The sequence below is a fragment of the Rattus rattus genome, chromosome 8 (assembly GCF_011064425.1).
Source record: "Rattus rattus isolate New Zealand chromosome 8, Rrattus_CSIRO_v1, whole genome shotgun sequence".
Taxonomy (NCBI): Eukaryota; Metazoa; Chordata; class Mammalia; order Rodentia; family Muridae; genus Rattus; species Rattus rattus.
The window spans coordinates 34,749,341-34,821,429 of NC_046161.1; the positions used below are offsets into that span (position 1 = coordinate 34,749,341).

Consider the following 72,089-nt stretch of genomic DNA (forward strand, 5'->3'; position numbering starts at 1 on the left):
GGTATCTTCAGTTTCATACAGTGCACAAACAGATGTGCATGCATGAAATTCTGTATTCCCCCACACAGAAAGTAGCAAAAGCAATGACTCAGAATACAATCCAAGTTATTTCACTTCCTCCACGATCAGAAATGCCCTCGGGGATATCGTCCATATGCAATCTGATATGCCATCAAGGAGGGTTCTGTATCCAAACTACATCTCCAATCACGTCGTAGACGGCTCTGTGACTTGATGGTCTGCACCTTTCTCATACTACCTGTCATTGCTATGGAATTAGCTGTATGTTTCCAATCGCTCATCTGTGGCAATGGAAAGATTCAGAAAAATGTCTGTTTTAAACCTTGGCCTGATAAATGATTTCCCTATAGTTATTTATTCCATTAATAAAAGGTTTAAATGAATAGTATTTGCTGCACTGTTAACTCTAACCATAAGGGAATACTTTTCTAATTTTACTGTGTAATGTTTTGAACATATTGAATGGAAGACTAACCATTTATAAACACCTGTGGACACATCATTATTAATTTTTAAGATTATGTCTTTTTATTACTTTACATTTCTTTGCAAGATTTTTTAATTAAAAATTATTTCCCTCTAGACATTTCCTAATTTACTTCATTCCCTTAATAAAAATACTTTTCAGGATGGATGGATGGATGGTGATTTTACATCATGTTCGTTCATTTCTACTTTAATGCTGCTATTATAAATGATTTCCAACAAACTTCCTAGTATTTAGCAAAATGGTATATGTGTAGGGCTCAGTGGCAACAAGAATAAGCTGAGGACAGGACTACTGAAAAACAAGGCAAAGTTTATCCTCTGTGGAAACAAGTGTTTCTGTTCAACTTCCCTATCCCAATGTGGCAAATCCATCATTGGTCCTCATGGCAGCATTGACTGTTAGCGTCAGCAGGTAACATGAACGCTAAACACTTCTGACGCTTCACCCGTGTTAAAACTGGCAGGTTTCATCCAGGTAACGAAGAATCGCATTATTGTTTGTGGAGACACAGGAATGTTCGAGACGTGCACTAAACTATTTGGGGTTATTTTTGACCCCATTAATCTACTGTTTACATCAGTGTTTGTATCAAGCCTAATATATCTTGCACATATATATATATTATATATATATGTGTAATTTTTAAAATTTCTTGAGAAATTTTTTGTGGGGAAAAAGGGAAATACCAGTGTGCTTCTCCTTGTACCCCCACAATGTTACGTCTGTGGCAGCAACCAAATGACTTACACCCCCTCCTCTACCCTCATCACTCAGCAAGTTCTTGCCGGTCTCTCAAATCAATCTCACACTTGAATACTCTATCTAGCCATTTGAAAACAGATGATCCAACAGTAGTGGAAAACAGTGTATACTGTCAGGCATGATTGAAACAAATTTACTTTAACCTCTAAGCACTGTTCACTCTTCGTCGTCATTTTCTACGTTTATCTACTCATAGTGCATTTATGATGCTCCTTGGCGGATCTGCTTTGCCGCTTAGTCCTCTTTATGACTTATACTTTAAGATAACCAATTTGAAACTTGAACAGGGGCTATTTTTGTCTTCAACTCTACTCACTCTGTTTCTTTTGAGGTCATTTTCCAGACTTCGTTTCTTAGGAAGTAATTTCCAGCAGCTATTTCATTATCTGTATTATTTAATATAATTATCGTAATGAGCGACACTGCCTGTGTTCTTTTTATATGCTGGGCATCACACCAAGCTTCTGGTGCTGGAGGCTTTCATCACTGGAAAACCAAATGTTACAAACCTGACGAAGAATAAGGTGACATCAGTAGAGTGTCACTTGCAGTTATAAAACAGAATCGCACAGACTGAGAAAGTATGGATTTGAAGTCTGGCAAGATCACAGGTGAAACAGTAACAGGCAGATAACAAGTGGATGCATAGCAGGCAGCTGAATATGAACACATTACTCCACTATCAGGCTTAGGGTTAGGGCTTAGAAGAAGGAAGATGGATGTGAATTCCTAAAGCAGTTGTCCCATCTATACTGTGAGTATGCTGTTTGTGCAGAACTAAATAGTTTGGAGAGATTTACTATTTGGGCATAGAAACATTGGAAGAGGAAGACAATATTCAAATATTTATTGATAAAAGATTTTTATTAACTTTGTATACCTTATTTCAATAGTTAGGACCCTTTGGGTTTTCTGGTTACTTTGTTCTGAGTAACCCAGTTTTTAACACTTTTGAAGATTGCCAGGGAAAATGAAACAATGCATCACGTTACTGTAAATTCCTCAGTTGTCCTAAACTTTGTCCTCCTTGTTAAAAGAAGAAAAACTGTTCCACTTGTTTTTCCATGACCAAATTGCTGAAATCTAAATATAAAAAGAAAATTTTAACATAAGCAAGGAAACACAATTCAAATGCACGATTTCTTTCCAGAAATCCTGGAGATCAAAACCTAAAGAAAGCCCTTCTTAAATGAGATGACCTAACAGCATCCCAAGGTTAAAAGACTGTTTTCCCTGTAAGGCAGACCTTAATGCCTACAAAGGTCAATCCTTATGGGAAACACCCAGTGCCCTGATGAATTAAAGGCTCCATACAAAGCTAGGGAAGCATGAGTGAATGGACAGTCTAGTGAACAAGCTGGAGACAAGGAAAAGTGTTCTATGGGCAGCTGGAACTGTCCTCATCTCACCCATATCTCCCAACAGCTGCACTCTTCTGATTTTGTCTACTGGTGGGAGACCAGACATTTAATCCTTGTAATATCTTGACTCAGAAAAGGCTAAAGACTTGGGAATACCATATACAGAGGGACATGGAAAGCTTAAAATGAGGCTCATTTTAAAGTCTTTGTTTCCTCATACAGAGTATGAACAGGTAAACTACACACCCACATTCATAACTGACTGACTGATGTAATAGCAGAACTCAAAATTAAAGAGATTTTTCTACAATTGATAGAACCAGATATACTTGCATAAACTGTAATAAGGCACCATTGTCACTCATATGTGGGACTATCGCAAAGTCAACCTCATAGAACTTGCACGTAGTAGTTACCAGAGGCCAGGATTAGGAGGTCAGCGGGGCAGGAAGTAGTTGATCACGGATACTAGCATAGTTTAGATAAGTGCTGGGGTACGTTTTTAGAGTAAATTGACCATGGATAACTTCAATGTACACTTCAAAACCTGAAACACCGCATCAAACCTCTCCACCCAATCAGATCCTGAACATCCTTCTGTGAAGGGTCTAGCCCATGAGTCTGTCTTACTTTCTCTTTCACATACCGTCTCAAGCCCCAAGATCAGTCAAGACCCCATATTCAGTACCCCAGCCCAGGCTGGCCACCCATGCCTGAGTCACAATCAGCCTCTCTTCCTCCACATCCAACCTCGTTCCAGCCAGGTTTATCCCATACTCTGGTTTGAACCAGGATGCACACCTTCACAGCAGCTCTCCTCTCTGTCCACCTGACTGGACTCCAATCATCTAAGTCCAACCAACAAAATATCCTGTCTTCTAGTGCAGACAGTTCTGTCCACATCAAACATAGAACCAACAAAGTCCAAAGGTCCTATCTTATCCTAAAACTACAATTTAAAGATCAAGGCAGTATCTCCTTCAAAACACAGCAGTGTAGAAATGTTCAGAAGTGAAATTACATAGATGAACTACAGAACACATAATTTAAAAGATCAGTCAAGCTTCATTAAAAAAAATCCAAGGAATTTAAAAGCCAGGAAGAAAAAACAAAATTAGAGAAAAAAGAGATAAAAAAAACACTTTAGTGATAGCCAAGAAGTTACACACATAGGATGATGGATATGGTAAAACAGCCCAGGATGGGAACATGGAATTCAATAAAGTGATAAAAGCACTAATGCGAAATCAAGCTGAATGAAGATGGAATTGAAAAGCCTGATGATTCAACTAGAAAACTCCAAAGGAAGCCTGGCAGGTCCCATGCATCAAACAGAAGAGAGAATATCAGGGACTCAAAAACAAAACATGGGATTTAGACCAAATGAGGAATATGGAAAAAATTATAAACATAATTTGATGTGGTGTCTCAGGACTTTCCAACACGATTAAGCAGAAACAAAAAGAAAAGGCAGGAAAATGGGAGGTCCCTCTACCCAAATTTGTGCCCAAGGAGAAACACAAGTATTAAAAGTTAATAGAACAGGAAAAAGAAAAAAGAAGTCATGGAAGAGAATGGTTACAAAAGGCTGCTTTGTTGGTGATGGTTTTACAAGAAAACACCTAAATATGAAAGATTCATTGGCCAATGGGCCTACATTTCAAAAAATCCCATGTCACACACCTTGAGCTGAAAGCTACCTTTTGCCTGCCTATGCTCGGTGTGAAAAAGAATCCCTCACCCCATTATATACAACCCTGGGTGTGATCACCAAAGGAACAGTCATTGAAGTGAATGTGAACGAGCTGGGCCTTGTGACACAAGGAGGCAAGGTGATTCGGGGAAAGTGTGCCCAAGGTACCAACAATCTGGAAAACAATGGGTACATAAATGCAGTCTTGCTGGTTTGACAGTGGTGTCATACAAGTCATTCCACTCACTATGGAAGACTAAACACTGTCAGGAAAACACAATTGTTGTGATCTTTCTGAACTACCAATCAGCCTTACCCCATGGGCAGTCATCAAGAAGTATTTATTAAATTGCAAAGGAAAATAAATCACTGCCCAATTTAAAAAAAATAATAATAACATAATAGAATTAGCAATGAATCTACTATAATCTTAAAAAATGTTAAGATAATGAAAGTATTCTGACCCTCCTTATGCCAAAAACTAGTGTTCTATGTGAGTTAGTATATATGTTAATTAGCTAGATTTAGTAATTTTCCAATATGTTCATTGCACATATGAATTACTTCAAAGTATTATGTTAGACATATTGGTAAATATTTACAATTTATGTCACATTCTTAAAAATTTAAGAAATGTTTGGTATTTGTTTGTTTTGGTGCTTTTTATGTAAAAAAAAAATAGTAGTTGGAACTGGGGAGGGCCTGCAAGAAGGCTCAGCAAATAGAGGCGCTGGTTACTACCAAGCTCGATGACCTGATTTCAACTCCCAGTCCCCATGTGGTGTGAGATGAGAACTGACTCCAGCAAGTCTTCTCAGTGTCCTCAGGAGGGTGTGGCATACAACATGGGGTGGAGGGAGGGGAGGGGAGGAGCAGGGGGAAGTGGGACAAGGAGGAGGGAGGAGGAGAGGGAGAAAGGGGAAAAGGAGAGGAAAGAAAGGAGGAGAAGGAGGAGGAGGAAGAGGAAGAGGAGGAGGAAAAGGAGGAGGAGGAGGAGAGGAGGAAAAGGAGGAGGAGGAAGAGGAAGAGGAGGAAGAGGAGGAAGAGGCAGAGGAGGAGGAGGAAGAGGAGGAGGAGGAAAAGGAAGAGGAGGAAGAAGAAGAGGAGGAGGAAGAGGAGGAGGAGACTAAAAAGAAATAAATGTTTAAATCATCTTTTTTGTAGTCAGACTATAAGAGAAACATAAGGAAGACATCAATGACAGAAAGTCCTTGTTATAGGCTAGAGGATCTTGGTTTAGGGAGCAAATGCTCTTTCATAAAGAGTCTTCTCCTTTGCTTCTTTATCCCATCAAAATAGTAAGATTTCAAGGAGTCATGAAGCAAATGTCACTCTGAGTTGCCTCCAGTGTGGAAGTGTTTCCCCCAAGAAGCAGGAGTGTTGGTATGACTCAAATCATCCAACTCATCAAAGGAGTACACTGAGGTTGGACCTCAAGTTCAATAACAAGAAATATCATTTCTCTGTCCCTGTCCTCCAGAGACTCAAAAGACAGACTGCTGCTGCTGTAGCCAACTGGTCACAAAACTAAGACTTTGGCTTCATGGGTCCCAGTCAGCTCTGTCAGCTTCTGCCTTAAGGACAATATTTGAAAAGGTTGAGAGAAATGGATTGTGCATAAATTACCAATTACACTTTTAGCTTTATAGGTTATCTCCTTCATAAACTAAACTTGTTGAGGAGGTCTTCAGAGAGAAGTTGGCGTTTGCAAATTTCAAGAGTTCAGTAGTAATTTATTGTCAACTTATAAACTGGAAAGGCATCAACTGTCGAGCAGCCTCAAACTCACACAACAAAAAACCAAAAGTTCATCTAATAAAGAAGAAAATGGGGGCAAAAAAAATCCCCCATACAGTTCTCTAAAGCATATGCACGTATTCTTGTATCCATAGATATTAATATAGCATGAATGGCATAAATTTGTAGTTAGCATTTGAGTCCTGTGGCATGCTGGAGGAATGCACTGTTGGACTCACTCATTTTTATGCATGGAAACATACTACAGAACACAAAGCCAGAAGAGACTCTGGCAGGGGGAGCCCACAGCTGTTTCCTACACACTGGTCACACAACCTTTGATAGAAATTAAAGCAGCTGGTGGGAACAGCTGGGGATAATACAGATCAACACAGAACTAAAACAGAGACAATGGCTCTTCCTAAAACAGAGACAATGACTCTTCCTGGGAAACCTGGGAATCAGGGGACCTGTCACAGGTGAGACCAAGTCCTTGTGCAAAAACCAAATACCTTGGAGCCAGTCCTGCTCCACTTCCTGTTGTCAAACTCAGTTCCAACCAGCAGTCCTCAGTTAGCCAATGAAAAGAGCCAAATTAAAAAAGGAAAGCAGAAAATGAAGATTGATTTGATAAGGCTACATTGGGAAGAAGGATAAGGAAATCCAATGAATTTCCCCAACTTTCCCCTCACCTCAGATACCCTTACCCACCCCCAGACCATCTTTGACCCCACTGTGTGGGCATCTGGTCTCAACCTGTGAGGTAATCCGACAAGTTGTTAGAGCTGTGGGAAATCTCTTTCTGAGAGACAAATTCAGTCTCTGAAAAAAAGGTGTTTTTTCTTTTTCCCAGCAAGAGATTCCTGAGGGGGAATTTCCACTTCTTTGGGGCCAATTGTTTCAATAATCTGATAGTCAGATTGAGAGACTAAGTATCTTTTTAGAATATCTTCACTTCTACCAGTCATGTTATGTTATGGCCAAGTCGCAGGTACCCTAAAGACCACCAAGGAGCCAATTCTGAAGTTAAACACATAAGGGTCTTTATTTGGGGCTCTAGAGCAAGGTCTCTCGACCGCAGCAGGTCAGGTGAGAACCCCAAGTCTAGGAGTTTAGAGGTTTTTATTGTGGTTACAGCAAACTTGGGGAATTTCCATACATGTGACCAAGTTAACATTTTTTAAAACTTCATTTCTGGCATACTCAGTGGGGAACTGAACACAAGGACAAAAGCCACCTGACAAACAGGATGGTCAGGTTATCTATTCTCTGCAGGATATCTTGGGTTATCTCTATGTCCCTTGGTCCTGCTATTGTAGCCTGACCATTGCTAAGGTGGGGGGTGGGGGGGTTGCTCAGGTGTGATTTTCTTCCTGGAATTGGAGTTTAGCCCCTGGTCTCACATAAAATGGAGTGTCTTCAAAATCAGGGTAGGTTGGATTTTACAGTTATCCCACAAACTACAACAGACTCCAGCAAGTCAATGTATTTCTGTTTTCTCAGTTGCCTTGATTATAAAATAAAGTGACTGTGTTGTTGGGTAGCAGAGAACAGAAAGATCTGAGCCAGTCGGTGTAGCAGTTGCAGGGAGACTTCATTTGTAAAGTAGATGTACTGCCCAAGTGCTTGAAGTTACACTTACCGAAGCCCAGAAGATCCCGAACAGATAACGAAGCGTCCTTGAAATCCTCCAAGTTGAGAAGGAAACTCTAGGTTCCCCCTTTTCTCTCTCCTTCTCGTCTTTCTTGCTTTCTTCCCACATCAGAGATAATTGTGAACATTGTCTGAGGCAAAATGGAGTCACACAAGTCAGACTTTACAAAAGCATGCTCCTGTGGAGAACTTGAGACCATGAAGGAAGCATGCCTTTGAGCACCCATGCATATAGGAAGTATTATGAACTCTTTCTGGAGGACTTTTATAAGCACACACCATAATAATAACTTTTCATAATAACAACCTCCTCTCTCTCTCTCTCTCTCTCTCTCTCTCTCTCTCTCTCTCTCTCTCTCTCTCTCTCTCTGCATGTATGCTTTCTCTCTTCCCCCTCTCCTCTCTCTCCCTTCCCATGGTGACTTCCTTGACCACCTCCTCTGGGGCCAGTGTACTCACCTAAGATCAGCTTCCCAAAAACTGCCTTTAATATAATCTAATCTTGCTTAGATAGGCTCATTTCACTGGTGGAGAAATAACTTATCACTTTGCAAACCAGAGCTTTCCCATGAGTCACAGGATAGCTATCCAGATGTACAAAAATACTTATCTAGCACACTGTTAATAGTCTGTTAATGGACAGATGATGAACTGCTCTAGGACTTTGTCACCACCGTTCTTTCATTTCAAAACAAACTGAACTCAAATCTCTTACATTTAAATGTTTCCCCTTGTCTCAACCTCCTTAGTTACATCACGGTATACATAGCCTACATTGTAATGGGGTTTTTTTTCCATCTTTATTAAATTGGGTATTTCTTATTTACATTTCAAATGTTATTCCCTTTCCCGGTTTCCATGCCAACATCCCTCTATCCCCGTAATGTTTTTTAATGTCTTTAAATGATCTCTCTCTCTCTCTCTCTCTCTCTCTCTCTCTCTCTCTCTCAAACCCCCTCCCCCCACACGCACGCACGCCGCATGCCGCACTTTCTCTCTCTCCCACATCATTATTTAGATTGACAAAATTAAGTAAATCATACTTCTCAAGCCAATATAAAATGTCAGTATTAAAATCCTCATCTATTTCAATCTCCTTTTATGTCTCTACTCCTTAATGATGCCTTCCCTTGCCTCTTCTGAAAGGCAGAATGCACTTATATGAGGTCTTATATTATGTATATTATTGTTTAGTTCTGACTAAAGACAGCCTTACCATTCTTCTCAAACACAGCAGTGACTCAGAGCAATGACAGTGTTTCAGGAAACATTCTCTGAGGCAGGATAAAAGGTAGATAGGCAAAGTGAAGAGGACATAAGGGAAAGGAACCCTTTACTCTAGAGTCTAGTTAAAGTCTCCAAAAGACGCTAGTAGAACACCTTGAAACAACTAACAAAACTCGTAACTAGCAAATACATAAAAATATTTTTTCATATGGAGATACTTCATATAAGAATGCTAAATTAGCTATGGGGACTGTGAAAATGGTAGGTGAAGTGATTCTCCTGTAAAAGCATGATTCATTAGAGTTCAAATAACAATTTAGAAAGTACAGTAGTTGTAGTGTTGATGTGGACAAAGAAAGAGTGGGTTGGGAAATCACACTGAAGGCTGGCTCCACACAAGGTTATGGGAAAGAAACACCGGTTAGAAAGCCAGGAAAAGATTAAGGGGATACAGGAATGGAGAGAAACCCTTCACCCTAAGGCTGAGAATCAAGATACTTAAGTTGAATCAGCAAGTTCCAAATTTCTAACAGAAATAATCCTTGTATTTCTAAAGCTATTTCAATGAAGATGTTCAGAATGTTTATGACCCTGAGTTCAGCTGTGTCATCCACCATTCCTATCTCATCCCTGAACAATATCTAAACAATACACCGCATAAAACTGCTCTACAATTTCATTTCCACGAGGAAATTGAGATAAAACTGAATCAGTTCATAAATCTTTGCTTAATTTTTTAAAATTAAACTTTGATTAATCTTTAAAGTGTGTAATAAAATTGGATGCTTTAAGCAAAGAAACTTACAAAGCAATAGATGCACAAATATATATATATTATACATATATACATACTTGTATATATACATTAAACATACACATATATACATAAATATATGCATGTATATATAATACATATATGCATGCATCTATATAAGTGTACATGTATGTATCTATACATGTATACATTATACATATATGCACATGTATATATACATGCAGATATACATATGTGCATATACATATGTATACATATGTATACATGTATACATATGTGCATCTGCACATATATTCATATATTATCTGTATTTGTATATATATGTGCACAAACATATATGCATGTATACACATATACATATACATACATATGTAGAAATGGCTATAAAATTAAAACCGTAATCAGCTATGAAAACCATCGAAGGTGCTCTATAGCATGCAGTGTTGAATATTTTGTCAACACTGAATTCTTTGTCTAAATAGAAGCGCATCCACCTTAACATGCACACTTGTTCTCATCATCACTGAGTTGTAAAATTATATGTTTTATATATAAAAGAATTGTTTTAAACTGAGTTTAGCTGTACTTAACTGTACCACACCCAATTTGCTACCTTTTCCATTCAGTTCCAAGTGTTTCCTAATAGTATACTTTATGATTTTATTTTATCCAAGAATTTATTCAAGATGTTTTTAGATTTCTGAGAAGTAAGGTACATCTACTTACAAGCTGTTTCTTTTAGGTATTCCTCCTTAGTTTAATTTTACTTACAGTTCAAGAACCTACTGGCTTCATATTACTTACTTCTTGCTTGTGCTCTGTGTAAATACAGTTGATGAACATGTGTTCTGATTTGAAGGTGAAGTCTTAATTCATGTCCACTAATCAGTACTTCTTAAACATCTTCCACTCACAAGCACTTTTTATCCTGGAAATTTGTGTGTGACCCTGGTATACATGCGTATAAAATAGGTATAAAACTCAAACATCTATAGTTATATATCATAAAGAAACTCAGTGGATATACAGAAACCTTTAGTGTTACCAAATCTCCTGTGACCCTGATATTGGGTAGCAAACATATTTAAGTGAGGGTTGGTGCACCAGACTAAGTACATTGTTAAACCCATTTGGGACCCACAAATTATTGAAAGGGACCTATTAAAGGTCCCCCAAACAAAATTAGCTTGTCAATATCTCTTTGGACTTTTTCAAATTTTGTTTTTATAGTTTGGAGCTTTCAATTCCGTGGGAGACAGTTGATTCCAATGAGCTTACTTCTGGTGAAGTCAACATAACGTTATCATACAGTGTCAATCTTCATCAATAGGAATGTATTTGGCTATAAATTTTGTCTTACTGTCACCAGAGTACACAAAGTCTATGATGCATGTTCTTGGCCTCCTTAATAAAGGACTTTTTTAATGGACTCAGAGAAAGATTAAAAGACAGTTAAGTAGGCTCAGGGAGTGAGGGGGTATCCTGAATATCAGCACAGACAATCTTGCAGTCTCTGCCAACATCTGGACCGAAGCAGTAGAAATAAGGAGGCTAAGGAAAGTTATGCCCTCTACCTCAAGCAAATTGGAGGCTGGCAGAAGAAGAAGTAGAAGTAGAAGCTGCTTCCTCAGCAGTAGAAGTCTGGAAGCTATTGCCTGGCAGGGAAAGAGCTGGCTCATTAAAAGTCTGCAGACGTGTCAGGTTTCTTTGAACATTTTGGGTTGGGTAGATCTGTCATGCTCAAGTTGCAGGTACCCCAAAGACCGCTGAGGAGCCAATTCTAATGTAAACACGTAAGAGTCTTCATTAGGCGCTGTAGAGCAAGGTCTCTCACCATCCCTGTTGTAATGGGTCAGAGTGAGAGTCTAGGGGCACAAGGTATTTATTGTGGTTACAGCAAGCTTGGTGCATTTCCATATGGGTCAGCAGATTAACATTTTAGAACTACATTCCTGGTGTACTCTGCAGGAACTGAACATGGGGACAAAACCACCTGACTAGCAGGATAGCAGTTACCTTCTCCCTGCAGGATGTCTTATCTTATATGTACCTTGACCCTGCTATTCAGCCTAACTGGCTGTTGTTAAGGAGGAGAGGGGGTGAATTACAATAGGATGCTTGCTCAGGAGAAGTCTGACCTTCCTCCTGGAATTGGAGTTTAGCCCCTGGTCTCACAGAAAATGGAGTTTCTTCAAAAATGGAGTTGGTTGGGCTTTACAGGTCTTCAGGTTGTAACTCCATCTCTAATACGGTAGGAACTTTTGCTCAAAAGAGGCCTCATCCTGTCCAGACAAGACATGGAAGTGTCCAATGGTTACATTTAAAAGGGTGTTGCCAACCACCGAACATGCCATTTGTGCCAGATGCCCACATGTTGATATTCACATGTCCCAGGTGGTGCCCGAGAAGCAGATGGCGGCCAAGAGCCTTCTATCATTTGCTGTCTTAGTAAAAATGAGACTGAACCTGCTTTCCTTGGATTTGCATCTCAATCCATGTTTTCACTTTTCTTCCTTATAGTACAGGTATGACTATTGGAAGTGGCAAATAGTGTGGGTGTCTGCTTTTCAAATCCTCTCTGATTGTCCGTCTCTTCACTGAACAATTCCATACATTTCTACTTCTTTAACCTATTGGCAGACGCAGTTTCCTTTCTTTCTTTCTTTTCCTTTTTCTTCTCTTCCTCCTTTTTCTCCTTCTTCTTCTCCTTCCTCTTCCTCTTCCTCTTCCCCTTCTACTTCTACTACCTCTCCTCCTTCTCCTTCTCCTTAACCTCCCCCTCCTCCTCCTTCTCCTTCTTTTCCTTCCTCTTCCCCTTCTACTTCTACTACTTCTCCTTCTCTTTCTCCTTCTTCTTCTCCTTCTCCTTCTTCTTCCTCTTCCTTTTCCCCTTCTAATTCTACTGCTTCTCTTCCTTCTCCTTCTCCTCCTCCTTCTCCTTCTTCTTCTCCTTCTCCTTCTCCTTCTTTTCCTTCCTCTTCCTCTTCCCCTTCTACTTCTACTACTTCTCCTTCTCTTTCTCCTACTTCTTCTTCTCCTCCTCCTCCCCCTTTTACTTCTTCCTTTTCTTCTTTTTCATTTACACCTTTTAGTTTCCCTTTGTTACCCCACCTTTCTTTTACTTTTCCTCCTTTACTGAGTTCTGAATTTTTACTTGGGCATGTTTTTCATTTTTCCCATTTGCTTTGCAAGTTGCTATCTCTGCTCTCTATTTCTTCATAGGGTCTCCTGGTGTTTTGAGAAGCACAGTTTAAAATGTCTCCAATCCCCTTCCCCTCACCTTAACAAGGACACAGAGTCCCAGGAATGTTTTATCTCCAGCTTCTCCTGGAACATTGTTGTCTCCATGGTTCAGTGGTTGTTTAAGCCCTTTGGTTTAAACTTGTTGTTAGTTTTTAGAATCTTCTTTAATGGAACCCTGTGGAAAATATTTTCTTAATTTCTATTCCTTTGAAAATATTTCCATTTTTTTTCAAAGACTTTTCTAGCTGCAAACTTATAGGATGGCAGTGTTTTCTCTCATATTCTGGGCCCCACTGTGCTGTGAGCTTCTGCTCCTTTGTGTGTAACGTGTCCTCTGGCTACCATGTCATAGCATCTACCTGTGATACGTTGGTTTCTCTTTGTTCGTTCCAGTTGGGATTTACCAGAATTTCCAGATCTGTGACTCACCGTCATCTCAAACCTCAGTCTCAGAGTTTTCTTTTTTGTTTATGACTTATACTTTTTTATTTTTCCCATTAATTTATTTATTTATTCATTTTACATCCAGATCTCAGCCCCTTCTCTTCCCAGTCCCCCCTCACATATCAGCTCCCCCATCCCTGACCCCTTCTCCTCTAAGAAGGGGGAGCACCCGACCCTGTTCCAGCCCACCCTGGCACATCAAGTTTCTTTCCTTTGTGTACATCATGCCTAATTCCCTCCTGTCTTCTCTCACTCATCTACTCAGGCTGCATAACATCTCTCATTTAAGTAAACCATTACATTAAATTTGTAAATTTTAACATAGTTACATTTTTTTAAATCTCATAAATATCTTTTTCAAGTTTAATCGACTATTCCTCATTTGTGTTCTTCAGCTCTTTCCTCATTTTAATACCTTTTTATTTTATAATTACTTTTCTGTTTTTGAGATTATAATAGGACCACTTCCCTTTCTTCCCTCGAATGTCTCCCGGGTGCGTCTCCTTGCTCTCTTTCAAATTCAAGGCCTCTCTTTTTGTTCATTAGTTGTTGTTACATTCGAGGAAAGTGGAAAAGATGAATTCACCTATAATTTTGACCAAAACTGCAGAAAGGTTGTCAATCTACCTCTGCCCGGGGCAGTTTACCACAGGGGTGTCAGGATGTAAGAGATGAAATTAACACCGAGATAGATCTGAGGAGATGGCTCAGCATTGATGTGCTTGGTGTGCAAGCATGAGGAGCCCAGTTCAATCCCCCATACCCACACATCCCCAAACTTCCACACATCTATGCATACTTCCAATCATAGCAAGAGGGAGGTAGAGACAGGCAAAGACCTGGGTCTCACTAGCCAGCCAGCCTAGACTTCTTCAGTGGTAGCAGCCCAATGGGAGACTGTGTCTCAAAAAACCAAGTTGGATGTGATTTCTGAGGAACAACATCCAAGGCTGACCTCTGGTGTTCCCATGCAAACTCACCACACAAACACACACACACACACACACACATATGTATGCACACACTTTCCCATGTAAATAGTCTTTTCTTCTAGTCTCAGGGTAACTGTGGGTGGCCCATCATCATTCTTAGTGTGCAATTTCCTAGAGGAACCCTAATTGCTAGAACCTCCCTGGCATATAATCTTATCAGAATCTAATAATCTTAGTATTTTAAGTTTTATTTTTAACATGTGTGCATTTTTGTCTGGATAAGTAGTTACCATTGTACACCACAGTATCCATGAAGGCCAGAAGAGGATTTGATCTCCTGGGACTGAATTGACAGGCAGCTGTGAGCCATTCAATATGGGTGCTAAGAAGCAGGCCCTGGTCCTCTGGGAAAGCAGCAAGAACTCTTAACACCTAAGCTATCTCTCTAGCCCCAGTTTTAATATTTGAATAAGGAAGTGTCTGTAGGTTCGATTCAACTGTTATCTGCTTCTGTTTCCTCTCGCTCATTACACCTTATGTGCAGGAGAGGTTGGTGCTTTCATTTCACAACCAGGCTATAGTTTTCATATGTGTCTAGAAAGTTCTTTCTGTCCCATGTTGACAGTGTCTTCCCCTACTCAGGATTTGCAAACTCCTTTGCCAGTTGCCTGGGTATATGTCTACCTTAAATTGACATTCATCACTTTTAATTTTTCAAAGCAAAAAATTGTAGGAAGTCTATCAATTCCCAAATAGATTGTTCCCCTTCATCTATAGCCGAGATTAGATATGTAATGCGATATTGGCTTTCCTTTGCCAGTTAACAGTTCTCCTGAGAGCATAGCACTGGTCTTGGGAGCCTCTGAAGTTGATCTTACTCATACCACCGTGCCTCACTCAAATGTAAAACTTTTGCCTTCCATCCTTGAGGACCGAAGCCTGGTCCACCCTCTGCAAGTACAACTGGCATCATCAAATGCAACTGACCTGTCACTCTGATGGCTGCCCTATGTTTGTAAGGTTCACTAGCATAGGCAAAAGGTTGACATTTCTGTTTTAAGTTTTTGTGCTTCTTTTCATAATCTGTACTAGGAATAGTTTCCTAGTATCTTAGCTCCAACATTGTCAGGAAGAGTGATCTAAGATTGAAGGTTTTAATTCTTAAAATTAAATTTTCTATGTGACAGAAAACTCCATGAAGTGGTAGAAAGAAAAAAAAAACAGACACGTGAAGATAATGTGTGCACACAACCTGAATCTATGAGAATCTATATGAAGCTATGTGAATATATATGATTATATGTGCAGCATGGAGGATAAACATGGTTCTTGCTCCAAGAAGCAAGCTTATTTTGAATCAAATATGAGTGCCTATAGCAAAGAAACACAGATTCGGACTGCCCTGAAGGACATCTTCCTGTATAAAGGTGAATACATAAGCTTTTAGTCACAGGGGGGAAAACACAGTCATGAAATCAATACATTTGCAAATATTTCAGTGGAGACACCAGGCAGCAAAATGGAAAATATTTTAGATTTCACATGCTATCTAGAAGCATTCCTAGTTTTGAGGTTGACCACTTCGGGGATAAAGTGGTCTCCTAAGGGATCTCAAAAGTTTTACCCAGGGGTCAAAAGGAGGCTGAATCCAAAGCAGACATGGACGACAAAATTGCTGCTCAGGAGACAAAATGTAAACTGTGCAACTTGAGTAAGAAATGTCCCCCATAGTCCTGCATATTTAATCACTTCGTTTGTGGTTGGCGGTGCTGTTTAGGGAAGTTATGGAGTCTTTGGAAGATGCGTGCTTGCTGAACGAAGTGTGTCATTGAAGGCAGACTTTGGAAGTCACCTGACTTCCCTGTCACTCTCTCTGCTTCCTTTATGTTGGTGGTTCTCAACCTCCTGTGGGTCTCAAGTCCTTTAGGACTCAAACAACACTTTCAGGGGGATTGCATATCAGATATCCTGCACATCAGGTGTTTATATTACATAATTTATAACAGAAACAACATCACAGTTATGAAGTAGCAACAAATCCATTCTATGTTTGGAGGTCCCAACAATGTGAGGAACTGTATTAAAGGGCCACAGCCTTAGGAAGGTTGAGAACCATTGCTCTACGTGAATGAAAGAAATGGGATTAGAATACTTCCTGCTCCAGCTGCCATCTGTGTTTTCCTGCCTTCATGGACTCCAGGCTCCTTGATGACCCGCCTAAACAATCTCTCTCTCAATCTCTCTCTCTCTCTCTCTCTCTCTCTCTCTCTCTCTCTCTCTCTCTCTCTCTCTCTCTCTCTCTCTCTCTCTCTCTCTAAGTTGCTTTTGGTCCTGATATTTTATCAAAGCAACAGAAAAAACTAGTACAGAACACATCACAATTTTGGCTCTGGCGCTGCAACATTCTACCTCCCGCAGTCATCCAGTTCCAGTGAGCCTCGCACTATTCAGCATAGGTATGGCTCCTTCCGAAACTTCTGCTTCCTCTAAAACCCAACCAACCTCGTTTTGAAGAAACTCCGTTTTGTGCAAGACCAGGAGCTAAACTCCAATTCCAGGAAGAAAATCACACCTGAGCAAACATCCTATCACCCCCGCCCCCATTAAGGAATAGCCAGGCTACAATAGCAGGACCAAGGTACATTGAGATAACCTAAGATATCCTGCAGAGAGGAGATAACCTGGCCATCTTGTTTGTCAGGTGGTTCTGCACTTTGTTTGGTTCCTGCAGACTGTGCCAGAAATGCAGTTTTTAAAATATTAACATACTGACCCATATGAAAAATTTCCAAATTTTCTGTAACCACAATAAAACCCTAAACCCCTAAACTCAGGGTTTCCATTCTGACCTGATGCAAATCTGAGAGTCTGAGACCTTGCTCTCATGCTTGTAATACCTGCGCTTGGGCATAACACTCACCACAGAATATACAAAGAATTGGTTTTCATGATCAAACAATTTCATAGTATAAAAATTATAGATTAATCTATATATTTTTATTTTTATTTTATGTGATCAGTTGTCTCTGATATTAGCAATGTATGCAAGGCATGCATCTTTCTAAGTGATACTATGAAGCCATTTACATACTGCAACATGATATTTGGGGTGACCAATATCCATATCTGTTCCCAAATTTGACTCAAGAATAAGCTATGCCTTGTGCCCTTTAAATGGGGAGCTGTGTTTTATATCAGTAAGAATCAAAGTCAAAATTTACAAATGATGGAAATTAATCTCCATTATCTAAAGCTGGAGACAGTATTTTAACTTGACAATGAAACAAAAATAAATGCTTTTCAGGGTTATGTGCAGAAGCCAGAGACTCTAACTTATTTTCCAACATGCAATATAAGGACAACCCATTCACCTTACAAAGTTCATGCAAAATCGGCAGGAACACTACCAAAGAGAATTGAATCAGGGAGGTGATGTTAGCAACAACTTTAAAACAGACACTACATATATACATATATATATGTATATATATATATATCAAACATGGTACTTTAACACAGTAAAAATACATGTGGTCTTGGCAGATGAAAGATGAGACAATTGCCTATGAAAGCAAATATTAAGAAACACAAACAAGTCTTGAATAATGAGAGCATTTGGCTGGCTGGACCTCACAGGAGAATAGAACACTAGAGAGAAGTATCAGAGACCTGGAGCCCAAGCCTGTGTTATGACCATGCTTCATGACACTCATGTTTTATGAAGGAAAATGAAACCTGCAGAGACCATCATGTAAGAAATTTGTCAACTCTGTTTGAACACCAGTATAAAGGAACATTCATTACAAAAGAGTCAAACTACTTTTTAGCCATGATACAATATTTAGATGGTCATATTGTTAAGTATGTCTTTCTTCATAGGATCTAGAAGATACAACACTTCCAAAGAGGATGTCATATTCTTTGTCATGAATGACTTATGTGTGTGTGTGTGTGTGTGTGTGTGTGTTGTTTGTTTGTTAATGTGTATGTGTGTGTGTGTATGTTTGTTTGTTTGTTAATGTGTGTATGTATATACAAAATTTTCCTACCCAAATGTGAAAACTCTCTACAGACCTATCTTCCCTCCCAATTCCTCCTCTTTCTTCACTTTTGCTCCATTAAACAAATACCTGTCTAATTTTATGATTCACATAAATGAATATAAAATCAGTAAATCTGTTGGGTTCAAAATGATGATGTGTTTACAGTGGGCAAGAGAGGCAAAGAAGAGTTTAACCTAACTGCTCCTAAAAGCCAACTAGTACCCTCTGTGACAACCTACCAAAAAGTCTTTTCTTCCACCCCAATCTACCTCTTCTTTTCCCGTCAATACCTTTCCTCTGGAATGTCCTAGTAGTTCTCTGCATACACACACACACACACACACACACACACACACACACACACACACACACACACACACACCTGGAGAGAGGGGGGAGAAAAGAAGGGAGGCGGGACAACATCAAAAGCAAAGAGAAGAGATCCTTGGTAAAACCATGTAATTGGTCAATATCTTACTTCTCCCAGTGTCTCTTATTTCTCCTGCAAACATTTCAGGATCTCCTCCTCCTAACTCCCCTTGCACCTTCTCTCCTTACTTAGTTGTCTATGCTGTGCTTTGGAGGCAATACTTGCATTCTATATTTTAAAAGACTTTTCCAAAGCCTGTAATTTTTCAACCTTACCTCCTGAGGAATTCAATAACATCTTATTTCTTAAGACAAAATCTGAAGCTACTTTAAGATTTGGATCTGAAAAAGAATAATAAAGACGAAACAATGCAGCTCCAGGAACATCATTTCCCACAATGTGCAGGAAGAGAAGATGGAAGCCAGTTGGCTAAGACACGCCTGCCGGCAGCTGTAAGATGGTCTTTTCCAGAAGTTTCTAGCATTGAAGCGTCCTCCTGCCAAGTTCCTAGGATGTGATGCCTTTCCTGCCAGAACAGAAATCCACTCAAAACATCCTCTCCTGCTGATTTTACTCATAACTATTTTCCTCAAACCAACTATCCTATCCTTCCTTGAATTTGCTAGATTCCTCTTTTTTTTACTGTTTAGCCATTTCAAATGAGATTTGCTTTTCTTCCACTACCAACTTTTTTCTAAGTGAAAAATTAACTTAAAGTTTTTATAAAATAACTGCAAAATGGAAAATATGTATTTATAAACACTTATCCCCTTTTGCCCAAACACATCTCATTTTAATTTTTTGATGAATAATTCTTTTTGGTTTCAAATGCATTGGAAAATATAGCATTGATAATTCTATGAATGGGGTTAAGAGGTCAATGTCCTAGTTTGCTTTTCTGTTGCTTTGATAAAACACTGACAGAAAGCAACTTCAGAGAGGAAAGGATTTGTTTGGCTTACACTTCGACATTACAGTCCGTCTTTGAGGGGAGCCAGCTCAACAACAACGACTTTGTGCCCTCTGTGCAAAAACATGTACTGAATACACAATGAGAGGAATGAGGGTTGGGAATGCGTGACCTCACATCTTTGTGAGTATGCTTGAAAACCACCAATGGATTCCTGAAGCTATGGTCAGTGCCAAAGCATATGTTCTCCCTCACATAAACAATGTGACAATAAATTAAGCATGGTGTGGTGGTTTGAACATGTGTGGTCCATGGGAAGTGGCACTATTAGGAGGTGTGGCCTTATTAGAAGAGGAGTAGCATTGTTAGAGGAAGTGTATCACTGTGGAGGCAGGGGTTTGAGGTCTCATATATATGCTCAAGTCTAGCCAGTGTGATCTAAACCCTCCTGCTGGCTTCTGTCTGTCTTATGCAGAAGACATTTTCCTTCTGGCTGCCCTTGGATCAAGATCTAGAACTCTTGGCTCTTCCAATACCATGTTTGCCTGGATGCTGCCATGTTTCCCACCATGATGATAATGGCCTAATCTCTGAAACTTTAAGCCAGCCCCAGTGAAATGTTTTCCTTTATAAAAGTTACCTTGGTCATGTTGACCCTTCACAGCCATAAAACCCTAAGAGCCATAAAACCATGTTAAACCACATTAACAAACAAACAAACAGAGCAAAAAGATTAACAATGGCTCACCATAGATCCTAGCAACATCGGCATATGATTGCTTTCTACATTCCTTATTAAATCAAAAATTTTCATGTATTTTTTTAGTTGAAGGAAATGTTATTAAGATTCTCTTCAGTATCTTTAATTTGCAGCATCATGGCCCTTTTTAATTTGGGACTATTATAAAGTAAATTAGAATCCCTTACACATAATCAGTGTGATATCACAATTGTGGATCTGATAAGTAAAATGCAGATAGGTGCCAAACCCAATCTGGATAAAAAGTCTAAAAGGATGCTCAGAGCCTAAGAACACTAGGCAGACTGACATAATGTTTCATTATGACAATCAAAATAAATGCTCAAAGTTTTTGAATTATTTATTGCTATAATTTTCCATTCAATATACTCAGATCACTACTGACCATGGGTAACTAAACCACTCAAACAGTTCAAAACTGGAGTTAAAATCAAGCATTTGCTCTTCAAACAAGAGGAGGACTCCAGAAAAATGGCTCAGATTTTTGTCTAGGTGTCCCATTACCTCAGGAAACCAAAAGCCCTCTTCTTGACACCATAGATGTATTGATATAAATCAAATACCATATTCTCCTCTTTTTCAGAAAGGCATGGTGGTTTCCATGTTATCTGGCAGGCTGGCTAGCTAGGAACTGGTCAACATTCAGTAATAAAATACTACAACCCTGAGGTTGTTATTTCTCAGGTACCTCAAATTGTTGCTGACATCTCCACACACACACACACAATTTATCCCATTTTAAAGAGGAAGTTTTTAGAGAAAGTCCTGGATGATCAAGAAACCAGATTTTTGATCTACTAGTATTCTAGTAGCTTAATCTTATGTCTTTGCATATGCAAAACTGTGTTGAAGAAAGGTTCTACAGGGTCTGGAACATAAACTTTCAAATTACTTGCAAAATTCCCAAGGAGTCTAAATTTTCGGCAGATGAAAATACAACTGGCATTTCAAGGAAAAAAAATGACCAAGGTTACAATTTAATGTTTAATTTCTTCATAGTAGTCAATGGACAACTTTCCTAATGAATTGTTATGTCTACCGAAGTGATCACACATATTAACACAGAAGCTTGATAGAGGTCAGGGGGAAAGCGATTCTGTTTTTGAAACTTAGGAATTCATTTTAAAGTTGCTCTAAATTTCATTTATTGTCGGCACAGAAAGCAGACAGATAACTCCATTATCTACTTGCCAAAGCTTTAATCAAGCACAGGAGCGAGGTGGTTATATAAAATGCTGCCCCAGCGGGACAGGAGAGCTAGGTATGCGGAAGTTACAGAGCACTCGTTGCTAGGAGAAACACTGTTCCATGTGTGTTCAAGCGTTCATATCGTCATAGATCTAGGCTGTTCTGGCAGATTTTACCTTTATTTCATTATTAACATTTTGAAACAACTCTGAATATTCTGAATTCATTCTAGGTACGCTATAAAAATTGACTGTTTTCTTTCTTACCTGGGCGCCTGAAAAGGATGGTGGTACAACATGTTTGTTTTTCTAAAAGCTGCTTCATAGGATTTGGAGGAGTATTCAAAGTGCCCGCACTTTGTTCACTGAACCAAACAGTGATTTCTTCTAAAGACCATTACTGTAATTCTGTTTCTCTGGGACTGCAATCAGGGAGAGTACTTGGCATCAAATACCTGTTTAATCAGTCACGAAGGCTCATACACAGAGGCTTCAGCCTGGAAATGTTTGTAAAGAAAATGAGCAGAGTTGAACCTTTAAGTTAGAGAACTCAGCAAGTTAGAACCACATACATCAAGATAAAAAGGACATTTCCTGTAAGATATGCTTATCAAGTGCCAAAGCTAAGGAGAATGCAAAAATAAACTTTACATATGTAGTGAAATTGATAGTAAGGATATTTCAACCTTGAGGCTTGGAAGAGGAAAGATATTTACCATCTTGGGTCTTGATCCTCTGGTAGACATGCAGGATCCAGGTTAGAGAAACCAGGAATCATTACTTTTTTAAATAAAATAACTATTTGAAGCTCACAGTCCTTTCATGTTTAGCCCCCTCCTCCTTCTCCAGGTTCCCTAGTCACATTTACCAATTCCACTTGCCTATGCTTATTAGCAAAGAGTTAATATCCACATTAATATGACTGCTAAGCTAAGAATGTATTTAGTAACACCCTGGCATTTAGATGCTTGTATTTCAAAGAAATACTCAAGACTCAGAATAATCCAGGACCGTTTTTTATTCTCCGATAATGGACCTTTAAGTACATAATCCTGGTAGAATTAAAATGATTTGGGATACAAGGCCATCTTGATACCCAGGTAACAGTCCCTTCTTTACATTCATGTCAGAGACTTCCTCAGTTTTGTTACACAGCATAGACTAGGAACAACCTAAGCATTGACAATTACCCCTTTTTTTGTTATTCCATTTCAAATGTTATTTGCTTTTTCCTGGTTTCTGATGCCCTTATCCCAACCCCCTAAGGGTGTTCCCTCCTAACCACCCTTCTCTGACATTTCCCTACACAGGGAGTCCAGCATTAGCAGGATCAAGGGCTTCTCCTTCCCTGATGCCTAACAAGGCCATTCTCTGCTACATAGGAAGCTGGAGCCCTGTGTCAGTCCATGTATATTCTTTGGGTAGTGATTTAGTAACTGGGAGCTCTGGTTGGTTGACATTGTTGCTCTTATGGGGTTACAAACCCCTTCAACTCTTTCAATCCTTTCTCTAATTCCTGCAATGGGGAGGCTGTTCTCATTTCAATGGTTTGCTGCTTAGCATTCGCCTCTCTCTGTATTTGACATGTTCTGGCTGTACCTTTCAGGAGACAGCTATATCAGGCTCCTGTCAGCATGCACTTCTTAGCTTCATCAATGTATCTAGTTTTGGTGGCAGTATAAATATATGGGCTGTATACCCATGTGGGGCAGGTTCTAAATGGCAACTCCTTCAGTATCTGCTCTAAATTTTGCCTCCATCTCTTCTACTATAAATATTTTAGTTCCCACGTTTTAAAAGGACTGAAACATCCTAACTTTGGTCATCCTTCTTCTTGAGCTTCATGTGGTCTGTGGATTGCATGTTGGGTAATTCAAGCTTTTGGGCTAATATCCACTTATCAGTGAGTGCATACCATGTGTGTTTTTCTGTGATTGGGTTTATTTCTTTATTTCTTCCTTGACCAAGTTATCATTAAGTAGAGCGTTGTGCAGCTTCCATGACTATGTGGGATATCTGTCGTTTTTGTTGTTATTGAAGATCAGTCTTAGTCTGTGGTGATCTGATAGGACCCATTGGATTATTTCTATCTTCCTGTATCTGTTGAGGCCTATTTTGTGACTGATTATATGGTCAGTTTTGGAGAAGGTACCATGAGGTGCTGAGAAGAAAGTGTATCCTTTTTTTTTAGGATGAAATATTCTATAAATATCTGTTACATCCATTTGCTTCATAACTTCTGTTAGTTTCTCTATGTCTCTGTTTAATTTCTGTTTCCATGATCTGTCCATTGATGAGAGTGGGGTGTTGAAATCTCCTACTATTATTGTGTGAGGTGCAATGTGTGCTTTGAGCTTTAGTAAGGTTTCTTTTATGTATGTAGGTGCCCTTGTATTTGGAGCATAGATATTTAGGATTGAGAGTTCATCTTGTTGGATTTTTCCTTTGACTAATATTAAGTGTCCTTCCTTATATTTTTGGATAACTTTTGGTTGAAAGTAAATTTTATTCAATATTAGAATGGCTATTCAAGCTTGTTTCTTTGGACCATTTGCTTGGAAAGTTGTTTTTCAGCCTTTAACTCTGAGGTAGTGTCCGTCTTTGTCTCTGAGGTGTGTTTCCTGTATGCATCAGAATGTTGGATCCTCTTTACGTATCCTGTCTGTTAGTCTATGTCTTTTTCTTGGGGAATTGATAGCAATGATGTTAAGAGATATTAAGGAATAGCAATTTTTGTTTCCTGTTATCTTTGTTGTTAGAGGTGGAATTATGTTTGTGTGTCTGTTTTCTTTTGGTTTCATTGTAAGGAGATTACTTTCTTGCTTTTTCTAGGATGTAGTTTCCTTCCTTGTGTTGGAGTTTTCCATCTATTTTCCTTTGTAGGGCTGGATTTGTAGAAAGATATTGTGTAAATTTGGTTTTGTCATGGAATATCTTGGCTTCTCCATCTATGTTAATTGAGAGTTTTGCTGGATATAGTAGACTGGGCTGGCATTTGTGTTCTCTTAGAGTATGTATGACATCTGCCCAGGATCTTCTGGCTTTCATAGTCTTTGGTGAGAAGTCTGGTGTAATTCTGATAGGTCTGACTTTATATGTTATTTGACCTTTATACCTTACTGCTTTTAATATTCTTTCTTTGTTTTGTGTGTTTAGTGTTTTGATTATTATATGATGGGAAGAAATTTCTTTTCTGGTCCAATTATTTGGAGTTCTGTAGGCTTCTTGTATGCCTATGGGTATCTCTTTTTTTAGGTTAGGGAAGTTTTCTTCTATGATTTTGTTGAAGATATGTACTGGCCCTTTAAGTTGGGAGACTTCACTCTCTTCTATGCCTATTATCCTTAGGTTTGATCTTCTCATTGTGTCTTGGATTTCCTGGATGTTTTGGGCTAGTAGCTTCTTGCGTATTGCATTATCTTTGACTGTTGTGTCAATGTTTTTCTATGTTATCTTCTGCTCTTGAGATTCTCTCTTCTATCTCTTGTATTCTGTTGATGATGCTTGCATCTATGACTCCTGATCTCTTCCCTAGGTTTTCTATCTCCTGAGTTGTCTCCCTTTGTGCTTTCTTTATTGTTTTTATTTCAAAATTTAACTCCTAGATTTTTTTTTCAATTCCTTCACCTGTTTGGTTGTGTTTTCCTGTAATTCTTTAAAGGATTTTTGTGTTTCCTCTTTAAGGGCTTCTACTTATTTACTTGTGTTGTCCTGTATTTCTTTAAGGGACTTATTTATATCCTTTCTAAATTCCTCTATCATCATCATAAGATGTGATTTTCAATCCAATTCTTGCTTTTCCAATGTGTTTGGATATCCAGTATTTGCTTTGATGGGAGAACGAGGCTCTGATGTTGCCAAGTAGTTTCTGTTGCTTAGGCTCCTGCACTTGCCTCTTGCCATTGGGTTGCCCCTAGTGTTAGCTTGTCTTGCTGTCTCTGACAGTGGCTTGACCCTCCTGTAGGCCTGTGCATCAGCACTCCTTTAGATGTGTTTTCTTTCAGTCAAATCTGGGAACAGAAAGCTACTCCTGGCTTTGTGTGACCTGAAGCCTCCAGGCAGGTTGTTTGGTGCAGAAGAGTTGGTCTTACCTCTGCTCTCAGGTGTGTAGGAGCTCCTGGGGACTGGCTTTCAGCTCTGGGCACAAGCAGAAACTGGAATGATCCTGCCCCTGACTGTTCCTAGGTCCCTTTTCCCAGAGGGCACAGAGGGCACTAGGCGGTTTCATCTTGGGTCAGGAATGTGAGCAGAAAATAGTTGTCTCCTCTGAGTTCTCCAGATTGTCTGCACTTCTGAGGATCCAGCTCTCTCCCCCACAGGATTTGGGTGCAGTGAGCTGTGGGACTGTTTCAGTTCAGTTCCATGAGTAGGCAGAAACCAGTAGGTTTCTGCCACTGACTGCTCCTATATTCCTATATCCAGAGGCCACTAGGAATGTGAGGAAAATGTGACCAGAAGTGGTGGTCTCCCCTGAGCTCTCAGGATTCAACAATTACCCTTCTTAAATACAAACTTTCTCAGAATCTAAAAGCTTTTGAGCATCCACATGCCATGGATGGAAACTTCCACACTTGACTAATGTCAAAACACAGATACGCTGAAAATATTACCCAAAATTACTTTCAGCCTAACTATATAAAGTATGTCTGAAATGTAAATGAACTCGTGTTTAAATTCAGTTCCCATCCTCAATATATCTCATTATGAATATGCAAGTATTCCCAAATTTGAAACAAATCTAAAATTCAAAACTCTCCTGTTGTTAAGTTTTCGTCATTTGTTGGATTATGGTTCTATATACTTACCAATTATACTACAACTGACAATGCCCAAAATGACTGTGCCTGTGCCCAAAACAACTAAACTGCGAGAACTGATGGCTCAGAACAAGGCATGTCAGAGGTCCTTGGTGTGTCCCATTTCATATCATAGCCTTACGATAACTTCTAGATGCACTCACTTGTCATCACAAAATGAATGAAAATCAGTGTACAAGTGTGAGATCACTCTGGAGTTTCCATGCTTTGCAGTTACACTGGGCTATTTATTTTACTATATTGTGCTGCTCATAAGCCTCTGCCAGGTAACAGATGCAGTTGGTGGTTACTTACCAGAGAGAAGCATACTGGGAGGAATATGAAGTTGGCAGTAAACACACTGCACTGGACTGAGTCTTACATTCTCCCCCAAATTCACACATTGACATCCTAACTTTGAAGGTGATGGTAGCAAAAGTCTCCACTTCGTGAGAAGATTGGAGACCCACCCTCATTGTCAGGATTACAGAAGCCTCAGACAACTGACTTGTCTCTTTCCAGGTGAAGATAAAGTAAAATGCCAGTCATCAATGAACTGAGAAGCAGGTTCTCACTAAGTTAACATCTGCAGTCACCTTCTCTTGCACTGTGCAGCTACTAAAACTGCAACATTAGAAGAGAATGTATTGTTGGTGGGATTGTAAGCTGGTACAACCACTCTGGAAATCAGTCTGGAGATGCCTCAGAAAATTGGACATAGTCCTACCTGAGGTCCAAGCTATACCACTCCTGAGCACATACCCAAAAGATGCTCCAACATATAACAAGGACACATGCTCTACTATATTCATAGCAGCCTTATTTATAACAGTCAGAAGCTGGAAAGAACCCAGATGCCCTTCAACAGAGGAATGGATACAGAATATGTGGTACATCTACACAATGGAGTATTACTCAGCTATCACAAACAATGACTTCATGAAATTCATAGGCAAATGGATGGAACTAAAAAATATCATCCTGAGTGAGGTAACCCAATAACAAAAAAACACATATGGTATGCACTCACTGATAAGTGGATATTAGCCCAAAAGCTCAGATTACCCAGGATACAATCCACAGACTACATGAAGCTCAAGAAGAAGGATGACCAACTTGAGGATGCTTCAGTCCTTCTTAGAAGGGGAATCAAAAATATTCACAGGAGGAAATATGGAGACAAAGTTTGGAGCAGAGACTGAAGGAAAAGCCATCCAGAGACTGTCCCACCTGGGGATCCAGCCCATATATATACAGTCACCAAATCCAGACAATAGTGCTGATGCCAAGAAGTGAATGCTGACAGGAGCCTGATACAGCTGTCTCCTGAGAGGCTCTAACAGACCATGACAAATACAGAGACGAATGCTCACAGTCAACCATTGAACTGAGAACAGGGTCCCCATTGGAGGAGTTAGAGAAAGGATTGAAGTAGCTGAAGGGGTTTGCAACCCCATAAGAACAACAATACCAACCAACCAGAGCTTCCAGGGACTAAACCACCTTCCAAAAGGTACACATGGACAGACCCATGGCTCCAGCTGCATATGTAGCAGAGGATGGCCTTGTTAGGCACCAATGGGAGGAGAAGCCCTTGGTCCTGCCAAGGCTGAACCCCCCAGTGTAGGGGAATGTCAGGGTGGGGAGGTGGGAAAGAGTGGTTGGATAGATGGGGGATGGATTAAGGGATTTATGGATGGGAAACTGGGAAAGGGGATAACATTTGACATGTAAATTAAAAATTTCCAATAAAAAAATGAGAGAATGTATTTGTGTTTTTTATAAGCTAGTCTACTTATGATGTTTTTATTAGGGTAGGCCAGACAGATCAAAGCAATGCCCTTTAATCATGATGGAGCAAAATGAAATTTCAATGGATCCCAACAAGCACAACAGAGAATTGGAGTCAGATGACCCTTAGGAACCAAGGCAGTAAGCATCCAGAAAAGAGATGAACCAACAGGGAAGGCACTGCCTAAACTGCAGGATCCCTAGGAGGGAATATGGGAGAAGCCCATGTTTTACAGCTGTTCTCTGAACTACATTATTTAAAAACTTGAATATCTCTTGCTGCAGGTCAGGTACGACAATGGAAGCTGGGCATGACCATAGAAAGGAAATCAAGAAATTATCCTCTAAAAATGTAATGGTGTTAAAATTTTTTTCTCACTTTGATTTTTTTAAAAGGAAAAAAAACATGACTATCAATTTGAATAAAAATAATAAAACAAGAAACACAGAAAGACAAAAACACGCAAAAAACAAAATCCATAAAACACAAAATTGGAAACTGTAATATATAAGCAAAAAAAACAGTAAGACAAAAATCCCCAAACAATGCGATATGAGACAAAACATCTATAAAAATACCATCTTGTGTTGGACCTTTACTGCTGTGCGTGTGGTTAATATACCCAGTGAGGCTCCATTGGAGAAAAGTAATTGTTCTTTTGCAAGCAGATGTCAAATGGAGATAGCTTCTTGGCTCAGGATGGGAGCAATTTACAATTCCAATCCAATTTTCGCATTTCCCAGAAAGCCTTCTCCAATGATGAGTTATTTATGTTCCTTCTATCAGCTCTCTAAATAGCCTTGAACATGTCACTCTCTGACTTTTCATTAGTCACCTTTGAGACAGTTCATACAAACTCAAGTACAACTCTATTCCATCTGATCTCAAATCCCTGCGCCCTTGACCATTTGCCATATCATTAATAAAGTGTTCTACTCATGATTCATGTGATTGATTCATGATTCACTTAACCGGTCAAATACCATTGATTTCCCTTCTTAGTGAAACTGAGAAATTGAACATTTAGTAGGTAAAAGTGTAGGTTTTCAGATGAAGGCTAATTAATTACCTTAAGAATACAAGGATGATGGATACCAATTAGGACTCAGAAACTGTGAGTTCCTGAACTTCACTTATGAATAAACTTTCAGTGAGAACTTCTTTTCTCCCAGGACTATCTGAAGCTCATCCATGGGGACCAGTGTCTCAGAGGAGACTAGAAAGGTGGCCTACTGACAAATCATTATTTTCAGAGAAGAAAACTTGGACTAGCATGAACTCGTCCATTAATCACACTCAAGGCAATTCTTCTAAACACTGAAGAATTTTCTTATTTCTTAAGCTATTTATGAAGAGAATTCAATGATGCCGAAAGGCACTGGCATTCATTTCTAACAAGGGGTTCATTTTCCTTACCAGAAGAAAGAAACATTTTTTGTTTGGATTATGCTGTCTTTTCCCTCGGTAGAACCGTGAGCAGAGGCACACTTCTGGACCAGCACTACTTTCTTACACATCCTCAGTGCTGTGAGTATCTCTTGGCTACAGAGAAGACAGAGTTATTGCTTAGGATAAGGTTCTGTTTGTCTCCAGAATGAATAAATACAGTTAACATTGATGCATGGAGATTGATCATCAAGCATGAAGTTCGGCCTACAGATGAAGTCATGACTACGCCCCCAACCTCCGGCAGGGCAAGTGACGTCATGACTACGCACCTAACCAGAATGTTGAGGCCTTGAAGGGATTTCAAATTAGCTATTTACTCAAGTTCTACTGTAGCAGCATCCTTAGGTAGTGTGTTATTCTAGTGAAATGTACACTACATAATATCTGTGCTTTAAGGCTCTATCATGCTAAGATTCTTCAAGTTAACTCCATGACCAAAATCTTAAAAACTGGAATTTTCCTATGTCAACAATTAAAAACGTAAAAAACAAGGTTTAGGAGACTATTAAATTTTAGCTCAAGGGGTTGGGGATTTAGCTCAGTGGTAGAGCGCTTGCCTAGCAAGCGCAAGGCCCTGGGTTCGGTCCCCAGCTCCGAAAAAAAAAATTTTTTTAGCTCACATGCAGAAAAGAAAATACATATATTATTAACCCTTTTTTTCTTCCTCTAAGGCAATGAAAGAAATTTAAAAGGGCAAAGTCCTTTATTGCAACAACAGAGCTTAGGAAAAGTAACACAATCTCAAGATAGTCAAGGTTAAATGAGTTAAGAAAGACGTGTGTACTCCGGCAATCTGGAATTTCTGGAAGCAGAAACAAAAAAAAAAAAAAGAGGAAACACCATTTCCTGTTTTGGAAAAGACAGAGCAGGGAGATTTACATGCAGCAAAACCTTTTGAAGCCAGGCTTAACAGCAGACTTGGAGACACATTATGTAGTACATTGTCCCTGTTATGACAAGGTGTTTAAAATACAAGCATATATCACATACAAATGCAGACATACATCAGTCTACATAAATGTATAGACAACTGGGGACATACTGTCAACAAGCTATGCACTTACATATCATTTAGCAAATGTCATTCAAGGGTTTATTTCACACTCCATTCTATGTATAGGTCCTGCAGATAGTATTGAGATCCCTCAGCTTAGCATCTATGAATAAAGCCAAAAAAGATAATTCAGTTCCTTGAGTATTCAGATATAGACATGGCCAAATATAGACATGTCTAACAAGACATCCTTGTTAGAAGAATATAGATACAGTCTCCGGCTGGCCTGAATATAGAACTTTGAAGATGACTTTATATGGAGGAGACTCTACTAAGACCTCACCTAAGCCGAGATCTAGAAATCAAGTAGGACTTAGTCTGCAGTGAAGACAGTGGGAAAGAGCATTAAACCAAGGAGAACCCATTGTGCAATAATAGAAAAGCAAAGGGAAGGGCAGCTCTCTCCAGGAATTAGAGCAGGGTGAGCAAACTATGTCTGCAAAGGGCCACATAGAAGATGTTTTAGTCACACTAGAGGCCTGTATGGTCCCTGTTGCCACTGCTCAAGTCTGCCATTTAGCACAAAAGCAGGCAGATAACACCAAAGCAAGTGAGTCTGGCTGTGCTCCAATAGAACTGTGTTTACCAAACCAGGGTAGTCATTTGCCAGGCTTTGAATCCAAGAGATTATGTGTGGAACACAGAATAGGGAAAGAAGAAAACATGGCAGGTGAGGCTGTAAAAGTGGACAAGGTGAGGTCATCAATGGCCGCAAATGCTATGCTAAGAAGGGTGTGAGCTATGAACCTTACGACAGTTTGAGCTGTGAGTAGGAAAGGGTGAAGGAGATGAGAAGAAAGAGCCCAGTTACAGGCTGTACTTTTACACTGATGAAAGTTTAACAACACAGACTCAAACGCCAATATGAAGAACAACCAAGGAGAGAATAAGGAGCTAACTCATTGATCTCCTGATCTTCTGAAAGGTGGAGGAGTGTCATTTCACTCTACACATCACAGCATTCCTAATGGGGAATTAAAATGTCGACACAATATAGTCCTCAATTTTAGTAAGCATATAGATCCAAGTGTTTAATCTAGTGTTTTAACTCTGAATCCTTAGCTTCCTAAAGTTGATGGGGGTCGGGGGGCTGAGGGGTTGTTGTCACTTGTGTGTATGAAATATCCAGCTTCCTTCAGAAATATCACAAAAGTCCACAGGGTGCTCCAAACTTTGCCCTGTGCAGCTGTCTGGAGAGCTGCCACCTGTTTCCTAATTAGCTCAGACTCAGCATCCCTTCTGTGGGCCACCACAGCATCTGCCACTCCTTCACTCCTCTCAGCGGGTTCTGGCCTTCCATTAGCACCTTTTCTATTGCCACTCCAGGGTCCCCTTTATTTCTGTACCAAGCCAGATCCTTTAGAGAAGGAGGGAGGAAATGGCTCTTTCTTGTCTACACCTTGTGTGGTTACCTGGTTACCAGGTTGTTGCTATGAACAGGATCTCAAACAAACTCATGCAGAGACCACCTAGACTGACTCCGTAAAACTTAATTCCACCCGCACGTGTGTTAGGGATGAAGGGTGACCTCACACTGCCTACCTGTGAATCTTTCCATGTGAGCAAGGCTCAAGACCCTCCCCTACTAAAGTCATATGACTTCACCTTCGGGGGGAAAAAGCTGACTCCCAGCTCTAACTCGTATGAGATTCCTTACTCTGTAGTTCACAAACATTGGGTCTTTGACCCTGCCTAGTAGTCAACCCTAAGACTCAGTTTATGCTTCTCTTTCTCTGATTCTATTCTCTGTCCATGTGTCTCTGGGCAAAGGGTATTTTCTGAGTCTCCCCCAAAGAAGCCTGTATGTGACTCCACCAAGTGATTTTTCATTTACTAGGTGATATTACAGTTATCATTCAGGATATTTATATATCCTGATTAAGTGGCAAATTCCTTAGTGGGCAACAGAATTTAAAACATAATGAGCTTCTGTCAGGTGCCTATGGAATCCATTCATCTGATCCTCCAAATAGCGTGTAGTATATAGCATATAGCACCAGGACATTTCATGCTGATCTAGAGAGGCTGCCACACTCCTCTATATGGGAAATGAAGGCAATTCCATGTCTACCCTAGATAAAAAGCCCAGGCAGATGGCCAGTTACATCAGTCATTAATGCAAAGTCAAAATTTCCTCCCTTTCTCCTTACCATTTCTTGAAAAGTACCCAGCTTATGATATTACAGATCATAGCCTTGCCTTGATCGGGAGAAGAAAAGTGATGAAATAGAGGAACCTTTCTCCCCAAACCTCTCAATGTTCACCCGCATTAGAGAGAAATTAATGGCGAGAAAGCCACCTATCAGAGAGCCGGAAGAATTCTCCTTTGAGCTGTTTTTGGTGTGTTTTAGAACTGTACAGTTCATCTCCCAGTACTTTATCTTACACATTTCCAAGAAAATGACAAAGAAGAAGACTCTCATTAACACTGGCTGTCATTTTACGATTTCCTGGTAAACTTTACTAGAACCAAAGGCTTATCTTTTCGCTTATTTAGGTTAATGTCTACAGTTCTTTATCCAGCATACGAATTATGTGTTTCCATATATCAAGTAACTGAGCTTACACATTTTAATCTAAGGACATTTTTCTACTTCCTCCAGAGTCTTGTTTACTCAGTTTGTATCATTTGATAAAGTCCCCTTAAAGAAAGGACCTTAATTAGAATGTGGGCCCATTAACAAACATTTGGTTTAAAGCTAAGCTTATAGTACAAAATCACAAATACTCAGGAGAAGGGCAAGAAGATGTGCAAGACCAGCCTGGGCAAAATAGCGAAGTCCAAACTAACCAAGGCTAAGGGACTGTGTCTCAATCCTTTTCCCTTTCTCTCAACAACAACAACAACAACAAAGAAATTGTAAAAGCAAATAAAATTAAGGCATCTGCTCTCATTTTTATCCCACCCACTGATATAATAGCAATGATTATTTTTAGTTATTTTTATAAACACATGAAACATGGGTTCCCATCACTGTATCTGTACTAGGGACATAGCACAGGGATACAGTACTTGTCTATCATATCCCTGCTCCTAGGTTCAAACCTCAGCACCAGAAAAATACTTTTCTTTCAGAATGCAATATGGGTATAAGGGTTGATTTCTCATGAGCTCTCAGTTACGTTTACATATATGCTTCATATTTACACTATGCACGACTCACTTTAAGTCATTCTATGGCTTGTTGACAGGTAAGCTATTACATTTAAAATTATTTTCATAAGTATATGAGTAAAAAAACTATCATTTTAAAGTTCACTTAATACTTTCAAACTCTATTAAGAGTTGGTTTGAGGCCAGCAAGGTGGCTTAGCAAGTAGAGGTAAGGTGGCTTAGCAAGTAGAGGTGCTTCGACAAGCCTGACAACCTGAGTTCAATCTGCAGAATCCATTCAGTGAAAGGAGAGAACCAACTCCCTCGAGGTTTCCTTTAATTCCTGCACATGTGCCATGGACATGTTTGCACATGTGCCCACTCATAAATAAATGGAAGTTTAAGAATTCAAAGTTGGTTTAGGAGCCCAAAGTCAGATCATCAATCAATCAGTAAGGGAACAATGCCTACTGGATATGTATATATGGAGGAAGAGGGTCCTGAAATACAGCCATGTCCTGAAGGACCACAGATACAAATCTATTGTTGTTGATATTCCAACTCTCCTTGACTATGGTCTAAAATAAAAAGCAGGCTGGAGCTGTGGCTCCACGATAGAGGGTTTGTCTAGCATGCATAAAGCCCTGAGGTCCATTATCAGCACCAGGGACTGAATAAATGAGTGAGTAAATGAGTAAATGATTGGATGAATGAATGACTAGCAGTTAATAGCCAACTATTTTTAAGTTTTTCTGTTATTCATAAGAGATACATTTAAAATGTAAACAAACAACCAATATCTCTTGACTAGAATCATCATCATTATCATGATCATCGTCAGATTCTAAGAACGACATCCTTGCTGTCTTCCTGGGAGATCAAAGGACATGAGAAATGGCACTGCAATCACTGAGTTCATCCTCCTAGGCTTCCCTGGCATCCAAGGCTGGGAAGCCCTTCTCTTCATAGCGATCTTTCTCATCTACGTATTAACCCTTTCGGGCAATGGACTCATTATCGTTATTGTCTGGGTTGAGCCCAGGCTTCAAACGCCAATGTACTTTTTTCTTTGCAACTTAGCCTTCCTAGAGATCTGGTATACCACCACCGTCATCCCAAAATTGCTAGAAACTTTTGTGGTATCGAAAACAATCATCTGCGCTGCCTGCTGTCTGCTACAGGCCTTCTTCCACTTCTTCCTGGGCACCACTGAATTCTTGATTCTGGGCAGCATGTCTTTTGACCGCTACCTGGCCATCTGTAAGCCCCTCCGTTACCCCACCATTATGACCAGCAACCTCTGCCTACAGCTGGCCCTCAGCTCCTGGCTAGCAGGCTTCACCATCGTCTTTTGTCAGACAATGCTGCTTATACAGTTGCCATTCTGTGGCAACAATGTCATCAACCACTTCTACTGTGACGTGGGTCCCATCTTGAAAGCCGCCTGTGCAGACACCAGCATATTGGAACTACTAGGTCTCCTGGCAACCATCATTGTGATCCCAGGGTCACTCCTCTTTACCATCATTTCTTACATCTACATCTTATCCACCATCCTACGGATCTCCTCCGCGTCTGGCCGCCAAAAGGCTTTTTCTACGTGTGCCTCTCACCTGACAGTAGTCTCTCTGCTCTATGGAGCTGTCTTGTTCATGTACCTGAGACCCACAGCACACTCCTCCTTTAAGATTAATAAGGTGGTGTCCGTGCTAAACACTATCCTCACACCCCTTCTTAATCCCTTTATTTATACCATAAGAAACAAAGAAGTGAAGGGAGCCCTAAGAAAAGCCATTACTTGTGCAAACACCCATCATGCAAAGTGAAACCTTCAGTACACCAGTAGGAGCCTAATGCAGATATTAATACAGACCCGATAGGCAAACTTGTAGAAGAGTCTGACAAAGGTCTCGCCCTAAACGTCAGAAATTCTAGTACAGCATTATCTAAAAACAGAGCTATGAAAGTAAACTGTGGTGGATAGGGTCCCCATTTAATTATCTAAAATGAATTTATATTTGTTATATATAGATGAACTTGGATTTCTCCTTAAAGAGGATAAGTCTCCTAAATCTTCAACCAAAATGTGTTAAGGTTCTCTAAGATACATGAGGCAGAACTCAGGACTTGCTCAGTTACCCGCCGAAAGGGAAAGAGCAAAGGCAGACAAATGGCAGTACGTTTTGAAGTGTGTGAAGAATCCTGTTGCCCTCATTTATTGATAACTGTTAGATTTCTGAGGCAGCAGGAAGAGACAGGACGTCTGGATTTCAATAAGCAGGGCTGTGTTCATTAGCACACATAGTGAGGGGCAGCCTCTCTCCCAGGGGAAACTTGGGGTCTGCCATGAAAAAGGCTGGCCTTGAGCCTCTATGGGGGCAGGGTAAAGCGCTGGGAATGAGGACGTTGTTGCAGCCATAGGGGACTGCATGTCTCTCCTTTCTGAAAGTATGGGCCCGAGGAAGATAAACTATCGTGGGAGAGTGTCTTTACAGACATTCCCTGCTGTGCTGACCCCTAAGGCTTAGCAAAGTCATCTGTAATCTCATAGGAATCCTGTCTTACCACTGAGACACTCTATCAATAACTGTATCTTACTGTCCCATGCACAAGGCATCCCATGCCTCATTTTCTCAGCCCTATTGCTTTACCCTAAGAGAAATACACCAGAGTCTCCTTATCAGTGCTGATGGTCTTTCAAAAATGTCTAAAACGAACCCACTTTCTGTTTGATCAGACGTTGATAAGGCCCCCTCTACCTTGACATGATACACAATTTTAGGCAAGATGATTCCACTCCCGGATAGTACAAAAGCTCGAGGGCATCTTGTAAAAAGTTCCGATTCCTATTTTGTGGCTTATTTCAGTTTCTAGAATTTAGTCCCAGTAGTGAAGGCACAAACACAAGATGTCTCAGAGCTAATACCACTGAGAACCTTAGTTGGAAAATTCCACTTCCGGTTTCTGTGACGGTCATGACTCTGAAGGCTCACTTGCAGATTTAACGTGCAGAACCCCTAAGAAGCAAACACACACTTGGCCGTGATATCTGTCAAAACTCTAATGATGACTCCAGTGATTTAGCTTGTGGAAATGAATATTAAATATCCCCTTTTCCCGACGAGGAAGACTACCATTTAAAGCTCATCAAAACTCAACCTTTTAAAGAGATTCCTGCACATTCCTTTTGGTATTAAATTGAACACACACCCACACACACACACACACACACACACACACACACACACACACAAAAAAAAAAAAAAAAAACAGGGTGTGTGAGAAAAGTGTTATTATCTCAATCACTCTGCCTTATGCTCACTAATCAAAATAGCCACGTTGGAATTGATCCGGGCAAACGGTCATTTGGAGGGAAAGTGAGAATTAATCCCATGAATTTTACCCAAAGCCATCTTGAAAATAGTCAAAACTGTCTTGAATAAGAACCTAGAGTCATATTTAACAGTCTACAGAGAATAAAGTCACGGTGATAAAAGGAAGAGAACAAAGGACCAAACGTGGTTGAGGGAAAGTCTGCGTCTATTTCACGGGGCCAAGGGATGCCCAGATAACTGGACAAAATCTGTCTGTCCCTACACACCCTTGCCACGTGCGTGCACATGGAAGTTGTCAGCACTTGAATCAGTGGGTCTCAGTCAACCCGTTGAGGGCTGAATATAAAAGGCAGGAGAGAGAGAGAGATACTTTCTTTTGGGGCAAGGCATCGTTTCATCCTGATATACCAAGAACCTGATTCTCGTGCCCGCTGATGCGGGGTTCACAGCGACACCACTCACCTTCACCTGTCTGTTCTGGGGCTGAATGTCACCACCATTTTCTCAGTTCTCCATTCTGCAGTCTACCCAGATCCTGTACCGTCTCGTCCTCCATAACTGGAGGAGCAAATTCTCATACTAAATCTTCATTAGCTGGTACCCTTCTCGGAGTACTTAGCCTCATGAACTATAAAATTTTAAAATGGACTAAGAAGAAACCTCAAAGACAATTTTATTAGACAAAAAAAAAAATCAAGTAGGCAAACTGTACATTTTCGCCCCTGCCTAGAGAAGAAAGATAGACAAGAGGAAGAAAAGAAACCTGACATTTGTGAGCTGTCACATAGTATGGGGGAGGGAGGTACTTCAGAAAATGATGGAAAGACACAAAGTAACAGAAAAAGAGTATTTTGACTCTGCCTAATATCCTAAGAAAATATTTTTAAAAAAAAAGAAAGAAAAGAAAAGAAAAGAAAAAGGAGGAGAGGAGGGGGAGGAAGGGAGGAAGGGAAAAAGCTATACCAGAGCCAGGACTCAGAAGGGCAGACAGATCTTTCCATCCTAGCACTGTCTCTGCCTTTACTGAACAGAATCGGGTTTCTGAAAAAGTACATTATCTCATTAAAGGGATAGCTTCACCAACTCCTGTGTCTTTTACCACAGTATTAAGTGAACCTGCACACTGGAGGGGTGATCCCCTAGTCAAGTAATTGGCTTGTCACAACTGAATTATCACTCAGGATTGTCTGGTCTCTATCCAGGTTAAAGGTAGATTCTACTCCTTTGACCAAAGGAAAACAGTTTTCCCGTTGGGGCCACCACAGAGCCCTGTAACATTCTCTGCTGAACTGTAACTGCCTCTCTAGCAAAAGCGATTGACATCTCCAGTTCAAAGTATGCTGAACAGTCTCTAGCAGCTTGTCCAACGGATTGAAATGGTTTTCAAGAAGTAGCTGAAAGGAGAAGGTTTGCACATGTCACCGTGTGACATTCAGGGCAAAACTGACTATAGAAATGTTTGTGGCAAAGACAAAAATGAGCAATTCAGCTCAGGGAAGGCAGTGGCAAAGAGGCATCAAAATAGCACACAAAGCCCAATAGAGAACACCACCAATCTCTTACTGAGCTTCCGTCTACATTGCAGTTTTTTAGTTCTAAGACCAACAGTTTGAGGGGGTTTTGTTGTTGTTGTTGGTGGTGGTGGTGGTGGTGGTGGTGGTGGTGGTGGTGGTGGTGGTGGTGGGTGGTGGTGGTGGTGGTGGTGGTGGTGGTGGTTTGGTTTGGTTTTGTTGTTGTTGTTGTTGTTGTTTTGTTGTTTGCGGTTTTCAAGATGTACAGAGTTGACAGGTAGATGTTCTGACGGCCCCTGCAACAGCTGTGCAGGAAGGAGCTAGCATTCAAACCCAAATCTTTCTTTTTTCTTTCTTCCACGCTTAAAGGAAAAGAAAACTGTGTGAGAAGGGGCTTCTCTTGTGGAGATGTAGATACCAAAACCAACATGAAAGGTGAAAACAAAACCCTGTAGGAGGTGGGCAATGAATCCCAAGCCTAGGGGATTGATCGATTTGCCGCAAAGGGGACTGGCCATAGAGGACAGCAGTCCAGGGAATGCTTGTCCAGCACGGGTCTCACTGGAGCAGCCCCAGGCTTCAACCAACAGAAACATAACGAGTGGACCAAACCTCCCACAGCCTAGACAGGCTCCAGCACCGCCTGGAGGTGGGGCGAGCGGTCGCTTCCGGTTCCGGACGCGGAGGCCCCACGTGTTCCGACCCGCTGGGCCCCGCGCGACTCGGATCCCGCTCCGCTCTTTTGGCCGGGAGTGGGTGGGGGAGCACCGGGCAGGGGAGGAGCCGCTGGAGCCGCGGGAGACGTGAGTGTCGGGGACCTGGCCGGCGAGCGGGCACCGCAGCGGGCGGGGAATGAGGGCCGGGAAGGGCGGGAGCGTAGGGAGGGGCAGCAGACCCCGCCCCCCTGGTGCCGTGGGACAGCGCCCACCGGGGAAGGGGTGGCGGCGGGGTCCCCGCGGCCTGGGCGTTGTAGCCATGTCACCTCCTCGCGGCCGGAGCCGGGACGTCCGGAGACAAGGGTGGCGCTCCAGGCTTCTCTGCCCTGCCACCACCTCCTTTCGCCCCCTCCTGGGGCCTGCGGACATGCACTGTGCCCCTCGGATTTCGTCCATGCCAACCGCTCCGGCGCCCTAAAAGCCAGTGGAGAGTAGTCTAGGCCCCTTGACACCCACCTTCCATTCTCATCAGACTTTTCACTCAGCATTTCACATTGCTCCAGAGCCCTCCCTGCAGGTTTTGCCTTCCCTCCTTCCCAGCGAACCCCGCCCCCTTCACTTGCGATCTTATCACCTGTGATCCATGCCAGTGGTTGGAGACTGTCTAGGTGTCTAGTGTGTGCCTCTCACCTGGCTTAGTGACAGACCCAGAACTTCCCTGTAGAGCTAGAGGCTACTGTCTGCGCTTGCAACTTCTCCCTTCCTACCCTTGACAGCCAGTTCGGGGACCTCTTCTCCGCCTCGTCTCACCATCTGTCGGACTTTTCATAGTGAACTGAAAGTTTGCTAGTTTATATTCCGTGGCCATCCTGGTTCTCTCACACACTTTCTTCTCTCTGAGCCGTGGCTGTCTTGTATCTTTTTTTTTTTAAATTGGATATTTTATTTATTTACATTTCAAATGTTATCCCCTTTCCCAGTTTCCCCTCTGGAAACCCCCTTTCCCATCCTCCCTCCCCCTGCTTCTATGAGGGTGCTCACCCACCCACTCGCGCCTCCCTGCCCTGGCATTTCCCTACACTGGGGCATCAAGCCTTCCCAAGACCAAAGTCCTCTCCTCCCACTGATGTCTGACAAGGCCATTCTCTGCTACATATGCGGCTGGAGCCTTGGGTCTCTCTATATGTACTCTTTGGTTGGTGGTTTAGTTCCTGGCAGCTCTGGGGAGGGGCGTGTCTAGTTGGTTGATATTGTTCTTCCTATGGGTTGCAAACCCCTTCAGCTCCTTCAGTCCTTTCTCCATTGGGGACCCTGTGCTTAGTCCAATGGTTGGCTGCAAGCACAAATACAGGAGCTATTTTGTATCTTACACGCAGGTAAAGCTGTCTGTTCTCTGTGCTGAACTCCCTAAAGGGATGTATATAGGCCCAGCTGATCTTGAACAGTCTTGGTCTTAGACAGAAGTGCCACATCCAGGGTTTTGCTGACAGGCTATCCTATCCACAGTCTGCAGGTGAAAGCCAGGCAAGCATGTGACACAGAAGTCACAGGGCATCTCTCTTTGCTTCTTTGAAGCAGCCCCATGGACTTTAATCCAGAAAACAATTTCAGTGAGGTGTCAGGATGGCTATGGGAGGCTTGTTGGGAGAAGCAAGTGACAGTGGAATACTTTGGGGCCGTCAATCTTGAGAAAGTTTCTGCCATTGCTGCCTAACATAAAGAGTGGGCAGGGCTACAGCAAAGGGGTGCATTTTTTCTTCCTAAGACCAGCTATTGACCTCTCCTCCCATCTCCTATACACGTAGCCTTTGCATTGTGTCTGTATAGTGGCAGGAGACAGTCATTCCAAGGCCAGAAAGATCTGCATCACTATTGAGGGACTCGTGTCATTTCAGAACATACAGGTGAGGTGACTGCCGCTTGACACCGACATAAAACAGCTCTAGACTTTCTGCTTCATTGTCCTCTCCTTGCTTGAACATAAGCTTGTGCTTTTCTGCATGAAACCTCAACTTCACTTCCTTTGCCCAGGTAGTGGGTATCGAGTTGAACACGCCTGAATCTGTAGGTAAGACTGAGGTGGTGCTCTGCGTTCTGTACTGGTCACTTTGAGAACCGCTGTTTTTGGCCAGACTTCCCTCTCAGCACCTGCCTTACAGAGGTTTGAGCACAAAGACTTGCAAATACTAGTAGTGTTGGCTAATCTTTGATGGGTGGTCTTACCATTCGAGCTTGAGTTATTTGTGAAGTTAAATGCCTTTAAGACAGAAAGCCAAATGCTGTATCATCTTTCATGGCAAGTTGAGATGAAATACTGAAAAGGATTGGTTTTTGGTTTGGCCTGGTTTGGCCTGGTATGGTTCGGTTTGGTTTGGTTTAGTTTGGTTTGATTTGGTTTGGTTTAGTTTGGTTTGATTTGGTTTGGTTTAGTTTGGTTTGGTTTGGTTTAGTTTGGTTTGGTTTGGTTTAGTTCAATTTGTTTTTTCCTCCCTGGCTTGGTTTTGGGTTTGGTTTGGCTCAGTTTGATTTGGTTTTCTCCTAGCTTAGTTTTCATTTTCGTTTCATTTCCTTTCATTCAGTTTCATTTTGTTTCGCTTGGTTTGGTTGCTTGCTTGTTTTAGGGCAGTGTCTCTCTATATAGCTTTGACTGTCCTGGAACTCACTATATAGACTAGGCTGGCCTAGAACTCACAGCGGCCTCCTGTCTCTGCCTCTGAGTGCTGATTGAGAATAAAGGCTTGCACCCAGCTCCCTTGATTTTCTTGATTCTCTTGATAAAGAGCTTCCCACTCTGATCACAGGTCAGATTGTATTCTAGGTTTCGATGTGAATTCTTAATATTGCTAAAGTTCCTGCTATTTCCTGATTCACTTCTTCACGGCTTCTTCCCCTTTCTGCTCAGCACTTGGACTATTATGAGATATAAAACCAGGGTTCAGTGTATGTTTATGCACTGAATTAAATGACTCAAAGCTGTGCACTTTTCCTTTCAAAGTTTCTCTCTGACACTGAAACAGTCTATATCTACTGAACACTAAAACAGGGTAGACTATTGATGAACCACCTGACTCCCCCAAAGAGCTTGGAATGCTTGATTACAAATTCCTACAGCTACCCCCATGAAGGACTTAATACTGAGGAGCCCTGGCACCCACAAATTTCAGTGCTTCTGTGTCCAAGTTGGGGCATGTATTTATCGAGCTTTTTTTCTACAAACTACCTGAAGAACGGTAGGACTAGGAATGTATCCTCGCTTAGTGGACCCAGCTTACCAAGGAAAACAGACACTGAACTGCCCACGAAGAATGACGGCTGTGATTTCTTCTGTCTTCCCAGATTCCGCTAGGTCAAACCAGAGATCCCACCGTTCGTCATCATAGATGACAAAGAGAAAGAGCCTCAGACCAAGCCAGAAGGAAATTTCCTAGCTAGAGCAGTAGGTAGCCAGGATGTATAGATTGTGTACACATGGAAAGTAACTTGTCCTGAGTTACCTACATTCACCCCTGGAGTCCAGCTACAGTCTTGTAGTTTCTCCTGTTCCCAGTAAGTGACGGTTTCTGTGTTGTGAGATTGTTGTTGACTGTAACTGTTGTGGGAATTTAAATACATCTGCATACATTTGGCTTCGAAATAATAAATGCTGTTTCCTTCCTGATGGGCGTCAAGTGTGATGTCCCTTACTTTTTCAACTTCACATTAATTTGTGGCATTTTGTCTTAAATTGGTACATAAAGATCGACCCACATCATTTAAGACAGTAACTAATTCTGGGTACTATCCACTAAATGTAGGAGGATTCACTTCATGTTGGAGGTTAGTGAACATGGCCAGAATGTCCAGATATGCAGTGTCTCAACATATGTATTTAAGTACAGCTCATGTCAGTTCTTAAGTAAACCTCGTTCATTATCCCTCACTGATCCATTGTGAATCAAACAGTAAACAGAGCGCTTGTCTTTGTTCCTCTTGAAGCCCCTCCTCAGCGTCGTCAGATCTGGAAAGCTTCTCAAAGGATGGTCCACTTCTTTGCCTTTAGAGAGAAAAATCATCTCCTTCAAAATGAGCTGATCCAATAGTCCAGGATACCACATCTTACAAGGTAGAGCAGGGATAGAATGTGAGTCTTCTGTCCCCCATTGCTACTCACATCTGTATGTATGAGGAAGCATTTTATTAGAGACTAAGTTGCTATGATTTTTCTATTTTCAATTTACATATTGACAATAACATTTTTTAATCCACCGTAAACCTTAATGCTGACAGTCAAGTTTCAGATTAGAAGATAGTTAAGGCTCCGCCCACACTGACCATCTTGTCCCAGCCACTACTTATTTGACTTATCTTACGTCTTCCTATCTTCTCCTTTTCCATTCCTCATTCTGTTTCTTAAAATCTATTGTAATAAGCTTTGAGCTAATATTCTCTTGCTTCTCTACTAGGACTTTTATGAGGGGAAAAGTGTCCAAACAGAACAACGCATTTCTCTAGGTGGGGCTGTAGCTCAGTGGTAGGGAACTTTCCTAGCATGCAGAGTTCTGAACTTCGTAGCAGCACTTTCTAATAAACCAGTTTTTCAGCATGGTCAGGCACATTGACCATGGCATGCTTGAGAGCCAAAAGCCAAGGAACACATCGCTTTCGCTTTCTTTGCCTTCTGGGTTGAGCGTTCACGGGACTTCACACTCACTGGATAAGAATCGCATGCGTCCTGCCAACTGCAGCAGGGAAAGGGTCTTTGCTTTTGGTAAGTAGACACCTTGCTGATTCCGTCTTCAGTTAAAGACTCTGTCACCCAGCTTCTGCCCCATCTGTGTTCAACCACTTATTTAATTCAGTCTATCCTGCCTCTGAGCAAGGACTGCTTTTTCGTTTGCATTTAACACTTCATTTGTGGTAAGACAATAAACAGACCAATCTTTTCCCTCCCTTTTCTTTCGTAATTATGAAGAAATAAAATGGACCATGTGCTTATTATTTAAGTCTTGATTTCCCAGAAGAACTTAAACAAGCCTGAAGCAGAAAGGAATGAGCCATTTTGAGCATCTACCCTGTGCCAGATTCTATGCCAAGAGATTTATATAAATTATATCATTTACTCCGTAAAATAAGCATGTGAGATAGGCATGTTAACCACATTTCAAGGGTGAGGCTGAGCATTAGAGAAATTGTGCCATGTGGCTTATGAGAGTAGAGATACATACTCAAGATTCCAAAGCCAAGTTACCATTACGTGGCAGGCAGCGGTGCGCATCTGTGTACGTAGCACACACTATGCTAGTAGGAGGGCCATATTGTTACATTCTTTAATTTTGTGGAGCAGCAGCTTTGAAAGAACAGTCAAGGTTAGTTTGTTTTTTTGTTTGTTTTGAATTTGAGTTCTAGGACAGCTGGAAGGCCCCAGTGAGTTCCTGTAAGCAGTTGTATTCATAGTCCCAGATTATGGGGCCACATTTGTCACTTGTGTCTTGTGACTTTTCCTTCAGAGATGTGACCAAATATCCCCACCACATAAGACATAAATGACAGATCAAAGAAATTCTTCTACCCATATAGCTTGGTAAGTCATTGAGTTCATTAGTAACAGCTTGAGTAAAGGGTTACTCATAGGCACAAAGGTACCTATGTCACCGAATGTTTCACCCCAACATGGGTAACAGTTCTTGTAGCTGCGTGCCCATAGCTGCCTGTTCAGTCTGAAGATAGCTCCACCAGAAGCCTTCACCACCAGAGGGGCCTCATGAATCTTGTGTATGCGCATCCTCAGTGAGCGTTCTGGGCCTAAGTGTCATCAGCTTACGGGGCTTAGGAACCTATCTCCGAAGGGATAGTGAGTGCTGCATGGCACTCACTCCTGTGGCTCTTATGTTCTTTCTACTCTTATCTTCCAAGATGTCCCCTGACCCTTGGAAGGGGTAAAAAAGATGGCCAGATATTTTCTTCCATTTCTGCCTGAGCATATGGGCCATAGTAACAGTCACTTATTCTCAGCAGCTTGACAGAGTGTAAGTCTCTGCGGTTCTGCAATACCCACTTGAGGGTACAGCCTTTTCTTCCATATTAGAGGCTGATGACAGCAGAAATCTATGAGTATAAACGACTGTTTCAAAGACGGGTAGGCACATCACATTTATATATTAAAACAGAAACAGTGCTTAGTTTCTTAACCCTTGGCCTTCCTGACCTCTAGCCACAAATATTTGCTTTTACTTAGCAAAAGTAGATGTCAGTCCCTCCTGTAAACAACCCTTAAGTCCAGGCAGAAAGCAATTGGCTGCTTATGTAATGGCCGTGCCGTTATTGCAACAGCTGACATGCCGTTCCTAGCATGTTCGTGCTATAGTACATAGAGTCTGTAGTACGAACCTGCCAGCTCAGTCCCAGATGGATGTGTCATGTCCCATAGTCAAAGTGTGCAGTGTCTTCAGTAATAGATTCTTAGCATTTGCTTCTAATGTGAAACCAACAGCAGTGTTAATAGCTTATAGGGAAGAGGGGTAGGAGGTGAGCCAGTAGCAGCTCATAGCTAATCAACTTGTAACACTGGAATTTTCACTCAGCAACCTTACAGCTCCTGGGAGTGCCCACTCACGTAGGTTGACTTCTTAGCCCTGTACCAGTCCCAAGCTCCCTACTAAGTCAACCTCTTAACCTTCCTGGGGCAGCCCTGTCTAGTCCAGTGAGCTGGTTATCAACCTCCTACCTATCACATGCCTAGTTCCTTCAGTATCGCCTGCCTTTCCTCTGTTGTTTTCCAGTTTCTAATAATCATGAAAGATCTGAGCCAGTGATTACCAAGTGTCCCTGATGGCTTATATGAGCTAGACTTCAGAGGCTGGTTTTCCTCATTGCTTTAGGTCACATATTCTCTGTCTCAAGGAGGAATAAGCCTATGTTTCTGTTTTTCTACTTCTTTGATACTTGGACTGCCCACCATCTGCACGCATGTCTCATAGCCTCGTGAGTCAGGTTATGAGGGACTATCTCATTCTTTGTTTTAACATCTGTTCAGTTAAAACTTTTCGTGCATAGAGCATTCCCTTATTCTGTATTGGGGCACTAGTCACCCCAACACCTTATGCTGAATCGTGAATTTTCCCTGTGTTAGGATTTAGAATTAAAGGGCATCTTCTTTTACTTCTGCCTTACCTTTGTCCTCTTCACTCACTTATGTTCCCAGTGGGATTCCAGTTTTTAAGCGGGGCTGTGGGGGTGGAATGGGATGGAGTGCTTTTAACAGGGGTCAAATTTGTATTGTTCTCCTTGCACCTGCCAAATGCTACGGTTTATCTGTTTGTTTGTTTGTTTGCTTGCTTGCTTTTTTTTTGCATCTTCTACCAAATCAGAGGATAGAATTCACATATCTTTTTCATATCAGAATTCCTCTTACATGGGCAAGTGCTTTCCAGACAGAGCTGAGCTCAGCTGTGACTTTTCACTCACAACAATGGCAAAACATGCTGCTCTAGCCTGATTATGGCCATATCCCATGTATTGTACTTTCAGGATTGGCATGTATTCTCAACTTCATTAGCAGTTTTGAGAATGCCCCCAAAGTTGCCCAGTAGGCCCAGTTCACCGGGGAAGCATGCCACTTCACAGCATGTAGATAAGATGGTGGACTTGGCATTTCCTCAAAGGACACTCCATTCTCATGGCTTTACCTTGGTGGCATGTCTTATCACCCATTAATGGAAGCATGAAGTTGCCACTACAGAGAGGAAGCACACTGTCCCCTACCACATGCAGAAAGTTGATCACATTGGAATTGCCTTGGTAAGTGTACTGGTCTCACATTAGCCTTAGTTGCATGCCTTCACCTGTCACTGTCGCTGTGCGGCTGCTCCTCCCCAACTCCTCTTTGATCCTCAGATTCTATGTCCTTGCTAGTTGTGCTGCATGTCTTTTGCAGGAATCTGTGAATAAATGGCTCGTCACCCTTAAATAAAGCACTGATGACATACCAAAAAGAAATGATTCCATCCATGATCTGGTGAATTTATTAAGACTATGTACAAGAACATGAGTGAATCTAAGGCATTTATATCACAGAAAAGGTCTGTCCCAGCATGGGTGACATCATAAAACTGTCACCCTGATCTCCCTACATAACTTAAAGGCAGTGCCACTAAGGAGTTCGCTCTTCACAGCAGTTGCTTGCTGCTTGTGTAATCTTGGGGACTGGGCTTGGTGAGTATAAGGATTCACTGAGCTTCCTAAGTTTTATAAATTTTGTGGATACCCTATGCCTTGTTTCATTAGCTCCCTGAGTTTTTTGAGCCTCACTCTTTTCCTCAGGAATGTTTCAACTTAAAGGAAATGGCTGTCCACAGGATATCTAGATCTAATAAATATAATCATTTAAGTTCAAATTGCTAGTTAATTATCTAAAGACTATTTTCCAGTAAAAATGCAAGTCACCCTTTTTCTTATAGCTACAAATATGTCTTTTAGGGTACAAAATTGAGAATTTTTTTTGTCTTATGGTTTTCTGTGCTCAAGAGAACTTAATTAGCCACCTCTGTCATGTGACTCCTTCAGATAAGGGACAGAGAAAACTAAGCCAAGAATGGCAAAAAATATCTTAGTTTCCCCTTGCCTCCTTCCGAATCACTGCTTGTGTACTTAGCAATGCATACTCAAAAGGCCAGGCCATGAGGCTGCCCCATCTTATGAAGTGCCTCTGCAGACATTTTCCTAGTGACTCTTCTAAACAAATCATTTACTATTCCTGACCTAGTTATAGACTCCCACATGGGGTATCCAAACATAATGGCCCCCTTCAGGATACTGGGGACACGGGATGGGGAGTGAGCACTGGGTAGAGAGGCAAGCAGACCAGGCTCCAGGAACTTGCTACAGAGCCGCAAGGGTTGATACCAGGGTTTTATCTTACTGTGGAACTCTTCTAAGGACACCAAAGAAAGATAATGGAATTGGAAGGCCAACAATTTGCAAGGCATCATGCATGTAACCTCACACATCCCATGAACTGTAGAGGTAAGCAGTGAAAACCAAATCCTCTTGTCTCTATTAATGCTTAACATTTGCATAGCATATTTTAATTCACGCCACTCCACTGTGTTAAAGTAGTTATCTACAGTGGACTTCACCTTTCTCTAGTGTGGGTGAGTCTGGAGCTGGAACATGGTTCTTTCGGAACCAAATACATAGTTTTACCCAACTGCCATGCCTCTTCCAGCCCTATCTCCTGCCAGTGCAAGGAATCCTTCCCCTCGTCATGGCCACCGTTGCTGACCTCTTCCCTCCATCTTACTCTTTGAGATTGCGAAAATAAATACAAAGCAAGCAGCAGTGTGCATCAACTGGGGAACATTTAAACACCCAGGCAAGGCTGAATTTTTATTTTTAAAGAGTAAAGTCACTCAAAGCAGGATTCCTTCTGTCAGAACATACAATGTATAGAATCTTTTGGACCTGATATTCCTTGAAGACCAAAGGAATTTCTAGATTACTTCACTGATGTGGTTCTCAGACTTTTAAAATATTAGAGATATTAAGCTATGTTAACTTTTATAGCAACTCTGTTTCTCTGCCTTACAGGTGAATGTTAACATAAAGGGGTGTATATCTGGGTGAATAGTGAAAATTGACATTCAATTACTACTGTCTGGTTGGTGCTTACTAAAGCTGCTTGAAATCTCAAAAAACTATTTTTTTCAAATGCCAGGTTATGTATAAAGTACATTTGAATTACCCCAATGTGACCTGAAGATTACCTATGACTTCATCACACTTGAAACCACTGGGGAAGTCTTGTATATGTACCATGCAAACAATAAATTTTTCTTTATTCACTTATCTAACACATTTTGCTGAATATATGACTAAGTAATAATTCATATGACATGATAGCCATCCTTCCCAGAGACAAGAGCTCAGTAAATGTTCTCTGCCTTCACCAGTTATGAAACAAGTCCCTACTTTTTACTAGACTTTGAGCAGAGTACAGCATGTTCTTCCCTTCAGAACCTTATAGTCTCATAAGTAGTTCTGTCACTAGAGGAACAATTTTATAACACAATGTATGCTGTGAGATGGGGAGCCATGTTCTTATCATCTGGGAGGGTTCAGTAAGACAAACTCAAAATAGATCAGACAGAAGAGTGGGATTAGGCAAATGAAGGCTTAGGATAGTTCATGGAGAAGTTCCAAACATCTTGGTAAAGGGAAACAAGATGCTGAATAGTAATTTGAGCAATGGCACTCATGGTAGAAAAGAGAGGCCCCAAGAGATCTTGAACTTTGAGTATCAAAGAAATTCTTTGGTGGGACAAAAATCTCTCAGGGGACCAGAGAGACAATTCATTAGTTAAGAGTACTTGTTGCTCTCACTGAGATGTTACCAGCACCAAATGTTAGGTAGCTCACAGTTACCTGTAACTCTTCTGACCTCCTCAGGCACCTATACATACATTAAATTACAATCTTCTTTAAAAAAAAAAAAAATGACTTGAGGGCAGAGGTTCAAATAACATACTAGAACTGTTTTTCAGGAATACCATGAAAAGTTAACATTAAAACCAATCAATGCTGAGCTAGAAACAAATGAAACTCTGTCCATTTTTAATTCTACCAAAATGAAAAACAACAGCCACCACAAAAGGAAACCAACTTCACTAAAGATGAGGATCTAATTAAAAACAAAAGTGCAGACTATCAAGAAGTAGAGAAACTTAGCCTAAGATGCCATCCGAATAATAGAACTAGTCACGATGGTTTAATGGGCAAAGTCGCTTGCTGCTAAACTTAACCCGATCCATAGAACCCAGCTGTCCTTTGATCTTCAGGGTACACTGTGGCGTGCCCATCCACACACAATTTTTAAAAATAGTTGCAAAACTATCAAAAACATGGGAGCCGTATTGCAAATGAAAGAAGACAATAAAATGAAATAACTTAGATTAAGAGAAATTGGGAGATGTGATTATATAATTATTCTATATGACACTCTATAGGTCATAAAGTGCACCAGCAGTGAGAGCCAAGTGATAACCTCGAGAGTTGATTGCTGGCAACTGCGGTACCGAACAGAACGATTAGCCACTAAGGGATCCTGAGCTGAGGGTCATTCTTGTCTGGAGGAAGACAAAGCCATGACCCCTTGTAAAGCTTGAACTCGGTGGTTCATTCTGCTGGCACATAGTGCCCGACAGGCTAGTGCTTTTCCAGGGTTGAGACTTAGTCACTCAGAATATGGCAGGTTGCAGTACTCAACTAGACCATTTAATGCAGATGAAGACATGGTGAATTTGAAAGGCATTTGTTAGACAGAATTAACAAGACTCCGTGGCCCAGCAAAGTGTGTGTACAGATAGGGAAAGACTGGCTATGGGTGCTAAGACAGCAGGAAGGTATGAGAACATTATTGTGTTCTTTTTAATAGGCTTAGAGAGTAAAAATCACAGTTGCTAATATGAAGTGTCTTAAGGAAAATAAACAGTGGCTGTGAAATAAGACAGGAAATGAATGGGATGGGCCAAGGTTGCTTTTGACCCATTTCAGTGATTTCTAACCATGTGTAAGGGTATAGAGAATAAAATAAAATAAATAAAATGTCAAGACATGAACCCTAAGCTGTCTTAAAAGATAAGTAAAGTTTAGCCTAACTAAAGGTCACAGACACAGAGTCATGTCTCTGTGTGTGTGTGTGTGTGTGTGTGTGTGTGTTTCTTCCAAGTCAACCAACTGCCATCTTGGAGCGTTCAGCTGTGCCGTCTTGCAGAAGATCCCAGCTGGGCTTGTTTATAGCTCACCCCCAACCCAGGTGTCCAGCTGCTTCCTACCAACTGCCAACTCTGCAATCCCCTGCAGGAGGGGCCAGAATACACACACGGTCACACCGGAGAACACTAGAACAGGGCCTCCATCTGCAGCTGTGGGAAGCCTTGCATCCCTAGTGGGTAGAGCTTTTCTAGGTGTGTCTCTTTGAGGGAAGAGTAACCATATCCTGTAAGTGACCCTTCACCTATACTCCATAAGGATGCCCAATGAACTCTTTTGTTCTTCAGAGTGAAATTTGATAGAATCATACCTTCATTTATTAGGAACTTGAGACAAAGGGTATATATTGCTTGTTTTCCCTGGGAAGGAATTTTAACAACTCCTATTCAAAAGCTAAAGTCCATGGGACCCTTGTAATGATTGTATGCACCCAGTTCAGGAATGAGGGTATTGGATATAAAGGATTACAAAAGAGAATAGCAAAATTAAGGCCAGCAAGTGTATGATATATTCAAAAGAATCTTACTCACTTAGGAGAAAAGCAGGAATGATTGAAGGATCTTCACTGGGGAAGAATACCAGATTTACTGTAAACTGTCAAACTTTTGACACTGCTACAAATGTCGGACACCTTTTTTTTATTAATTATTAACTTTAATATTCTATATATACATTTGAAGTATTATTCCCTATCCAAGTATATGGGCAAACATCCCCTCCCCCCCTCCCCTTCCTTATGGGTGGGTGTCAAACTTTAAGGACCAGGACACTGAAAAATTCAACCTATGGGTCAGAGTCCAGGGTCAGTCCATGTATAGGTAAATAGTCCCGGACTGCATTCCTAAGCCCCTTATGCTTAGGAAATGGGTGCATTCCCTAACTATGCTAGGAAATGGGTGTCTCACAGGCTGCAGAGAGATCTGCCTGCTGGTGAATGGTGACTTGGAATAGCAACTGCAGAGGCAGTTACAGTTATCTAGATGAAAACTGGTTAGGACATCCTCAGAGCAAGGGAGTGACAAAGGGAAAACACTAAGAAACAGCCACACACAAAAGGCAGGGAGGCCCAAGAAGCCATGCTGTTGGTCCTCAGTGCAGTCACTACAGCAGAATGGGTACAAGAATAGGTAAGATAAAGCACTTTGCAGCCCCTGCACAGTTTGAAGTGATCTTAGATTTATAACACGTTTTTATAATACTAAGTGATACAGCATTAGAAAAATACTTTAGAAAGTTAATAGTTAACATCGAAGTTCCATCTCCCTTCTAAACACAGAAAACAGTAAGACATTTGATCTCAAGTTTACTCTAACAAAAATATGATTTCCATTCTGTTGATGAGAAAATGCATTTACAGAAAAAAAAAAAAAAAAAACCTTCCCACTGGGCTATACTCCTATCCTGTACCTACTAAGTGATAGCAGGCAAATTTATGCACTTTAGTCCACTTTACTTCCCTTTATATTACCAAACCAGGGATCTCATTAGAATGATAAGTAGACCTTGTAAAGATACAACTATCCAGGCATACTGAATCAGAATATCTTTTGGAGAAAAAGCTTCACAACTAATGTATATTTTACTCATTGTTGAGTACTGAGGGAGTACACATAGGAAGTCATGACTGTAGTTCAAGCAAGGTGGTGAGGACCACACTGAAGTAGCAGGGAGGAAAAGGAGTAAAAGTTTACAAGTTTAAAAGGTAGGGTTGGGGGCGCTGGAGAGATGGCTCAGAGGTTAAGAGCACTGTCTGCTCTTCCAGAGGTCCTGAGTTCAATTCCTAGCAACCACATGGTGGCTCACAGCCATCCGTATTGAGATCTGATGCCCTCTTCTGGCCTGCAGGCGTACATGCAAGCAGAAAGCTGTATGATGTATACATAATAAATATTCAAAAAAACGAGAGAAAATTAAAAGGTAGGGTTGGTTTAATAAATTTTAAACAAGGAGAACAAATCATAAAGTTGAATCCACAAATTATTAAATTAAGTATTCTCTTTACAATTGGTTCCTGCCAAGGTAGAAAGAAGGTAAGTTTGCAAAGAAGGCTAGAGTAAATGAGTGTCCTTTGAGCATTTAGGGGTCAGTAAGTCATCTGGTTAAAGACGCTCCAGCAAGACGAAGTCAGGCTTCTGGGGCAGCACTGTTAGTGTCTTTCCTCAGTGTTGTTTCTTGGAGTGCTTAAATCTCTGACAGTTCCCATTTCACAAAGGTTAGTATTAGTATAACGCAGCCTTGTATAACCTGTGCCCACCCTGTTGATGGCTCACGATATATACTGCGTGCCTGTGAAGCAGATCATGGCCCCTGGGCATTGTTTGTAGTAGGCATTATGAGCATCTCTCCTCCCAGCCCTGTAAGTACTGTGGGGAGCTCACAGAGCTGGCTGTAGCACAGACAGGAAATGAAGGAGCCAGACTAAAACCTGAGCAGGAAGGAAGTGGAGAAGAGAGAAATTAGGAGATAGAGCCACCCTGTTGCAGATAGAGCAGTGTACGGCGTTTTTATGGGCTAGGAACTTTCCCTAGGAAGTAAGGGTAGAGGACCTTGCTAGACCATGGATATCCTATCCCAACTCGATTTCATTGTAACATTCAGTTATGAAGACTGGGGAAGGGGGGAGTTAATTATTTCCGAAGTATACAGAGGATTCCTAAGTCAAAGCTGTTGTCCCTCTGTAACTGCCCTTCTGTTCTCTTTCATCTTTACTTCTCCACCCTAGGTCCCTTAGGAGGAACCCTTGAGGTACCCGGTCTAGAATACATTAATGCCCTTGTGAGTGCTAAATGGTGTGATAACACCCAAGAGCCAGGAAATGGCGACAGCCTTGGAGCCAGAGGACCAAGATCTTTGGGAAGAAGAAGAAGAAGAAGGAGTTCTGATGGTGAAACTGGAAGATGATTTCACCTGTGGGCCAGAATCTGCCTTGCAGGGCGATGATCCTGTACTGGAGACCTCTCACCAGAACTTCCGATGCTTTCGCTACCAGGAAGCATCTAGCCCTCGAGAAGCCCTCATCAGACTTCGAGAGCTTTGTCATCAATGGTTGAGGCCAGAGAGAAGAACAAAGGAGCAGATCCTTGAGCTGCTTGTGCTAGAACAGTTCCTCACTGTCCTACCTGGAGAACTGCAGAGCTGGGTGCGAGGCCAACGGCCAGAGAGTGGCGAGGAGGCAGTGACGCTGGTGGAGGGTTTGCAGAAACAACCCAGGAGACCAAGGCGGTGGGTGAGGAGGGGGAGTCCTGTGATGTGTGATGTGGAGGGGGCCATTTCCTGAAAGGCTGGGTCTTGGGGGAGTATGAGGGTCCCGTAAATTATCCTTTAAGTTTCATTGGTTCTGCTTTCGGGTTCCATCTAGGTCCATGAGCCCTGTGGGGTAGTGATAGATGTGTGTGACTGACTTTCTAGGATTGAACCACCTGCCGTGCCACCTAAAGATTGAGTTTTAAACTTCTCTGGATGTTGAACGTTGGAGTTCATAGAAAGCAACTGTTATGACTTCCTCAAGACCCTTAATCCCAAGACCCCTTTCCTAAGAGAGTAATCTGGGGAAGCCCTGAAGGATGATAGAAACCTCAGGGCCCTAGGGGACTGGATTAAAGGTTGAGAGAAGTTAAAAAAAAAAAAAAGTAGGGCCATCCTAGTGAGTCCCTGCCTTGTCTTTGTGAAATTAATTGGTTCTTCATGTGCCTTTGCCACTTGAGTTTCCCCTCCTCATCTGGTTCCCTCTGTGAGTGTTCCTCCCAAAATACCCCTGATGACAAGCAGCAATTTTCTCCTGACTCCATCGTGACTAGAAGTTAAAATTATTCCCAGGTAACCGTCCATGTTCAAGGCCAGGAAGTTCTGTCAGAGGAGACACTACACCTAGGGGTGGAGCCAGAGGCCAGTGAGCAGCAAGAGCCAACACAGACCTTGACCGCTGAGCAGCCCCGTGAGGAAGCCCTCCGAAGCACAGATCTGGGCACACTGGAACAGGAGAGCCTGCAGCATGAAGGGGAGCGCCTGCCCCTGCCGGAAAGTGGTAGGAAGAAGCCTTAGCAGGAAGCGGAAATCTTGGCAAAGTGAGGAAGAAAGCATAGAATATTCTTTCTGTTCTCAGAGAGAACCAGCTAGAACCTGCCTATACTTCGGGCCAGGTGTAAATAGTTATTCTTGAGAGCATTCCAGTGGGGTTGTGGGTAGCTAAGATAATTCTGTCCACCATAGATCAGTTTCTTGATTCTCTTAGCAGAGAAGTTAAAGCCACTTTTTGTTCACTCTAGTAGAGGAAGCTCAGCTTCTTGCACTTTACGTTGCTGATCTCCTTTTGTTTCTTAGAGGTTCCAGTGTCCCAGCATGCAGACCTTCCCACAGAACAAGGGTCTGGACACCCAGAGATGGTTGCTCTTCTCACTGCTCTCTCTCAGGTAAAACCTCATTCAAAATACATATTTGAGGATTTGTTGGGTGTTAGCCATATGCTGAACAATAATGGATACAAGTATGCATGCTTAGAGCATGAGTTTTCTGTTCTTTCTGTGGGGATGTGGGATATGGGAAGAAACTGAAATTAAACAACTGTTTTCAGCTCCAATCTTCATCGTCTCTTTATTTGCCAGAGGTACTAACTACCCTTTTCTTCAGCTAAACTACAACTCCACAGGTACTAACTAAAGGCACTAAATGAGATCATTTTGCAGTCTTCAGTACAACTTTGAAGTTGTTAAGTGAACAGGGCTTGGTTTTATCCTTTGTAAGAATGTCTGGCATGACTGCTATAATATTTATGAGCTAACCCTCTTGATATGAAATTATAGGGCTGAGAAAAATGGATAGGATTCACTAGTGGTCTAGTGGGAGAAAATATCCTTTTTGTTCTGACCATGGATGTTAGTAGATGGACTCATTTGGGAACCATTCTTAGGAAAGATGGTTTTTACCAAGACCTCCCATTAAAACACCAAATAGAGAATTGAATGATTTAAGGTCTATCTTGCATTTTAAACAGTAGCCTGAAGAAGAATATAATTTCGCCTGGAGAAACATAATGGGTTGGAGAAACAGAAGCAAGGCCAGTGTTTTCCTCAAGTGCTGAAGGTTCAGAAGCAACACCATTTCCAGGCCCCCAAGGAAATCCTCCTGCCTCTTCCCCCTCCCTCTGTCTTTGGATGGACCCTGCTCAAAACGCAATAAGCTACCTGAAGCATCACATCCTGATTGGATCCTTGTGTCATTGCAGGACTGGTCACATTCAAGGATGTGGCTCTGTGCTTCTCACAAGATCAATGGGTGATCTGGATCCAACACAAAAAGAATTCTATGGAGAATATGTCTTGGAAGAAGACTGTGGAATTGGTCTCTCTGTGTAAGGAGTTGCATGTATTTCCAGGGCATTCTAGCCACAAACATCTTTTCCGTGGGGAATAGAGGGAATCAAAGACCTTGAACTACATGTACTAAGCTTTAATGCAGCCTACCCACAATTGCATGCCTACCCCTTCCAACAGAAAGGAAGAAAGAAAGGTGTTTGGAAGAGATTGGAAAAAGATAGAGTTTTGAGTTAGCTTTTGAAAAGGATGAGTTTAACCCCTTCCAACAAAAAGGAAGAAAAGAGCAAAGGTGTTTGGAAGAAAGTGAATGGCAAAATGAGAAAATACAGTTAGAGTTTTTTGAGTTTTATTTAACTTTGAAGCAAGTAACCATGACAGCGCACAGTTTAAAGCAGTCAGAACAAAGATAGGCTCCGCTGACAGCAGGGAGCACTTTCGAGGCTCGCTGACAGCAACCTGGGGGAAGTGAGGGGAAGGGGCACAGTAAGCGAGGCTCCGCTGAAGCAGGGAGCACAGTGAAGCGAGGCTCTAGTAACTGAGGCTCAGGGTGACAAGCACTCCGCTGACAACAGGGAGCACAGAAATGCTGACAGCAAGACTGGCAGCACAGTGAAAACAGCAGGAGCTGAAGAGTGACAGCAGGAGCACAGTGATGTGCAGGGAGCAGTTAAGGGCTCCGCTGACCACGCCAGTGAGCAGGCTCCCTGACAGCCCACAGTGAGGAACCGAGGTCAGACAGATGTCTTAAGGAGCACAGTGAGTAACCGAGGCTACAGTGAAGTAACCGCCAATCATGATGTCCTTTGAGCAGCAGGGAGCACAGTGAGGAACGAGGCTCCGCGTGACAGCAGGAGCACTGTCTCTTGAGCAGCACATTTCGACAGCAGGAGCACAGTTCCCAGACTAGATGATCCCTCCAGATTAGAAGAAGAGCCTCAGGTCCCAGGAGTCCATGAGTCTCAAGAACCTGCAGAACCAGTGAAATCCTGGTTTTCCAGACAGATGCTCTTAAGGAGGTATTGAAGCCAATCATGATGTCCTTTCTTTCCTGTCTCTTGAGCAGCATTTCCAATTCCCAGACTAGATGATCCCTCCCAGATTAGAGAAGAAGAGCCTCAGGTCCCAGGAGTCCATGAGTCTCAAGAACCTGCAGAACCAGAAATCCTGAGTTTTACCTATACAGGTGAGGAGTATCAGTCAAGTCTGGCCAATTGGGCAGTTCCCTCTAGTCAGTGCATCTCTTTCCTCCTGGGCCTCTCTCATTGGTTCCTTTTCTTTATTTGATCTTTTTGATGTGGTCTCGCTTTATAGACTTGCCCCATAGCCCACTCACTGGTTCTTCTACTATGCCATCCATCACTAATGTTCTCTTCTGAAAACCAGACCCTCCCACCGTTACCCTCCTCTTTACTCTTCCTACTGTTTCTTAGAAAACCCATTCAAAATCCTCTCATTATCTGAAAGATACTACTGTTATTATAACTTCTCCTTTTCTGTTCTTACCCCTTCTATAGGAGACATGAGTGAAGCTGAGGAAGAATGTGTTGAGCAACAAGATACAAACAAGTCTATTTTGGCAAACACAGAAATTCACCAGACTCCAGATTGGGAAATAGTCATTGAGGATAATACCAGTAGACTTAATGAAAGATTTGGTACAAATGTTTCTAAAGTCAATAGCTTCACAAATATTAGGGAAACTATGCCTGTCCACTCCCAGTCAGGGAGACAGCATCATTGCCCTCTATGTGCAAAAAGCTTCACATGTAATTCTCATCTTATTAGGCACTTAAGAACTCACACAGGAGAAAAACCCTATAAATGTATGGAGTGTGGGAAAAGTTACACACGGAGTTCACATCTAGCGAGGCACCAGAAAGTCCATAAGGTGAACACTCCTCATAAACATCCTCCAAACCGGAAGACTGTGGATGCCTCTCAAGTCCAGTCTGAGGCAACTACCCGTGTGGAGAAACCATATACCTGTGATGATTGTGGAAAGCACTTCCGTTGGACATCGGACCTGGTCAGGCACCAGAGGACACATACAGGAGAAAAACCTTTTTTCTGCACTATTTGTGGCAAAAGCTTCAGCCAGAAATCTGTGTTAACAACACACCAAAGAATCCATGTTGGAGGCAAGCCCTACACATGTGCGGACTGTGGAGAAAACTTCAGTGAGCAGAAACAGTATCTGGCACACCGGAAGACACATGTGTCTGAGGAGAACCATCTCTGCAGTGAGTGTGGGCGCTCCTTCAACCATAGTGCTGCGTTTGCCAAGCACCTGAAAGGCCACGCTTCAGTGAGGAACTGCCGGTGCGATGAATGTGGTAAAAGCTTTAGCAGGAGGGATCACCTTGTCAGACATCAACGAACACACACTGGGGAAAAGCCTTTTACCTGTGCTACCTGTGGGAAAAGTTTCAGCAGAGGATATCACTTAATCCGCCATCAGAGAATCCACACAGGAAAGACCAAGACCTAGCTAGGGGCCATATGTGGAGAGCTTAATTCAGCCGCAAACTGAGATGGGATGGGTTCTGTGCTCAACCTGAGAAGAACTTTTGTAAGGCGTCTCTTTGATCTGCCCATACCTTATGTCACCTCTTCTAACTACCAAACAAAAGCCCCATCCAGAACTACTCAACTTTTCTCAGTTGAGGCTTCTGTTTCACTGGCATGCTCCTGCCTCTGCCTCATGGGTGTGATGTAGGAGATATGGGACTTAAGGAAACTTGGGTCATTATATTTTGAGAAACGTAGGCTGCTCTAGATCCTGGAGACTACTTGACAGCCTCAACTTCAGTGTGGTCAAGGATAAGGACCTAGGTCTGATAAACAACCAACCTTAAAGGGTCTGTCTTTACTGGGCTCAAACCTTAAAGCACACAGCCCTAAACTCAAGATAGGAGGTTTGGGTGCTGATAGATTTGCCACACACTGACGGGATAGCTACAGATTCCTCACTAACTCGCCTCTTCACTGTACACTTTCCTTCAATGCTGGAGACAAAGGGGAAGAGTTTTGAAGGACAAATCCTTAAGGCTCCTCCACAAGGATTTTGACAGGCTGCTCCTTTCCCCATTGTCAGAATGACACTAAGTGCCACACACTGCTACAAAAGCGGGCCTAATCAAAAGCCTCTTGGGGTGCACCACCCCTGTCTACATACTCCTGTCTTTAGCTTTTCTACTATTCAGCCACTGTCAGTTTGTCCCTTACATGCCTACTGCAAAAGAGATGTAGTCCTGGAGTGCTGAAGAATTCAGTAAAGCATAATTAAGACATGGTGAAATCCATTCCATTCCCACATAATGTTTAAGCCTGTCCTTTATTTGGCTTGTAAGAAGGGATCTGAAGCTCTTGTTAGCGTAGAAAGGCACTGTATCCAGTGCAGAATCCTAATTGACTGAGGAAAACTAGAGAAGATATAAAACACTTTGGAAGACTATGAAACAGTTGTTGCCACTGGCCGAGACTGTTAGGACTGTTCTGACACCTAGTCCTTGGTATGCCTGCCTCGGTTTTTTAATGTCTGGGAAGATTATGAACCCTAGTACTTGGGACCCTGAGAATTAATCGGAAGTAAAGGGATTTTTATGTGTCTGTGTTACTTGGTTTTTAATGTGTAAGTGTTTTCATGTAATTGTGAACTGAAAAGTAGTATCTCCTGGTGGCCTATGGGTCTTTTGCCTGTTCAAAGTTCCCAGGAGGCTGAAATTTTATGAACCTTACATGTCTGGTCATCTGAAAAGGACTGAGGACAGATACTTGATAGACGGAGCACAGGATGTGGGATTAAAGCATGGGAAGGCAGATACACTTCTATGCCTGATTTCTTCTGCTTATTTCACAATCACAGAGGAATATGGTGAGTTAGCAAGTCATCTTCCCAGCTCTAATATCCCAATAGGGAAATCCTCTTATGATGAAGCCAGTCAATCGTTGTCATGAAGATACATAAGAAATAAATAAAGTGATACTTACAGCCAAATACCCCAACTTACATTTTGCCTATTCACTTTCTAGATCTTCAGGTTTCTGATATCTCTGAAGGCCATTCCTGCTGTAACTAAATAGATTTGGAAGGACAAAGTTTCTTCCACACTTGGAAGCCTTGGAGTGGTTAGCATAGCTCTGGGTGTAACTGTACAAAGTGGGCCAAGACTGGAGTTTGCACAAAAGACTGATGTTGTTGTATTTTTCAACCATGTATCTAAAGTGTAAACAGAATTTGTCCTACAAGAAATGTCCCTCAAAAGATAGTCAAGCTCATGCTAATCTCTTAAGGGCCATACAACCCACTGGAAAAGGAATTGGCTTTTCTCTAATTTGTCTGCTTGATTTCAGTAAGTAAAAATCTGTCAAGACAATTCTCCAGAAGAAAAATTTGAACCTGATGTAGTTAGATGAAGCAGCACTTCTGTTGCTATTGTCCTTGCAGAGTTTCCTATGCCGATAGTAGGTTTCTGGTCCTTTTTGTAAATTGCCGTGTTGTCTAAGACTTCTGAATAGATGTTTAAGTTCCCAAGACTGAACACAACCACAGTGCAGCATCAGGACCAATAGTGGTGCCTCATGAGGAAACGGCATTTCTGCTGACCCTCGGGCCTAGCACAGCATGTTCATTCCCCAGGGCATGCTTCTAAATTTAGTGAAGTCTTGTGTTATTGTAAGGACAAAAAGGCAGATTTGACATTCTATGGAAGAAACTGTAGTCTGCTAAACTGAGCAGAATGTCTAGGTTTTTGAAGTTGGCGAATGATGTAAAGATACCTAGAGATTCGGAGTAACCAGGAATCATTCAACTTTACCACCACAATATATTACCAAGAGAGCAAAGAAAATATGCTCCAAATTAGAAGCTGATGAATTCATATGAACTCTAGAAATTTCTAAAAATTGTACTAGTGTCAAGTTATTAGAGCCAAAAACCTATTTCAGAAAATATAGTATTTCCAGTAAGTAAAACAAAACACACACACACACACACACACACACACACACACACACACACACACACACACAAAATGTCCCTAGTAATTCTAGTTCTTGTGAAGCTGCAGACATCATCTGTTCCAAACCTTTCTCCTAGGAATGAGCAGCCCCTAGATTACCCCGCTGCAAGAGAAAGTGAGATACTTATGACATGCATTTAGAGAGCATTTTCATTAACCAGGCTTCTAGGAAGGACAATCCAAATGACAGCTAATGGAGCCCTGCCATGACTTTGTAGAACAAAAGCAGGACAGAAATAACAACTGATGGCCTGCTTTGCAAATAATCATTCTGAAGCCTTCCCCACTGATAACTGTTTTATTAGCACACAAACACACTAACCAGCCTCATTATCATTCTTGTAACATGATGTATTGTGATCATGTCAATGTGTATTTCCCTTTCTTGTTCCCTCCCACTCCTGCTAATCCCTGTCTTTTCTCAACTAGTCCCCATCTCACTGTCATGTGCGGAGGGACATCCCAAGGAGTTTCATCAGGATGCTTTTTGGAACATGAAGTGTCTGTGTCCCATCAACCACTCGCTGTAGATAAGTATTTAGGTAGGGATGAGAGCCCATGAGCCCCTCCCCATTCCATGACAAAGTATTGACAAGCCAAGATTGTATAAGTAATCACCTGCTATGAGTTTTAAGAGTGCGGTAGGATTCATGCCAGGAGGTCAAACTACAACCACCCATCCTTGACATAGAGATTTATTCTGCCCCCTTTGTGATTCACTGAGCCATGGAGGCAAGGTGTAAGTGTATCATTTAAGGATTGCATTCAACAGTCATTTAATTCTCTATACTTTGATCAGGTATGAATCTACACTAACCTCTGGGCACTGCCAAAAAGAAGCTTCTCTGATCAAAACTGACAATGGTGTCACATGAACATAAACTTAACTAGAAGGCAGTTTGGCAGACACATCAAGTACATTTAAGAAAAAAGCAGTAGCTTCCCCAATAGGACCTATGACCTCATCAGACATAGGCTTTTGATTGAGTATCCAGTACCAGCCTTGAATTACTTCCTGTGGAATAGACATCAAATCCAGTCAGAAAATGTTTGGTTATCACTATAACAGGTTTGACACTACTGCACCAGTAGGCTCATCCTGCCTAGTAAGCATTATTGTACCCAGGACCATGGATGAATAAGGCTATTAATGATAATTCTCTCCCAATAGCCCACAAGGCATCTTCTGGCACTGAGGCTAGCCAGCAGGAAGGATGTTTCCGGCCTAGTGAGCAACCGGTGGCAATGGTAATTGCCTGGACTGTTTTGGGTCCTAAGGAACCTTACCCACTACACATAGTAAAATACCTTGCACCCGACAGATTTTCATACAATGATCTATGGCTTGGGTCTGAAGAGCTGGCACTGCACTAGCTACTCTTCCAGAGAGCCCAGGTTTGAGATCCAGGACCCACATGTCCAGTCAGAACCTTCTGTAATTCCTGTGCCAGGGAATGTGATGTCCTGGTTTCTGTGGGTACAAGGCACATATGGTACACAGACATACATGCAGGCAAAATATTTATGCAAAATAAAATAATAATCTTAGGCTCCTAAGAGCAACTTTACCCACATTCAAACTCTTTAGGATTTGTATTTTATATTTTTTGTTTACCTATCAAACATCAGATTTTCTCATGACCTCTTCACACATTGTTAATTTTGATCTACTGTCGTTATCCGCCTCCTTCCCATCTCCCTGCCTCCAGTCTCTTTGTCAGCCTTTCCTGCTGAGAATTCCACCTTCCAGTTCCACATTACATGTTTCCACTACCCTCTCTCCCTTCTTACTTTCCTGGATTCTACATACTTTTATTCCTATATAAAAAATACACACATAAAAGAGACAGAAATGCAGCATATATCTTTCTGGGCATGGATTGTCTCAATATTTGTAGAATATCATCTGTTTCCCCGCAAATGTCACCTTTTCTTACAATAGAATCTCATATGTATGTGAACATTTTTCACTATCCATCAGTTGATTGACACCTAGAATGGTTCCATGCCCTTACTATTGTAAGTAGAGCCGACATGAACTGCTGCTAGCCGTGCATTATCTAATAAGATATCAAGTTCTTTGGGCATGTATCCAGGAGTGGTAGCTATAGCTGGAACATGTAGAAGTTGCCTCGTTTTATTTTTGAGAAACCCCACCACTGACTTCCATAGGAACGTTTCCAGCTTACCCTGCACCAGCACTGTACAAGGGCTCACCTTTCTTCGCATTTTCAACATCTCCCACCACTTGCTTCCTAAGGGGATAGCCATTTTGTCTGGGGTGAGAAAGAATTTCAAAAAGAACTTTAAGGGCTGTGTGTGTGTGTGTGTGTGTGTGTGTGTGTGTGTGTGTGTGTGTGTGTGTGTGTGTGTGTGTTCAAGTGCCTGCAGCCACTTGAAGAAGGCATCATATCCTCTAGATCTGATGTTATGGGTAGTTGTAAGCCAGGTAACAAGGGTTCTGGAAACCAGTCTGAAGTTCGGCAAGAGTAGCAAATGTTCTTAGCCAATAAACCATCTCTCCAGCCCCCGTCAAAATAGTTTTAATTTGCATTTGCCTGATGGCTAAGGGCATTGAACACATTTTAAGATATTTATTAACCATTTTATTATTTCCAGAGCCCTGTTCAGTTCCTTATCCCAATTTTATTTTTTTTCTTGTTTTGTATTTTAAGTTATTTTTATATTCTATGTATTAATACTCTGTCTGATGCATAGTTGGTAAAGATTGCCTCCCACTCTGTATGGTGTCTCTCCAATGAACAGTTTCCATTGCTAAATAGAGGCTTGTAGTTACAGAGCTGTCAATGATTATCAGTCATTGGCTGTATTTCCTGAGCAGCTATAACCCTATTCCAAAAGTCTCTACCTATGAGAATGCCTTGAAGGGATCTCACTACTCATTGCTTTAGCAGTTTTTAGAATTTCAGGTGGCTTATGTGAAAGTTCTTAGTAAACTCGCAGTGAGATTTTGCAGGGTAAGAGCTAAGAATCTAATTCTTCTACATGTCAATATCTAGTTTTCCCCAGCACCATTGTTTAATATGCTGACTTTTCTCACGTTCATATTTATCAGAAACTCAGTTGGCTAAAGCTGCCTAGCCTTACACTTTGGACCTATTCTATCCCACCAGTCTATGTATTCATTTTACTGTCAGCATCCTGCTGTTTTTATCACTATTGCTCTGTAGAATAACTTTAAGTCATGCCTGGTGAAGCAATGTTCCTTTTGTTCGGGATTGTTTTTTTAAGATTATTTTCTGTTTCTGTAAACAGTGGAATTGGATATTTGATAAAAAAGTTCACTGAGTCTATTTACTGGTTTTGGTAGGATGGCCATTTTCCCAATAGTAGCTCTTCCAAACCACAAAGAAGGTCTTTCTAATCTTCTGGTGTCTTCATCAATTTCCTTCGTTAGTATTTTAAAGTTGTCATTGTAAAAGTCTATAACTTCCTTGCTTAGGTTTCTTCCAAGGTACTTTTGGAGGCTATTGTGAATGACTTTTTTTCCCCTGATTTCCTTCTCAGGATTGTTTCTGGATAGTGAACAGAAAGACTCCAGATTTTGTGTGCTCTTTTTATAGCCTGCCACATTGATGGAAATGTTTGCCTGCTCTAAATTTAACTAGTGCCATTTTCGGGCATGTTTGTATATAAAATCATATCACCTGCAAACAAGGATATTTTGATGTCTTGTCCTATTTGTATCTCTTTTACGTCTGTCTCTTGTTTTATTGTCCTAGCAAAGACTTTACGAACTATACTGCAGTGAAACACAGAGAGTGGGTACTCTTGGATTATTCCTTATGTTAGTGTAAATGATCTCAATTTTTCTCTACTTAGAATGATGCTGGCTGTAGGCTTGCCATTATAACCTTCATTGTCTTTAGCTATATGCCATGCACTCATAACATTTTCAGAATCGTATCATGAAGAGATGTCGAAACTGCTGTCTGTCAAAGCCTTTTCTGCTTCTATTCAGGTGATTATGTGATTCTGTCCTTAAGTCTGTTTGTGCAAGATATTTAATTTCTTGCCGATGTTAAACCATTCCTGAAGATGTAGAATGAAACCAGGCTGATCCTGAATAATGATCATTTTGACAAGCTTACAAGATATTGATATTTTTAATTTTATTAGTTCATGAAGGATTTCATCAGTGTATTTTATCATATTCAAACTCCTCCCAGACTCACCCTTACTTTCCTTACCCACAAAAATTTGTGTTCTTTTCTTCTTTAGGTCCAAAAAGTTCTATTTGTGCTACCTATATGCTTGAGCATATAGCCATAAACTTGAATGTGGTTGACCTACCAAGGGCCATCCCCTTAAAGAGAATTAACTCTCCCTCTCCCAGATACTATCAGTTGCTGGTAGCTCCTCCACTGGGGTTGAATTCATACACACCTTCCCTCTCCATTCAGGGATGTTGTGTGGTTTGAACTTATGCAAGTCCTCCCATGCTGTCACAAGCACATGTGAGTTCATATAGGCAATTGCCCTGCTGAGGCCAGAAAATACTGTTTTCTTGTCATCAACTTCCTCCAACTCTTAATATTTCCATACCCTCTTCTGCAGTGATTCCTGAGACTTGGGAAGAGAGTCGTGATGAAGATGTTCCATTTAGGGCTGACCATTTCACACCCCCTAATTCTTCACATGATGACCAACTGTGTTATTAACTGTGTTAATAACCATCTACAGAAAAAAAAGCTTCTTGATTAAGGTTGAGATATTCGGGGCTGGAGAAATGGCTCAGTGGTTAAGAGTACTGACTGCTCTTCCAAAGGTACCAAGTTCAATTCCCAGCAACCACATGGTGGCTCACAACCATCTGTAATGGGATCTGATGCCCTCTTCTGGTGTGCCTGAAGACAGTTACAGTGTGCTCATGAGAGAGAGAGAGATTCACTAATCCAGGAGATGTAAGTAGTCATTGGGAGTTGCTTTAATATTGTTTCCATCTGACAGAATAATATCAGTAAGAGAAATAACATGATACTGCCACTAAAATAGCTATGTAGATCAGTGGAATAGAATAGAGGTCCAAGGTGTTAAGCTGAGCAGCTTCAGCCACCTGATTTTTTTTTTTTTACAAATACACATGTGAGAAAAGCTGGTATTTTAAATAAATGATTCTGGAAAACTAGATATTTACCTGTAGAAGAATTACAGTAGATTCTTAGCTGTTACCTCGCCAAAAAAAAAAAATCCATCCCATGTTTATTAAAAACTTTCACATAAAACACCTGAAATTCTAGAGCAATGAGTAGTGAGATCCCTTCAAGGCATTCTCATCGGAATAAGGTTGTAGTAGCTCAGGAAATATAGCCAATGACTGACAATCATTGACACACAACCTTCTATAGAGCCTTACTAATTTCCTGCTTTTTATAAATACTCAAAATGAAATCCACATCTCAGAAGATTCGGTGTTAATTCATAAATGAAAGAAAATACAACATCTGTCTTTCTGGGTCTAGGTTTTCTCACTGAGAGTGATTGTTTCTGGCTCCATCCGTTTACCTATGTTCTTTGTGAGAGGGAAAGGTAAAAATAATGAGTAAGGAGAGTGGGCCAGCAAGTTGGTTCAGTGGATAAAGGCACCTGCCACCAAGCCTGATGACCTGAGTTCAATTCCCAAGGCCCGCAAGGTGAGAGAACTGACATTTATGAGTGGTCCTCTAACCTTAGTCATTCAGGGCAAAGAATATGAGCTACCATAACAACAACGCTAACCCAAGCTGGGTATAGAAATATAATAAAGACCAAGTAAAGCCAATTACTACAGCACCCATAGAAGAAAATTCAAAAACACATAGTACAATCTCTAAAGTTAACAAAACACTATTTCATAATAGTAATGATAACAAGTGACGTAAATTCAGTAATGATAAAAGGGGAAAGGGATCAAATAAATACAAGGACAGAAAAACTGAGAAAGAATACAAGAGCTCAAATGTGATTCTACACTAGAGAAAATATGTAAAGTTAAAGATAAGACTAATAAGGCAAAATAAATTAAACAATACTAAAAATACACCATAAAGGGGTAAAATGAAGCAAAAGCTTCAAATAGTGACAAAGACATTAAGAAAACCAGGCCACTGTCTGCTACACTTGTTGCTTTCAGATCCAATCCAACATTCAGTCATCCTTAAAGAATGAGAAAAGTCTTACATTGAGGATACCCTGGGCCTAGGACCAGTCCCTATTCCTGCTGGAAGCAAGCAACATGTATTAGGGAGGCAGCCCTAAAGGTCATCATAAGCTGCCATGCACGCATTAATAATTTTACTACTTCATTATCTCCCCTTTATTGGCATGTCAACTGTATTTAAGACACCATTCAGTGGTTGCCCTAGATATCACAGTAAATATCCCTGATTCCTATTCTCCAAAACTCAGAAGAGTCCTTTGCTACTTCTTCAGTGATGCACAAGCTACAGGCACTTAAGCTCCACCCATTTTCTCCATCTCAAGTGTAGCTGCTGCTATGCGTTTTCACAAGACATGATTTTTGTTTCATATAATCAACCCTGATGTAATTGTCAAAATATTTACCTGTTCTGTGGCTCAGTGCTCACTGGGATTCATGCGGTGATCAGTATTGACAGATAGTTTAGTAATCCTTTCAAAGAACCAACTGTTTTGGTTTGTTAGCATGCTTTCTTTTTGTCATTACTTTCTATATTTAGCTTATTGTTTTTTAAATTTATTGAATCAACATTTTGGCTTATTATATTTTTAAGTTTTTTTCTACTCTCTTATCCCCCTCAGCACTGTCTTCAGATTATCCTAATTCTCGTAGGAAGTATTTACATTTTGCTGCAGTAGTGTTTGCAAAATTTTATTGTATTTTTTAATGCAAGGGTGATTTCTAAGGGAATTCAAAATTCTCCAAACATATGATAATGGTTGGTTTTGGTTTTGGTTTTTATCTTAACATAAAATGTTAGAGAAGGCCTTATTACACTCATCCTTTGATACTTCAAGACTTTATTGCCCCATATATTAGCCATAATTTTAAATGATCTCTTTTTCTCTGTCACTCAGTTAGTTACTGCAGGTCTGAAATTCACCCTGTAGCCAAGGCTGACTGTAAACTCACAGCAATCCTACTGCCCCTGCCTCATGAGTAGCTGAGCTCTCAGGTTTGCACTCCCATGCCTGGATAATCTTAAGTGTTCCATGTCTGTATGGGAGCTGTGCATACTATAGAATTCAAAAAGGTGGATCTTTATTGCCATAGAAGAATTGATGGGAACATCTAAGAAGAGAAGACAGTTAGAACTCCAAATTGACATACTCACAAAAGAACCTCACCACACTACATTATAGCTAAAGTGCCAAGGCTGTAGAGCCAAGAAGCAATATGAAAAGCTGTAAGAGAAAAAGGCTAGCTTGTGTGCGAAGGGCAAAGCATCAGACTCATTCCAGACAACCTGGCCAAAATTAACAGCCAGGAGAGCTGGGAGTGTGTACGTCAAACCTTGGGAGTAGAAAGCTATCAGCCAAAATGAGCGTGTTCAGTAAACTCACTTTTCAAAGTCATGGGGAAATAGCATTTGTAAGATCAGCATAAACTAAGCAATTATGAGGGCTAAATGAGCGCTGCAGGCGATACTTGGAAGAGTTTTAAACAAAGAGGAAGAAGAGACACAAGTATGAGAGGCCAGCAAAAGATAAATTTCCTATGGTTGCAGGGCTTGGGGAAGGGAGACAGAGACAGATAGACAGACGGGGGGGGGGAGAGGGAGAGGGAGAGAAAGAGATTTTTCAATATTTACAAACAAACCAGGAAAATAATTCATAAAGTTATACCAATCAGCAAAACTTTCAGTTAACGGTTATAGAATAAAAGGTTTTCCTCTAATGCCCACACTCCAGTGGTTGGCCCTATACCTGTGCACACATGGGAAGAACAAATTACATTCAGTGCATTAGAAAAAGAGGACAAGAAATTGAAAAACATCATGGAGCAATTGGGGAGGAGTTGAAGGAGATCAGCGAGGATCAAACTAGAGCATACATATGTATGAAATTCCCAAAGAATATATTAAAATACATTTAAAAAGAATCAACTTGGGAAAACCAATTCAGCGTACCAAATACAGATTTTTACTATGACATTTTCATTCCTGTATAACATGGTCCTTTCTCATATCCACCCCAGTCACCCTCTGGGACCCCACCACCACCACCACTTCCAATGGTCACTTCTTGCCTCCAGATAACTTCTCTTTGCTTTCATGCCATGACTCTGCATGTAACGGAAAGCATGTAATATTTGTATTTCCCCCCATCATTACCCCATTACTGTCTCTGGAAACACTACATCCAAACGTATAGCAGGAAGAAAAATAAATGAGTGAAGAGCACAATATTCAAGAACTCTGCAACATGACCAACCTAAGAATCCCCTGGACGGAAGTCTGAGAAGCTGAAATAAAGGCTAAATACCAAGCTTTATCACAGGAAATGTGAACAACCTAAAGTCCTCCAGCTAACAGCTGGATAGTGAAGATGTGGCGCTTCTACATTATGGATACTATTACGCTGTAAGGAAAAATGGAATCATGACATTTTCAGGTAAATGGATGGAACTAGAAAAGAATATACTGAGTGAGGTAACCCAGATGGAGAAAGACAAATGCTGTATTTCTCCCTCATCTGTGTTTCCCAGCCCCAAATCCTCAAGTGTAAATATAAAACCTGGAGTAAGACAAAAGGCAAGAGAGGGAAAAGAGACCATGGGGAGTGGCTAAAGAGGAAAATAGCGAGATACAAGTGACAGTAAGGGGAAGGGGGAAAAGATTTAGTTGGGAAGGGAGAAGGGAGGTCAATACAGAAGGAGAGGGCAGGAGGAGGGATCCACTAAGGAAATTTGAAAGAGCTTTAAGGAAAAATTTTATATCTACCTAAAATTATATATAATACATATAAATGTATATATACATATACATATATATATATATGCATATATACATATGCATACACATACACACACACATATAGATAGATAGATAGATAGATAGATAGATAGATAGATAGATAGATAGATAGATAGATAGATAGATATAGATAGATATATTCTGGTACTTCATTGGGCTGACAATGCTCTCCTTCAAGAGCCTCAGACCAGCTAGTAAAATAAACTAGCACCAAGCATGAGAAACCTCTTTTCAAGTTGGTCAGAAGAGTCTAAGAGACCTCCCAAACAATATTGGCTATTTCTGCTGCCCTTAGATGCTTCTAGAGGTTGAGGGTAAGTCTCTATTGCTGAAGATACCCTGTACTTTGGCCACAGGATGCAGAAGATTTGGTCTGGATCTGACCTGTCCTAAAGACTAGATTTCATCAGAAGGTGTTATAGGAGCATCCAATGATGGAGGGAAGTAATCAATATTCCCACCCAGCTGTGATGGCAAATACAACAATGAGCAGCCCTGCAAGATTCTTCTAAAGGTGCAATAGTGATATTCATATCTTGGTAGCAGCCAGCAGCTCTATAGTTGGAGGTAAGGCCAGCTCAACAGGAAGGAAAGTGTCCCTGTTACTGGAAACATCATCAACTACCTGGAGCTAGTGAGGTCATGGATCTTAGAGGAGAACCTACTACCATCCTTTCTCTAGACCAGCATAATTTCTAACTGTGTTGAAAATACTGATCCTTGCACCCACAGGTAGCTCTCACACCTCATCAAAGAAGATTCTCCTTACAATAGACAAAGAGCATCGTAGAAAATCACAACTGGTCAAAATTCAGAGAACAACTGACATGGCGTATCCAACCCTGATGAATGTATCTGCAACACAGCTGACCTGTGCAGCCTTAGTGGATCCATTACTAACACAGCTGACCGTGGGGTGTGCAGCCTTAGTGGATACATCAGTAACACCGCTGACCTTGGGGTGTGCAGCCCCAATGGGTACATCTGTAACACAACTCCTGCACCTGAAGCTCAGGGAACATCACAGAAATTGAGGATGGAAAGATTGTGTCAGATACCTAGGAAACTTGCTATGGGATTGTGTCTTCTAGAAATGACAGGGAAGCTACACCCATGACAACACGACAATACAGCTGCCTGGCTGGACAAGACCTGAACAATGACAATATTAATAGACATGCTAATGTGGAAGGAGGAACTCTGACCATAGGGTGTGCAGCCTAAGGGATGGGGCCCCCACCCTTAGACAAAGAACTACAGGAAACTAAGGACTGCTGAGAGAGGGAGACTTAAGTCTTCTCCCAGAGATGAACCCCTTCCCCAACTGGTTACCCAGTACAAAATGACAAGCTCTGAATTCATTATATACATATGAGCAACACTAAACAGATTCAGTGAGCTGTATTAGACAGAAAAGGGCTTTTCAGCTTTTCCTGCAGAGAATGATGACAAAAGAGGGATACAGTAAGAAACAAATGAGCTTTGGGGTACATTCAAATTCTCCTTTCATCAGCAAATTTACTAAGTCTCAACGACAGCTTATAAGGAAAATGCCTAGCACCATCTGGGCCTCCTGCGCACGGGGACCCAGGAGAAGTAGGGACAGGCCCTTCTGGTTGCTGCCCTCACAGAGAGCTGAAAGCCAGCCCCGAGGAGTGACTTCAGGCCCAAGACCAGAGGTAAGACCAACTTTCCTGCTCCAAGTGAACTGCCTAGTGGATTCAGGACACACAAAGGCAAAATTCCTCTGGGACCGGACACT

At 41.3% G+C, this 72,089-nt stretch overlaps 3 protein-coding genes across 6 annotated transcripts in view; all 3 read left to right on the forward strand.

Annotated features, from left to right (window-relative positions):
- Tmem225 (transmembrane protein 225) overlaps positions 1–360 on the forward strand; it is a 2,459-nt gene extending 2,099 nt beyond the window's left edge. Inside the window, 4 exon segments of the mRNA XM_032910286.1 lie at positions 1–58; positions 61–140; positions 143–170; positions 173–360. The exon segment at positions 1–58 is cut by the window's left edge and continues 1 nt beyond it. Of these exon segments, the coding sequence (XP_032766177.1) occupies positions 1–58; positions 61–140; positions 143–170; positions 173–360 (354 nt within the window).
- A 34,320-nt stretch (positions 361–34,680) lies between these two features.
- Positions 34,681–35,619, forward strand: LOC116906637 (olfactory receptor 6X1). The gene has a single exon (XM_032909414.1). The coding sequence runs from the start codon at positions 34,681–34,683 to the stop codon at positions 35,617–35,619; it is 939 nt and encodes a 312-aa protein (XP_032765305.1).
- A 3,727-nt stretch (positions 35,620–39,346) lies between these two features.
- On the forward strand, positions 39,347–60,173 carry Znf202 (zinc finger protein 202). Of its 4 annotated transcripts, XM_032909847.1 has the most exons (8): positions 46,634–47,352; positions 48,209–48,295; positions 53,763–54,266; positions 54,857–55,064; positions 55,361–55,449; positions 56,261–56,387; positions 57,416–57,535; positions 57,867–60,173. In XM_032909847.1, the coding sequence occupies exons 3-8, from the start codon at positions 53,856–53,858 to the stop codon at positions 58,838–58,840; spliced, it is 1,929 nt and encodes a 642-aa protein (XP_032765738.1). In that variant the 5' UTR covers positions 46,634–47,352; positions 48,209–48,295; positions 53,763–53,855; the 3' UTR covers positions 58,841–60,173. The 4 variants fall into 4 exon arrangements, with proteins under 4 accessions (XP_032765737.1, XP_032765738.1, XP_032765739.1 ...); XM_032909846.1 differs by lacking the exons at positions 46,634–47,352; positions 48,209–48,295 and adding an exon at positions 39,347–39,442; XM_032909848.1 differs by having other exon boundaries at positions 46,634–48,295; positions 55,361–55,450; positions 56,262–56,387.
- The last annotated feature ends 11,916 nt before the right edge of the window (positions 60,174–72,089 follow it).

Excerpts from the sequence above, each read along its gene's own strand:
- LOC116906637 (XM_032909414.1), top strand. The coding sequence starts at position 34,681 with ATGAGAAATGGCACTGCAATCACTGAGTTCATCCTCCTAGGCTTCCCT.
- Znf202 (XM_032909846.1), top strand. The coding sequence starts at position 53,856 with ATGGCGACAGCCTTGGAGCCAGAGGACCAAGATCTTTGGGAAGAAGAA. Across the intron at positions 55,065-55,360 it reads CCTGCCCCTGCCGGAAAGTG|AGGTTCCAGTGTCCCAGCAT; the intron begins GTAGGAAGAAGC and ends TTTGTTTCTTAG. Across the intron at positions 57,536-57,866 it reads CCTGAGTTTTACCTATACAG|GAGACATGAGTGAAGCTGAG; the intron begins GTGAGGAGTATC and ends CCCCTTCTATAG.